Genomic DNA, 69,941 nt, shown 5'->3' with positions numbered 1-69,941 from the left:
ATTAAAAATTAAGTCAAACTCAAATTCTAATCAAACAAAGAATTATTCTCTCATACAATTTGGTTATCTCATAATTGAATTAGGCTTGATCAAATCAAACTCATGTCAAGTCAAATTAAATTTAATTCAATTAGACTTGATGCAAGCCCCATTGCTCAATCAAATTAAGTCAATTAGCAATCTAATTGTTAATTAATCTTCCTATAACTTACTAACTCTTTAGTGAGTTACTTAATTATAACTTTTATATTAGATTTATTATCAATCAAATTGATAATTAAATTCTATCATGATTCATAATCATAATTCAACCATCTGATCAGTTAAAAATCTCTTTGTGTGTGATCCCATAGATTTTATTCTGTCTGGTAGTGAGATATATTGTAATCCCTATCACAATATCATTAAAACTTTTTTCAATGAGTTGGAACCATTCCAACTCTGTCCATCAAAGATCATCGATCATAACCCAGTAGAATAAAAAGTAATGAACCTCTAGGTGTCATTAACATATGATACAGTCTTTCTATCATGAGTCTCCACTAGATGGCAGATTATGGATAAATCATCAAACCTCATCATCAGTCATATGATAGATTCAATTAGCTCGAGTCCATGTGTGATTCTCATGAAAACTCTTTTTCATCAATCACACTACTATGGTCAAAGAGTTAAGGACTCAGCTTCTTAAATCTCATTAGACTACTCCTTTCTACTAAGATCGATAGATTCCATCTAGATGCATATCCTGCTCCTACAGTAGACCAACTATCGCTAGCACCACTACAAAGACTCATTGAGTAAATTTTTATATGTAGTCAAACTCCAGCAGCCTCACTGCGAGCAGCTGTAGCACCGCAGGTCAAAAGATCAGTTATACTACTGCAGCATCGAGAAAATCACTAACGAGTGAGTAAATATCTATGTAACTTTCTGTGTTGGTTATGCTCAGTACTAGTTGTTCTCTAACAACTGCCTACATTCTTGCTCCAATGTCACTATACTGTAGACTCGAGACTCATCTGTCCGAAAAAAGTGATTCATGTACTGATCTATCTGGATTAATTATCATTCCCATGGTGATCCTATGACCAGAAGTAATTTAAGAATTAACTATCAATGATATATATTTCAAATTCTCAACTCTTTGAGAATATGTGTCATCATCTTATTAATCTTTTGGATGATTCATGGACACATAAAATATGAATAGTAATATAAATATCCATTAAGTATAAAATCATGTCCTAGTAATATGATATGCGTCAGTCAAGATTGGCTTCTATGGCTTACATCCAACACTTAATTATTTATTTTAATAAACATGAAGTGGACATTTAGGCCAGAAATAAGCATATTGGAAAATGAGTAGCTTGAACTCACAGTTTAATAGGATTAGTCTCACTCTCTCAGACCCACCATTTTCTAGTGAAAGATTTGAGATTCTTTTTTCTTTTTTTTTTTTTTGCTACTTTTTGTCTCTGGTATTCTTGAGGAAAGAATGGGTCTAGAAGCCCCCTAATTTATGTCTCAAGAAAAGAAATACAATTAAAAGTGTCATACTCTGAACCTACCATCTAAGTTGGCCATATGACACAATCGTAAATTTTCTAGGGCAAGACCCTAAAGAATATGTAAAGCCTGAAAATTCATGACAACCTCAATATCCATGAATACTAATGATCATAATTCATAACAAAGTGTTCCATATTTATAAAAACTCAATCATCTAATTGTTGTTAGTAATTCTCTATTATTCTATCTTTTCACCCATGATCCCAACCATAGCCAAGTCATTTTGTAACTCTGAAAAAAGAAAGAGAAGAAGAGGTATGATCTTTGTAGCCTAGTGAAAATCTATGCACATCTACACCAATATAATAATATAATTTGATAATAGAAAAAAGTAAAATCAGGTTGAAAAATTAATAAATGAAAGGTCACATCAAATATCCTTATAAATATATATCAAAAATCTATCTTATCAAAAGAGATAAATCATGACATGCCAATAAATAAAACTTTTTATTCCACATTGATTTCACATGTCTTATCATCCATTCCTTTTTATCACGATTCTAGAATAGATAACAATTTACTTTTTATCTTTGGATTAACCAAGATCATGTCCTAGCCATGACCGGTAAACATAATTCCTGGACATAAGCCCGTGACAGCTATTCCATGCATAAGCTATAGAGTCTATCTCACATATAAGCTCGTAGAGGCTATCCTACATATAAGTCTATGGAGGCTATCGCATAAATCTGTGGAGGCTATCTAACGTATAAGAGAGGCTATCCCATAAACCTATGGAGGCTATTCACATGACGATAGTAGTCCAAACCATTTTTTGTCCATCTGATTCTTATAATTATCATTTCTTATCTATCTAATTGTTATAATTGTTCCTCTCCAATCAATTCTAATTTAGCAGTATATTCATTAATTTTAAGATAAATATTTCATAATAGTATAAATATATCATCAATCATTGATACATATATACAGTCAACATATAATGTAGTCATACCAAAAAATAGTATAAAAAAAATATCATCTCATAAAAAGCCATATCGATCAATACAGATCTCATGATACTAATCCAGTTATGCAAGCAATAAACAAGTATTTGCTAGTGGATAAGTATGGGAACTATTACCTTTATCTGCAGCCAACTCTGATGCAACACTATCCATCCATACCAAACATTTTCAATTAACAGTCAATACAACATAATTTTCCATTGATCAATCCTAAGCAACAATAATTAACTAGTCATTGTTAAGTTCCTAATTCAAAATTCTTGATGCCTAAGTTATCATTAACACCAATTTCTCGATACTACCAAATAGATAACTAATTAATTAAAGAAATTAGGGATTTACCTTAATATTTAGGAATCAGAACATAAATTGTCTAGCTCAAATCTTCTTATCTAGTTGATTCTCTTCCTCACAATATCAATGCTAATCATGAAAGAAGATTGGTGTAAGAAGAAAGATGAGGTTAGCTAGGGGGATGTACAACATTTAGAGGCCCTAATCAAGCACTACAGTGTAACCAAATTCTTTAGATAAATAAAGAGGCACCCAACCAAAATAAAGTTAACAGGTTAGAGATTATCTATAATATGTCCATGGATAGCCAATGAAGGATGGGGTGGAGGTTGACAAGATCGATGGTCATGTATAATACCAATCCATGACCCCTCCATGTGGTCAACCTAGGATTTACAAAGTAAGAGTCTCAGATCATCCACTAGGTCTGGTAAACCATAAAGAGAGAGGGTAGAGAGAGAAGGAGAAAAGAAGAGAGAGGATAGAGGTGAGAGAAAGGAAGAGGGAGAACCAAATAGGGAGGAGGCCATGGAGTCTCTCTCTCCCTCTCTCTCTCTCTCTCTCTCAAAACAAAGGGTATGGAAGGCTTGGTCTAGAGGTGGCAGCATCCCATGGTAGCAATTGGCCACTCATCACTAGCAAATGCAATGGCTAGAAGAAGAAAAAAACACAGGGCTAGCTACTCCTTAGATCCAATAATTGTGGGGTATAGAAGAGCTGAAAGAAGCAACAACATGGCATAAAGAAAATAGCTATGATCACTGCTCAACTCACTCACATGCAATGAGGCTCCATTATGCAGGTCTAGGAGAATACAAAGAAGGTTTGGTTGGAAGTTCGGCTGGCCATTAAAGAAAATTAGATGAAGAGGGGGCATATCACAAAAAAAAGGGATTCATTTGCCATTTTGAAATCTGATCTCTCATTGAGATCTAGGTCTGCAATGATGGCCCGATGAACAATGATGTCAAAAGAGGTGGTGTTATTACACAACTACTCTAGCAGGGAATCAAGAGAGTAGATCTTAAGTGAGAAGCTATAGCATGAGATAATGATTTTTTTTCCTTCTTCCTACCTTTTCGGTGATGTGATCTATTGATTGTTCAATAGGTGAAAGCGCAGCCTTTATAGATGATGGAGATTAGGGTATCCTTGCCTCTAATAAAGGAAGGGAAGGTATTTCTGACTCAAGTAAAGGAAGGGAAGGTATTTCCTTCCTTTTCATTGTTTCTTCGGCGTGTTTTTATGATGGCTAGGCCAACTAGGCCGAGTCTCACATTCTTTTCTCTTAAAATAATTTTATCCCCAAAATTAACTTTTTTGAAACTTCGAACTTCGAAAATGACTAATCCCTCATGTTATCCTTGAGCTCTCAAATAATCTTTCTCTTCGAGTGCTTGCTTCATAAGATCTTGATATATAGAATTAGGTAGCATCTCAAAACTTAATCATTTCCAGCCATAGTACACATTGAGTTCTTCATTTGATCTCTTTCAAAAGAACACCAACTTCCCACCATTGATTGAAATACTTTGCCCATGAAATTAAGTGATCAATTTTCCAGAAATCATAATCAGCCCCAATCTACTCTTAACAAAAATAGAAGAAGGCTTGAGCATTAGATGCTTCTCATGATTTATAGCCTTCTTTCTTCTCTTAACTCTCCCTATGATTTAATGATTAATCCCATGAAAACCTCAAGCCCCTAATCAAAGGTTACATGGCAAAATATCCCATGTTTGAGCCTAAACAAAGAACCATCAATCCATTAACACTAAATCTGGTGAAAATTATGTAGGTACATTTAGATTAGCCAAAGAACCAACAACATTCTACTTTCCTCATCCATAAAATCCTCTTTTATTAGAAAACTAACTCAAGTCTTCCATAATAATATTCGAGTCAAAGAATTCATTGAATTGTATATGTTCACTAAACAATTTCAAGACAAAATGTCACTTTGCACTTGGATGAAGAAGACCCAAAATTTTCAAATTTTTAGGTAGAAGTAGGGCAGAACTACTTAGACTTCTTGTTCTCAATTTGCATCGAGCACATAGATCATGACTAACCCTCATGCCAACAGCCAAGTTTAAGATTTTTGCATACACTCTACAACTCTTGTAGATCCCAATAAATCTAGAATAAATTTGAAGTGAGTTAACCCTAGATTCCCTTGACAAACAATTGACAATTCCAAACTAACTTTTCTTTTAAAAGTATTAACTTCAAACTCTAATAAATTAGAAGTCCTCAAGTTAACATCCCTTTGAATAGAATCAACTAGGTTATTTCTTACAAAGCTTCCTCCATCATGATCCCAAGCATCTATCGACAAACCTACCCAAAATCTTGTCTCTTCTATGTTAGACTCATATAGGTCTCCCAAAATCAATTTCCTTAGTTTATTCAACAATTATAGCAAGATATTTAGACCAACTTATAAATCTAAACTTTGACTTGAAGCATAATATACCCAACAATCTCCAAGCAATATAAGGAAGATCAAATAATCTGATCCAAAGATGAAAATTTAAATTACCATATGTTCCACCAAAATGTGTATCCCATGTCCCTCTAGTAAAATCTAATCCATCAATAGAACCAAATATATTTTTCATCTATATACTAGTTTCATATATGATCCCCATATAGGTTTGACCCTTGAAGAATATATATTCCTGTTTAACACAATGCAATTCCTTCTTAAGCGACACCCTAAGTAGCTTCTTTCTGATAAAGGCCCAATTTTTTTGCCATCAAGCAATTAACAACAAAACTAGAAAAGCCATCATGGTCTACACCCGTATCAAGTTTAGGATTCTAAAATCATCTAAATGACAATTGAATAAGTATACATGGTATAATATAACCTACAAGTAGAATGTTATATTCCATGGTCAGAATCTCTTACACTCATCTTAGGTGAACCCCACTTATTGAAACCAAAGATAAAAATCATCCAACGCTTCTTTACTCATGGTAGGCCAAACCCCTATACATAAATTTCATCACAATACCTAGTGATCTTGAACTTAAGCTTTGAATACATTTCTACTACTTTTGTCATGCCCCAAGTGATTGCAATTTTAAGCTCTGATACCATTGTGTCACACCCCAAACCCACCATGCACCTCGATCGACCACATGACACGAATTGGCTTGTCATCCTTTTTCAAAAGGCTTGAGTGACTGGTCCTTCCTCTTCAAGTTGTAACCACCACTTCTTCTCTAGATCTATTTCCATCTTTATGCTGGAAAGAACCTGACATTCTTGTCCTAATATTCAAAAGCATCATCACACTATTTGATGGCGTTCTAGGGTAGATGGCCAGAGAATATATTCTTGCTCTAAAAAGTGAAAGTATCACTGACTCGATTAGGATACCTTGCAATATCACAATCTCTCATGAAAAAAATATAAAAGATTATGATAAATGGGCTCCTAACACAAGTTCATATCTACTTATCATATCAAGCTTTATGCTATACAAGTTGATCATTTGATTGGGTAGAAAGAGGCTTGACCTCTCCTCAATTATCCTAGGTGGCTTCGTGGCTCCTTTCAAATGGGTCACAAATATTACCATCTTGAAAAAAAAATGAAGGCGTCCACTCACTAGGGCAAAGCTCTAAAGAATATGAAAGGCCTGAAAAACTATTACAATCTCAATATCCATGAACACTAGTGATCTTAATTGTTAAAAAAATATTTTATATTAATAAATAACAAAACTTATATAATTTACAAAATCCAGTCATCTGATAAATACCAATAATGCTCTATTTATTTGATCATTTCATCTGTGATCCCAATAATAGCTAGGAACATACATCTTATAGCTATAAAAAAGATAAAGGAAGAACATATGTAAGCTTTACAATCCAGTACTAATAAGAACCTCCATACATCCACATCAATGTAATAATATTTAAAAATAAAAATAAATAAAATTTGATTGAAAATATAATGTATAAAAACTCACATCTAATACCCATAATGATTCAAATCTCTGTATAAACATATATCAAACATCTATCTTACCGAAAGAGATACATCACAACATACCAATAGGTAACTACTTTTATTCAGCATTGATTTAACATGTATTATTATCTATTACTCTTTATCACAATTCCAAATTTGATAACAATTTATTTTTTGGCTTTAGACTAACCAAGATTATGCCTCAGTTCATGACTGGTAAATATAATTCCTATGCATAAGGTAGCTATCCCATGCATAAGCCCTTAAAGGCAATCCCACGTGTAAGCCCAGGGAGGCTATCCCATTCGTAAGTCTGTGGAGGCTATCCTATGTATTAGCTCATAGGGGCTATCCGATGTGTGAGCTTTGAAGGCTATCCCATATATAAGTCTATAGAGATTATCTACATGATGAAATTAATCCAAACTATTTCTTATCAAATCAATTTTAATTTAATAATATATTTTTTAATTTTAAGATCAGCATATTATAGCTGTATAATCATATCATCAATCACTGATACATATATACAATCAACACGTAATATACCCATATCAAAAAATTGTATAAAAATGATATCGTCTCATGTAAAGCCAAATGCATTGATACAAATCTCACAAGACAAATCCAACGATGAAAATTATCAAACAAGTATCTACTGGTGATTAAGTATGGGGACTCTTACCAACTCAGATGCAATGCTATCCATCCATACCTAACAATATCCAATTAACAATCAATATAAAATGTTTTGCCATTGATTGATCTTAAGCGATAATAACTAACTAATGAATATTGTTAAGTTCCTAATTCAAAATTTTGATGCTTGAGTTATCCTTACCCCCAATTTCTTAATCATACCAAATACAAAACTAATTAATTAAAAAAATTTAGGTATTTCCCTTAATTTAGGCACCAGAATATAATTTTTTTTTGCTCAACATCTTCCTTCTATTTAATTTTTTCTTTATACAAAATCAATGTCGATCATGAAAGAAGATTGGCGTAACAAGAAGGACAAGGTTAGCTAGGTAGCGACATTTGGCATCCTAATCAATTAGAATAGTGTGATCAAATTCTTTAGATCAATAAACGAGTGTCCCACCAAGGCAAGTCTAACAAGTTAGAGATTGTTAACGATGGGTCCATGGATAGCCAACGAAGGCTGAGGTAGAGGTCAACAAGACAGATGGTCACCTATAATATCAGTCTAGTAATCCTCCATGGGCCCAACATAGGATTCACAAAGTCAGAGTCTTCGACCCTCCATCAGGAGAAATCGTTGGTTAGAAACATTCTACCATGTGTATGTTAGACTATCCAATAAAAAGTCAACACATCATCCATTATTGATGAAAAGGTTCACTTTTTTTTTTTGATGATGTGTTGATTTTTTATTGGATGTCCAAGGAACACATGGTAGAATGATTCTAACCAATAATTTCTCCTCCACTAGGTCTAGTAGACCGTGGAGTGAGAGGGTAGAGATAAAAAAAGAGAAAAGAAGAGAGAGGAGTATAGGAAAGAAAGAAAGAGAGAGAGGACCAAGTAGATAGGAGATCGTGGAGTCTTTCTCTCTCTTTCTCAAACAAAGGATGAGCATGGAAAGGCTTGGTCTAGAGGTGGCGGTAGCCCAAGGCAGAAACTACCTATGCATCATTAGCAAAGGCGATTGCCAAAGGAAGAAAAGAAACATAGGTCAGCTGCTCCTTTGATCTGATAATTGTAAGTAAAGAAGAATTGAAAGAAGGAACAACAAGGCATGGAAGAAACAACTATGATCACTGCTCAAGTCGCTCACTGGTAATGAGGCTCCATCATGTGGGTCTAAGAGAACATGAAGAAGGTTTGGCTAGAGGTCAGGCTGGTCATCAAAGAAATTCATAGGAAGAGGGGGCAAATGATATCAAAAATAAGGGATTAATTTGCCTTTTGAAATTCGGTGAATGGTGAAGTTAGAGGAGGTGGTGATGTTGTACAACTGCTCCAGCAAGGCATTAAGGGAGTAGATCTTTATTGAGAGGCTATGGCATGAAACAATGAATTTTTAGTCTTTTTCCTATCTTTTCATCAATGTAATCAATTGACCACTCAATAGGGTAAAAGCTTAGGCTTTATAGATGATGGAAGCTAGGGTATTCTTGCCTCCACATAGTTGAGGAGGAACTGGAGTTGGACTCCTCTAACTCGAACAAAGGAAAGGGTGGAACTGAATACATACATACATACATACATACATATATACATATATACATACATACATACATACATACATATATACATATATACATACATACATACATACATACATACATACATACATACATACATATATACATACATACAGATATATATATATATATATATATATATATATATATATATATATATATGTATGTATGTATGTATGTATGTATGCATGTATGTATATATATATATGTATGTATGTATGTATGTATGTATGTATGTATGTATGTATGTATGTATGTATGTATGGATGGATGCATATGTATATATGTATATATATATATGTTATTTGTATGTGCTTGTCCAAATACCTACATACACAAGTATGTGGATATATACATGGATGTATATGTATGTATGTTTGTATATGTGTATGTATAGTGTGTGTGTGCGTGCATGCATGTGTATTATGTTATATTATATTATGAGGTAGGTTAGGATTAGGTCGATCGAATTTGAATTCAGATTTGATCATGTCAAAACCTATAATAGGGTTCCTACATCAAGAATCCAAGCTATTGAATGTAATATACTATCTCAAAACTATCTACGCACAAAAATTATATGATTTAGAGATACTAGCCTATGCATCAAATAGTCAAAAATTGAACAATCTAAATGAAATTGAATTAGATATATTTTTTAACTACTTGATGTATAGGCTAGAAAATTTCAAATTATAGGATTTTTGGTATCCGGGTAGTTTTGAGTAGTAAATCACATCTAATAGTTTGGATCATCGATATAGGACTCCAATTGTTTAATTTTGATCTATTTGAATTTGAACCTAAATCCGATCGATCTTATCCAATTCTGCCCCTTATATTATATATATAATTTGTGTTCAAGGAATATTGAAAAATATAAGGGAGGAAAGAAAAATTTGCTGCAGACAAAGCCCAAGCACTTGGAAAATTAATTATCTTTTTAGTATTGCTCTCATATTAAAAACAAATACATTTTCCCTTTTTTTCCTTTTGAATATTTTTTTTATTTTGTTTTGCTTGCTGTGTACAAGAGAAACAAACATCTATGGACATGCATCCTAGAAATTTCTATGACATATAGTAGAGATGACAGCTGCAAGGAAGAACGAAAGAAGAGAAAATTCAAAGCATGCCTTGGTTGCCTACTTGTCCCTTCACCACAAAGGAAGAGATAATATCTTAAATTCAAGTCATTTTCTACTAAAGAAGAAAAATTCAAGTCAAGGCAAGGGCCTTTCACCTTTTTTGTTCCCTCCGAACTTTCCAAGCACCAAGTATACTGCAAGCAAAGTCTTCTAGGTCGTTGCATGGGCCCTTCACTTCTTTCTATTCTCTCCCAACTTTTCAAGCGCCAACTATATTACAAGCGAGGACTTCTAGGCATTGGATGTGGCCTTCTAGTCGTTTAAAGAAAATCTCCAAAAAATAATTATATTGCAAGCAAGGACTTCCAGTCATCACGTGTGCTTCATTAAGGATGACTAAATCATAAGCTTGTTTGATCATGGATGTGGTCAACTGTAGCTCAATAAAAGAACGTTTTGCAAGAAAAGACTATATTCCAAGCAAAGACTTCCGGTCATCGCATGGGCCTTCACTACTTTCTGTCCTCAACTAATTTTCCAGGAATCAACTATCTTGCAAGCAAAGACTTCTAGTCATTGTGTGGGCCCATAACTAGAACATGCCTTTTGTTGATACACACTACATACTTAGATGATATACACTGAGTAAATTAACCATTTAGTAAATCAATATATATTTCTAAGTAAATCAATACACTATTTTTAGGACATGATGGGCATGAAGAAGCTACGGGGGAGTGGTGGGAGACAAGGGCGGAGGAGCCGTGGGCCGGAGGTGCACACAAAGGGGGGTGGGGAGGAAGTTTGGGCAATGGGTTGTATGATTTTTTTGAAGGATAATTTTGTTCAAAATTTTTATTACAACGTTACCAAAGAAGTAGTAATCTGGATAGCCACCCTTCTCCAAAACAAACTAGATTGCCTTCCATGAGGCAATCTGAATTACCACCCAAAAGGCATACCAAATGCAATAATCCAGATTACCATATTAAATTACCAGCAATTTGGATAGATTGTGACGCAGATGTCATAGCGACCAAATATATGGATTTGAGGGATCGGATCCAAAAGGGTGCGAAATTGACTTGACAGCACCGATTCCTACAGAGTTCTGACACTATCGAGCTAGAACGGCCATAACTTTATCATCCGATGTCAGAATCTTTAAGTTCACACAATTCCAAAAAGCTCTTTTTGAGCTCTATAAGGTTGGTAGCTTTGTTGCCACTAAGAATTTTGGAGCCCAATTCAATTATTCGATAGGCCAACGGGAGCACACAAAAATCCTAGTCTGACATGGAGTCTTCTTTTGATTTATTCTTTATTTTATTTTATTTTGAATTCTTTCTTTTAGTTGAATTAAGGCTTTTAGTTATAAATAAGGCCTCTTGACCAAAGTTATAGTCAGTTTATTCGAGTTATTGAATTAAAATTCCACAGAAGAGATTTTTCTCTACCTTTGCCATTTTTCTTTATTTTGTGCGTCTTCTTCCTCCTTTCCATTGAAACGTGGCTGTAAGCTATGTCAGTTGGTATCAGAGCCCAATAGACTCATGAGTGGAGTTCTTTCCTGTAGTCCAAATGGTGAGTGATGGTTGCAAAAAGAACCAACCTGTAAATCAGGCAGCAACCCATAATGAAATCATGCAATGGGAATAGGACTTGATGTTGGAGTGCAAAGATTTGAGGAGACAAGTAGCAGATCTAACTATGCATCTTATGCTGTTAAAAATATGGGATGCAAGATCCGAGGCAGAATCTAATGATCGCAGATCTGAAGGAGAGTTTTCAGATTTCAAAAACTCCTTTCACAGGAGTCTTCTCACATGCCAGCAAGAAGGTCATGATGACTTGTTCGAATGATCAACCCATTGGTTTGATTCTATAAGAGTAGATCTATCTGAATATTCAGGTGGTCTGCAGATAGAGGTGTTTCTCAGATCGAGTGCATCTTCAAGTACAAGGAGGTATCTGATGATAAAAAGGTAAAATTTGTTACCTTAAAATTGACAGATTGAGCTTCTGCATGGTGGCAACAATTGAAGAAAATCAGGGAGCACAGAGGCAAACCAAAAATCCAAAACTAGAAGAAGATGAAGAAAGTATTGAGGGAGTAGTTTTTACCTTTCAACTATATGCAATCCTTATACCAATGCCTACAGAACCTGCAACAAGGTTCTAGATCTGTGGATGATTACACGGAAGAGTTTTACCAACTTGTGGTTAGGAATAACCTTGCGGAGAATGAGAAACAGATGGTGGCGAGGTACCTGGGAGGATTATGACTATAAATTCAAGATGCTTTGTGGCTCCACACCCTATGGACTATTAAAGAGATGTACCACCATGCTGTTGTTACTGCAGCGTAGACCTATACCTAGATCTGATATGCTCCAATGAAGTAATCAAGTGACAAAAAATCAGGAGGACATACGGCATAATACTACTAACACTCCTATTCATATTGCAGATACAAGATCCTCAAATCCAACTCCGGCTGGATCATCGAATTTACAGTGTTACAATTATGGTGAAATTGGACACATGCAGAACAATTGTAAAAAGCCCGTTGGATGGCTCGGAAGGTAGCTGCTAATTGAAGAAGGAGAACCATTTGAGGAAGAATAAGAGCCTATTTATGATGAAATGGATAATGAAGAGAATGACTCCTTGCCGTTTGACGATAGCGGGGAGGCTCTAGTTATTCGAAAGAGCCTACTTGCTCCCAAAAGAGAAGAAAAGAGGATTGAAGATAGATCAATATTTTTCATACCTGCTGCACCATTAAGAAGAAGGTCTGCAAAGTCATCATAGATGGTGGAAGCTATGAAAACATCATCTCCCAAGAGCCTGTTACAAAATTGAATCTAGCCACCGAGAAGTACCTGCGACCATACAAGCTGTCTTGATTTCAAAAGGGGAGTGAGGTGATTGTTGACAGTCACTACCTTATTTTGTTCTCTATTGGGCAGAAGTACTATGATAAGGTATGGTGTGATATTGCAATGGATGCTTGTCATCTACTCCTGAAAAGACTGTGGCAGTATAATCGTGGTGTTATTCATGATGGCCGTTGAAACACTTATACCTTCTAGAAAGATAATCAGAAGATCACCCTGGCACTAATGAAGGAAAAGGACTTATCCAAACATAAAGTAGAGACCAGCATCAACATTCTGATGAAGCACACCTGTCTGAAGGAAACAATGGAAGCCGACTACTTGCTAGCAGTGGTGAAAAGGGTGAGTTGGTTGAGCGAGACACCCTATCCCTGGTACGTCCTATACTTAAAAAATTTACTGATGTATTCCCTGAAGACTTGCCTGTAGGATTACCATCAGAAAGTAACATACAACACCATATCAATCTTGTTCCCAAGTTGCGTCTACCGAACAAATCGGGATACCGCATGAGTCTAGCTGAACATCAGGAGTTGCAGTGGTAGATCCAAGAGCTATTGGATAAGAGATTCATCCATCCAAGCATGAGTCCGTGTGCGGTTCCTGTTCTGCTGGTTTCAAAAAAAGATGTTTCATGGTGCATGTGCGTAGACAGCCGAGTTATCAACTGGATCACTATCAAATATCAGTTTTTGATTTTCAAGCTGGATGACATGCTTGATCAACTTGCTGGGGCCAAGGTATTCACCAAGATCAATCTGAAGGGTGGCTACTATCAGTTTCACATCAAACCTGAAGATGAGTGGAAGATAGCCTTCAAAATAAGGGAAGGCCTGTATGAGTGGCTGATGATGCCGTTCAAACTCTCTAATGCACCAAGCACCTTCATGAGGCTCATAAACCATGTGCTGCAACCATTCATTGGTAAATTCATCGTGGTTTACTTTGATGATATACTTATCCACAGTCCTTCTTTAGAAGATCATTTGCAGTACCTTGCAAAGGTTCTTAGCATACTGAGGAGAAAGAAGTTATTTGCCAATCCCAAGAAGTACAGTTTTGTGGGAGATAGCCTAACTTTTCTAGGCTAGCTATATCGTCTCCTTGGAGAGGCTGTGGGCTAATCCAATGAAAGTCCAAACTATTCAGAACTGGCCAACGTTGTGCAGCATCTCTGAAGTCTGAAGCTTCCACGGCTTGGCATCCTTCTACCACAATTCATCTATTGTTTCTCTTCTATGATGTCCCTAATGATTGACTGCATGAAAGGGAGGAGATTCTAGTAGACACCTGAGGTGCAGACCGCCTTTGAAGAAATCAAAGAAAAGATCACCTCTGCTGATGTCCTTGTCCTTTTAGATTTCTCCAAAGTGTTCGAGGCAGAGTGTGATGCATCTTCTACAGGGGTTGGTGGAGTTCTCAGTCAAGAGAGGTGGCCTGTTTGCTTCCATAGTGAAAAGTTGTCCGGATCCAAGTTGAATTATTCAACTTATGATGTGGAGTTTTAAGCAGTGATCAGTGCACATAAGCAATGGCATCATTACTTGGTCCAAAAGGAGTTTTTCTGATACACAGATCACAAAGCCCTGAAGTACATCAATGGACAAGAAAAATTGAGCCGCAGGCATATCAAGTGAGTGAATTACTTGCAGGAGTTTTACTTTGTTCTGAAGTACAAATCTGATGCTCAAAATTGGATGGCAGATGCACTAAGCCGAACAGCCAGGCTGCTACAAGTTCTTTGTGTGGAGGTGATTGAATTTGATACCTAGAAGGACCTCTATGCCAGCAATCCAGATTTTGGCTGAATTCTATAAGAGGTACATTCTCATGAACAAATCGATTTCCAATTACTTGATGGCTTCTTGTTTCAAGGTATACTGCTTTGTATCTCTGATTGCTCTTTATGGGAGAAGATAGTATAGGAGCTTCATGTAGAAGGTCATTTCCACAGAGATAAGACTCTCACATTAATCCATAGCAAATATTCTTGGCCCAAGATAAAGCGTGATGTGACTTGCTCTGTGCAACGTGCCAGATATGTCAAGTTTCTAAGGGGATGGCAATCAATATTGGGCTATACACTCCTTTACCTATCTCTGATCATCTTTGGGAAAAAGTTAGCATGGATTTTATGTTGGGATTGCCTGTGACTCAAAGGAGGAGTGATTCAGTCCTTGTGGTCATGGATCGGTTCTCCAAGATGGCCCACTTCATTGCTTGTCACAAGACCATAAATGCTTCAAACATTGCTCAGTTATTTTTCAAAAAGATTATATGACTCCATGGAGTGCCCAAATCCATGATATCTGATCGAGACACAAAGTTCATGAGTCACTTCTGGAAGAGTTTATAGAAAGATTGGGAACCACTTTGTAATTCAGTTCAGCTTACCATCCTCAAACAGATGGTCAGACCGAGTCCATCAACAAGAGCTGGAAAAATGTATCGAGTCTTGCTGGTGAGCACCTAAAGCAGCGGGACTTGTCTTGGCACAGGCTGAGTTCACGTTCAATCATTCGGCGAACGAGACCACAGGCTACAGCATGTTTCACATTGTCTATGGACCGAATCCGAGTAGTGTTCTAGGTTATTTAACTCCCATCACTTCCAAAAGATGACCTAGTGCAAAGGATGAAAATTGGATTGAAGAACTTCAACCTATCCATCAGTCAGTCAAACAACAGGTTGAATCCAGCAACGCCAAATACAAGGAGGCCACGGACAAGCATCGAAAGAAAATAACTTTTGAGGTTGGCGACTATGTGTGGGCTGCTCTGATTAAGGACCGATATCTAGTGGGAGAATACAACAAGTTGAGTCAACGTAAGATCAGTCCCCTCCAGATAATCAGCAAGATCAATGACAATGCCTATAAGTTGAAGCTGCCCAGCCATTTTCGAATCTCTAATGTATTCAACGTGAAGCATCTAATTTCTTATACAGATGATTCATCATATAAGGAGGCTTCTAACTCGAGGATGAATTTTTTTCAGCCTGGAGAGGATGACACAGACATCATAGCGATCAGATATATGGATTTGAAGGATCGAACCAGAAAGAATGCGTGATCGACTTGATAGCATTGATTTTTATAGGGTTCTGATACTGTCGAGCTAGAATGGTCATAACTTTATCATCCGATGTCAAAATTTTTAAGTTGACCTCATTTCAGATAGCTCTTTTCGAGCTCTACAAGGCTGACTACTTTGCCATCATTGCAAATTTTGAAATTTAATTCAATTGTTTGACAGGCCAATGAGAGCGCGCAATAAGGCATCCTGGCCAATGTTGTAGTCAGTTTATTCATGTTATTGAATTAAAATTCCACATAAGAGATTTTTCTCTTCCTTTGCCATTTTTTTTTTGTTTTATGCGTCTTCTTCCTCCTTTTCATCAAAGCGTTAGATTGCCAGCTACCAAATGCAACCATAGGGATTAAATGAAGGTCATATTACCCTCATTTCCCTGAATTATGGCATAAATTTATGATCGCCCATTCTGTTAGAGTACTTTAAATTGACGTTACTGTAGTGGTCCAAAAGAGATTGATTGTCAAAACTTGCATTTTCATTATTACAGGACGTATGATATCTTGGGTAGCAATCCTTATATTCCATGCGCACAAAAATGAACAGGAATTTCTGAAAGATATTCTGATTAAATCCTGATACAAATTAAAACTTCTTATAGGTTGGAGGTGCCAATTGGTGCATTGATACAAGAGACCTAGATTTGATTCCAACCTAGGTCAGGTATTTGACCCAAGCTTCCATCCATCCTAATTCAAACTTCTTATACCTTGATGGCGTAGCAGAGATCACACCCAATGGCCTTCTGCGATTAACCAACAGTACAAAGAACCGGCAAGGTTATACATTCCACAAAGTGCCACTGCGTTTTAAGAACACCTCGGACGGCAATGTTTATTCTCACTACTTGCTTTGTTTTCGCAATACACCCCGAACATCCAGATGTGAGCGGCCATGGACTTGCATTTGTGCTCTTTCCAAACGAGGGGTTCCTTGGGGCTATGACCAACCAATACCTTGGTCTCTTCAACTCCTCCAATAATGGCAATTTATCAAACCATGTCCTTACCATTGAGCTGGACACCATCTCCAACATGGAGTTTGGAGACATTGACGACAACCATGTCGGAATTGATGTCAATGGATTAAGGTCCATAATCGCCGCACCAGCATCATATTTCATTGAGAGAATTGGCAACTTTAAGAACCTCAGCCTCATAAGCGGGAAACCTATGCAGGTCTGGGTAGATTATGGCAATCTAGACAGAAAGATAAATGTAACAATATCCCCCATCAGTGTGCCCAAACCAAGCCGCGCGTCCATTGTTGTCTTCTTTAGTTAATCTGTCCTCTGTAATATTAGACACCATGTATGTTGGCTTTTCTTCTTCTACAGGCTCCATTCTAACATCCCATTATGTTCTGGGTTGGAGCTTTAAGATGAATGGGCCAGCGGCTGCCTTCAACCTGTCCAGCCTTCCTTCACTTCCTTCCGGAAGGCATAGAAGAAAACTAGCATCTTTGATAATTTGGGTGGCCATAGGAGTAGTGGTGTTCAAAGCTATAACTGCCAGCTGCATTGCTTACATAATAAGAAGAAAGGCAAGATATGCCGAAGTTCTCGAAGAGTGGGAGCCAGAACATAGAACTCACAGATTCTCATATAAAGAACTATTCAAGGCTACCAAAGGCTTTCGAGAAGAAAATCTTTTGGGAGTTGGTGGTTTTTGTCTACAAAGGCAAGCTACCCACCTCAAAAACCGAAATTGCTGTGAAGAGGATATCTCATGATTCTAAGCAAGGAACGAGGGAGTTTGTGGGCGAGATTGCGAGTAACAGTCAACTCCGCCACCGCAATTTGATCCAACTTCTTGGCTATTGCCGTAGGAAAGGGGAACTCATTTTGGTCTACGAGTTCATGTCCAATGGAAGTCTTGACAAGTTCCTTTATGATGCAAACAAGCCAACAACACTTAGCTGGAGTCAGAGACTAAAAAATATCAGAGGTGTGGCTTCAAGTTTGCTCTACTTGCATGAAGAGCGGGAGCAGATTGTTATACACACAGATATAAAAGTGAGCAATGTCTTACCGGACAGTGAAATGAATGGAAAGTTGGGAGGCTTTGGACTATCAAGATTGTATGATCGTGGTAGCAATCCTCAAATCACTCATGCGGTGGAACTTTTGGTTACATAGCTCCAGAGCTCACTAAAACAGGGAGGGCAACTACGAGCACTGATGTCTACGCCTTGGGGGTTTTCATACTTGAGGTTGTCTGTGGAAGGAGGCCAATAATGCAGCAAGAATCATCGGATCTTCATTTGGTGGACTGGGTGTGGATGAGTTGGAGGAATGGAGTAATTCTAGAGGTTACAGATGCAACACTGGGAGGTGATTATGATCTTGGGGAAGTGGAACTTGTTGCGGCCAATCCCCTCGTCGCCTGGTCGCCGGGAACGAGCGCCTGCAAAAAAAAGGAAGTCCACACTGACCGGAGGTGGCTCCGGCGGGGACCCTCCGACGGTCAAGTCAGAGAGGTGACTGGGCAACAGTGAAATGCAGACAGAGAGCTCTGAGAAAGAGAGAGTGAGGGGGAGGAGCGAGCCTGCGTATGTGGGAGAGACGGGCGGATCGATCCTTTGCACTGTTGCCTTCTCCGGTATATATAGTGGAGCTAGGTATGGCGCCGTCATTAATGGCGCGGACAAGTGAGGAACTGTCAACTCACTGTAGACTGTCAGAACCGTCGTGAAAACGTCATGTCGCCGTGTAGCCGTCTAATCGCCAGGGTTGACCCGGCCCCGGGCGGGACAATGCCCCTAGGTAATTGTGCCGCATGTCCGTGTCAGGGCTGACAACGTCTGGCGACCGTACGGTGGTAGGTGGAGTCGGCCGACCCCAGGTCGGTGGCCAGCAGAGTGGCATCGGACTCCTCCGTCGGTCGGCGAGCTTCATGTGGGTCGGCTACCAGACCTCTGGGTTTAGTCGGTCGGGAATGGACCGTGGAATGGCCGTAGTTAGCCGCTGATGGCGTCTGTCGGCCTGTCGCCCGACCGACGATCGGCCAGTCGGTCGGCCGGTCGGTCGGTCGGCTAGTCGGTCGGTCGGTCGGCCGGTCGGTCGGCCGGTCGGTCGGTCGGTGGGTATCCCCCAACAGTTGCCCCCCTCCACTCCTAAGTCGGGTGGAGAGCTGGCCGATGCCTTCATTCGGGTAGCAAGACCGGACGACTGGGAGTGGATTTGTCGCATGTGCAGATCCGACCGTACCGCCGGCTGATCCGTTGTCAGACACCTCACGAATCCCAAGTGATCCGAACGTCTAGTCGATGCCAGAAGTCGCGCCGGCGTCAGGTGTCAGACGCCACGTCTTGTCGTCGTCAGTCGTCACGTCGGTGTCAGAAGATCGGGCGCCGGACGATACGGCGTTAGTCGATCGGATATTCGGCGCCGATCGCGGGCGAGGCGTCCCATCGGGAACGCGGACCGGCGCGGGCGGCCGACTGCGGAGCCAACCCCCGCGCGCCGCGTGTCATGGTGGTTGGCCGGCGTCCGCTCCGGCATTTAATGAGGGCGGTGCGGGCGTCCCGGGACGAAGCGCGTCGAATCCTCAGCCAACCGGCGGGCGCCACGCGTCGCGCATCTGGAGGTCTTTGGTTGGCGCGGGAGCATCTCGGCCGTCGGTCGGCCCTATATATATAGGACCTCCCGGACCCAGGACCCACACTCGCCATTTGCTGGGGGAAACTCTGTCCGGGCGATTTCTCGGTCGTCGCGGGCAGAGCTCTTCTCCACTTCCGGAGGGTCCATCGGGTTCGTGGTCCCCTCTTCTCCTTCTTCTTCCCTTTCTGCTCTTTTGGTTCCTGCATAATGACCAGGAAACCGACCCAGGGAGCTCGGTCGGGGAACCCGACCGACGACTCTCGATCGGCTCCGGAAGATGAGGCTTCCTCGCTTTCGGGGCCGAATGTCGATCAGCTTCGGGAGCACTATCGCATCCCGGAGCAGTTTCGGCTCTCCGCTCCAGGGGCCGACGGTCGGGTCAACAACCCTCCGCCTGGCGACCTGGCGCTGTATGTCGAAGACCTTCGCGCGGGTCTTCGGCTCCCGATTCCGGAGTTCGTCCGGAATCTGCTTGATTACTACGGACTCTGTCCGGCGCAGCTGGCGCCGAACTCTGTTCGTCTGATAATCTCCTTCGCGTTGTTGTGTCAGCTTTTGCCGACCAACCCTCGCGTTTCCCTCTTCCGGGCATTTTTTGTGCTCCGACCCCACCCTAAGGCCCGAGGGTGGTGGCTCTTCAACCCCCGGAAGGGTCTTGCTTTCATAACCGGTCTTCCATCATCCATTCATGGATGGAAGAACCAGTTCTTTTTTGTTTCTTCTTCTTCTTCTTGGGGCTTTCCTTCCCGCTGGGGTGTACCCCGAACTGCGGCCAACGACAACAGTCGGGTCGATGCGGACGACCGGGAGGACTTCCACCGACTCAAAGACATGTCGGTCCCGAAGCAGAGGGAGCTTGTTACCGAGCAAGCTCTCTATGATGCCGGCCTGAGTCTGGTCCCCCGAATAGGTATCGCCCGATCCCCCAGCTTTTCTTTTTGTTCGGCTTTAGGGTAGTTCTGGTCCGGCCTTTGACACTGGTCGGTTTTGCAGGGACACCGCCGAGGATGAGGCCGACCGATGCCGAGATTCGTCAGTTTGCCGCCGCGAGGAAGAGGCCAGCGTCGGGGGCTGGCCCTTCGCGCCCTTCCAAGAGACCAACCCCAGTCCCGCCAACCGTGGAAGCGTCGGCGACCGAGGGGTCGGAGCCGATCATAGCCCTCGCGGCTCCGACTGTCCAAGTCGAAGAGAGGCCGACCGAGGAAGTGGCCGAAGGAGTGTCGGCGGCTTCGCCGCGGGTGGAGCCGGATGACGTTCGGGAAGCCGAACATCGTCCGGAGGCGTCCGCCGGCGCAACGGGGGGCGCCGGGTCGAACTCCAGCGTCCCATCGCTGCCAGCCCCATCGGTCGGGGCAGCTGATCGGGGGAAAGCCCCGATGGAGCCCTCGGAGGAGGAGAGATCAATGCCCCCCAGCGCATACTACCCTGAGGGTGCATCGGCCTTGGCCGACCACAACCTTGCGAGGAGGTTGTGCCAGGGGATCCTCCTCCCTACCGACGTGCAGTCGTTGCGGTCTCGGCAGGTGACCGAGATGCTGTCGCGGTTCTACCCGACAATGGTTGAGGTAAGCTTCGCGTCACCTTTTTCCTTAGAAGAATTTTTGCTTGCCACATAATTCTGACGAAGCTTTTTTCCGTCGGCAGCTGATCTTCACCATGTCTGAGTTGGAGGCCGGATACCGAAGGTTCGGCGACGTTCGGGCAGCCTTTAAAGAAAGGTCGGCGGCGGCCGAGGCCGAAAGAGCGAGGCTGGTCGACCAACTGCAGGAGTCGGTCGACCGGGAGGCCAAGTTGACGGACGAGGTCTCCCGGCTTATGGCCGAACTGAAGTCGGCCAAGAAGGAGGCCAAGCACAAAGGTCGGGCCGTGCGTCGTCTTCGACGCGAACGGGACGGTGCCACCTCCGAACTCCAAGGGGAACGCGAGCAACTTCGGGTCAGCCTGGGGAAGCTCGCGGAAGCCGAAGAGGAGTTGTCCATCGCCCAGATTGACGCCGAAATTGCTAGGGCCGAGGCGGAGTTGGCGAGGGAGGAGCTGGCCCACACTGAGGATGAGGCACGGTCAGCGAGGGAGTCGGCCGATCGTGCGGTTGAGGACTTCCGGGCCTCCGACCGGTACAAGGAGGAGATGCTCGAGTCGGGCTTCGCCTCCTACCGGGTCGGGTTCGAGGACGGTCGGGATGCCGTCCATGCCTTGTACCCAGAGGTGGACGTCAGCCGAGTCATCCCGCTACTCGCCGAAGAGGAGGGAGCCGAAGAGGAGGCCGACCAGCTGTCGGGAGGCGTCATCCCAGCGGAGGAAGCCGTCCCGGAGCAGGAGCCGACCGAAGGTCCCTTGCTGACTGAAGGACATCCTTCTGCCGTTGACCCAGCGCCGCTCACGGTCGAGACGCCGATCCTTCCCGATCCTCCGTCGGTCGAAGAGATCAACCAGGACGAATGATCGGTCCAGCCGACCGTCTTCTTTTTGTTTCTTTTTGAAAATACGTGTAATCGGGCTTCGGCCCGACTTTGTAATTTCCTTTGATCAATGAATGAAATTGTCTTTTCTTGTGTCTTTTGTTTGAAATGTCTCTTATTGCTGTAATGTCGAACCCTAGTTACCAACTTAGAGAAGTCGCCAACTCGGGTAAGTCGGTAGGACTTAACCGACTTGCACAGCTCTGAAGTAGCTTGTGTCCCGACTTTAGGTCGGCTTCCAATAGTTGAAGTCGCCGGTCGGGCGCATCTGTTAAGTCGGGAGCCGACCGAACCTGGTAAAGGTTCGGTAGTCGGACTTCCGTAGATGCGTTCAGTCGAACATCGACTGGCGCAGTGTCGGGGGAGCGATAGTAAGTCGGATCCCCAAGCTCTTGCGTCGGGTTCTGTGTCGTCCGACATATGGTAGCAAGCCGGATGTCGTTCGTTCGACCGTCAATCGGTCGGGAAGCTGTGGGTGCGACTAAGGTCGCGTTGTGTGGAAATGGTGGTAAGCCGAATATCCCTCGACTGGCCGCAGCCTGGTCGGAAGTCGCGACAACAATCGCGTGGGCTGTCGACTCCCGTAGGTGCATCGGTCCTGGTAAGGGGCCGATGGATCGTTGGACGTCGAAGGAGTATCGACTCCCGTAGGTGCATCGGTCCTGGTAAGGGGCCGATGGATCGTTGAACGTCGAAGGAGTATCGACTCCCGTAGGTGCATCGGTCCTGGTAAGGGGCCGATGGATCGTTGAACGTCGAAGGAGTATCGACTCCCGTAGGTGCATCGGTCCTGGTAAGGGGCCGATGGATCGTTGAACGTCGAAGGAGTATCGACTCCCGTAGGTGCATCGGTCCTGGTAAGGGGCCGATGGATCGTTGAACGTCGAAGGATCAGGACTCCGAAATTTAAAACTGAACTTGTATTCCAACCACAAAATTCACTGGTAATACAGCTTCAAGTTGTCGGCGTTCCAAGTCCGGGGAATGGGCTTCCCCTCAAGGGTCTCCAGCCGGTAGGCCCTCGGCCCGAAGGTGTCAGCAACCTTGTAGGGTCCTTCCCAGTTGGGAGCCAACTTCCCTTGGTCCAAGGGCTTCGACACTTCCGCCTTCCTCAAGACTAGGTCGCCAGGCCTGAAGAGCTTTGGTCTGACCTTAGCGTTGTAGTACCGGGCGACCCTCTGTCGATATGAGGCCATTCGGATTTGAGCCTTATTTCGCAGTTCGGGGAGAAGGTCTAGGTCGGCCCTCCGGCTTTCGGAGTTGTCCGGCTCGTGGTACTGCTCGACCCTTGAAGACGGCAGGCCAATCTCGAGCGAGATCATAGCCTCTGTCCCGTAGGCCAAACTGAACGGTGACTCCCCGGTCGGGACACGGGGGGTCGTTCGGTAAGCCCATAGGACGGAGCCCAGCTCGTCGACCCAGAGACCTTTGGCTTCGTTCAGTCGGGTCTTGAGTCCATGGAGCAGGGTTCGGTTCGTCACCTCAACCTCACCGTTGGACTGTGGGTGCCCGACTGAAGTTAGTCGATGACGGATGTGGAACCTGGCGCAGAAGTCCTTGAAGTCTTGGTTGTCGAATTGCCGTCCGTTGTCGGTGATGATGGTGTGCGGCAATCCGAACCTGAAGATGATGGACTTTTGGATGAAGTCCTCCATCTTCTGCTCGGTGATCTGCGCCAAGGGCTCGGCCTCGACCCACTTCGTGAAGTAGTCGATGGCGACAACGATGAACTTCCTCTGGCCTGACACCGGTGGGAAGGGGCCGAGAATATTGACTCCCCACTGAGCGAAGGGCCATGGAGCGACAATGGGAGTGATTTGGCTGGCCGGTTGGTGCTGAATATTGGCATACTTCTGGCATGGCTCGCACCTTCGGACCAACTCTGCCGCATCCTTCCTCATGGTCGGCCAGTAGTAGCCCTGTCGCAAGACCTTGAAGGCTAAGGACTTGCCCCCCAAGTGATTCCCACAAATTCCTTCGTGAACCTCTCGGAGAGCGTAGTCAGCGTCGGTCGGTCCCAAGCACCTGAGCAGAGGGAGGGAGAACGACCTCTTGTAGAGTCGGCCGTCCATGATCACATATTGCGACGCCGACCATCGGAGTCGCTTGGCCTCCGCGGGATCTTCGGGACTGGTCCCGTCGGACAGGTACCGGACGATCGGGTCCATCCAACTTGGTTCAGACGTTAGCTGCTGTACTTCTTCGACCCGATCGATGCTCGGCTGTTGGAGGTTTTCGACAAACGTCCGACCCAAAGAATCATAGGCCGACGTTGCCAATCTGGAGAGGGCATCGGCACGGGCGTTCTCCGTCCTGGGGATGTGGGAGATCTCGAAATGCTCGAGGCGGGCCACGAGATCCTTTACCTTCTGAAGATACTTGATCATGGTCGGATCTCACGCCTCGAAGTCGCCCTTGACCTGCCCCACGATCAGCTGAGAGTCGGAGAATGCCCGGAGGCTGTCGACGCCCAGTTCCTTCGCCATCCTCAAGCCCGCGAGGAGTGCCTCGTATTCGGCTTGATTGTTGGAGGCCTTGAAGTCGAACCGGAGGGCGTATTCGGTGACTACCCCATCCGAATTCGTGAGCAGGAGCCCGGCCCCGCTTCCCTGAGCGTTGGAGGCTCCGTCGATGTGGAGTACCCAGGTGGAGATCGGGTCTGGCTCAGAGACCGAATCTCGTCCCGGGCCTTCAGCTCCCGACCTTCGGTCGGTCGTCGGGCATTCGGCGATGAAGTCGGCCAAGACCTGAGCCTTCAAGGCAGGCCTCGGTCGGTACTGAATGTCGAACTCGCTAAGCTTCATCGCCTACTTAGCGAGTCGTCCAGATGTGTCGGGTCGGCACAGTACGGCCCTCAGGGGCTGGTTGGTGAGTACCACGATGGCGTGGGCCTGGAAGTATGGTCGGAGCCGTTGCGCGGAGACGGTCAGGGCGAAAACCATCTTTTCCGTCTCCGAGTATCTAGCTTCGGTGCCGTGGAGCACTTTGCTGGTGTAGTAGATGGGCTGATGGGTTCGGCACTCGTTTTCTCGAACGAGCACCGAACTAATCGCTTCGAGAGACGTGGCCAAATAGAGATACAAGGTCTCCCCGACCTGTGGCTTCACGAGCAGCGACGGGGAAGCCAAGTACCTTTTCAGGTCTTCAAAGGCCTGTTCGCACTCATCCGACCAAGAGAAACCGTTCGCCTGGCGCAGGGTCTTGAAGAACGGGAGGCACCTTTCAGCTGATCGGGAAATGAATCAGCTAAGAGCGACGATTCTTCCGTTCAGCTGTTGGACCTCCTTCTTGGCATTCGGATGACGCATGTCGAGGATTGCCTTTATCTTCTCAGGGTTGGCCTCGATCCCTCTCTGAGAAACGAGGAATCCGAGGAACTTCCCTGAGGTCACCCCGAAAGCGCATTTGGTCGGGTTGAGCTTCATTCGGTGTCGTCGAAGGGTGCGGAAGGTCTCCTCGAGATCTTGAACATGGTCCGGGATCTGCGTGCTCTTTACCAGCATGTCATCCACGTATACCTCTATGTTACGCCCGATCTGGTCTTTGAAGATCTTATTGACGAGTCGCTGGTAGGTGGCGCCGGCATTCTTCAATCCAAAGGGCATCACCCGATAACAGTAGAGGCCCTTGGGGGTCACGAATGCGGTGTGCTCCTCGTCTTCAGGCGCCATTCGGATCTGATTGTACCTGGCGAAGGCGTCCATGAAGCTGAGCAGTCGAAATCCGGACGTCGCATCCACCAGCTGGTCGATCTTCGGGAGTGGAAAGCTATCCTTCGGGCATGCTCGGTTGAGGTCGGTATAGTCGATGCAGATCCTCCATTTCCCGTTGGCTTTCTTGACCATGACGACATTGGCGAGCCAATCGGGATACGTGGATTCCCGAATGAAGCCTGCTTCGAGCAGCTTGTCCACTTCTTCGTCAATGGCCTTTTGCCTTTCTGGGGCGAAGGACCTTTTCTTCTGCCTCACCGGCTTCATTGTCGGGTCGATGTTGAGTCGGTGAGTAATTGTTTCTGGAGGGATGCCCGACATATCTGCTGCCGATCATGCGAATATGTCGGCGTTGGCCGTCAGCAGCTCCGCCAGTCGGTGGCGTTCGGTGTCGGACAATTGAGACCCGACCCAAACTTTTCTGTCGGGATTTTCTCCTATCGGGATCGCCTCGAGCTGCTCGGCCGGCGAACCCCGCTCTTCCTCCTCCCGTTGATCCAGTTTGTCGATTGTCAGGGGATCCTTTGTCTCGTCGCTTTGGACGGAGATTTGGAAGCATCGTCGGGCGAGCTGTTGATCTCCGCGCATCTCCCCGACTCCGTTTTTGGTCGGGAATCGAACAAGGAGATGGGACGTCGAGACGATCGCCCTGAGGGCGTTCAATCCGGGTCGCCCGAGTATGGCGTTGTAGGTCGAAGGAACTTGGACGACCGCGAAAATGAGGGAGACTGTGCTTTGCCGTGGTTCGGTACCGACCGTCACGGGCAGGGTGATTTCTCCTTCTGTTGTGACGGTGTCTCCGGCAAAGCCGATCAAGGGCGTGGAGACCCTACTAAGTCGATCAGTCGGTAGTCGCATTCGGGAGAAGGTCGAGTAAAACAAAACATTTATCGAACTTTCATTATCAACAAAAATTCGTTTTACATCATAATTGGCTATTGTCGCCGACACAACAACAGCGTCGTCGTGGGGAGTCTGGATGCCCCGAACGTCGTCTTCTGAGAAGGTAATCACGTCGTCCGGGCGCGGCTTTTTCGTCGGCTCCCCCCTGTAGACGTCCCCGATCCCAGCCGCTTGGAGATCATGTTGATGACTCCAGCCGTCGGCTGGTTAGTCGGCGCCTCTTCAGTCGGCTGGGGGCGTCGATAGGCAGTCGGTCGGGTCGGCGGACCCTTTCGAAATTTGCCGAGATACCCCCGGTGGATGAGATTTTCGATCTCATCCTTCAACTGGATGCATCGCTCGGTGTCGTGGCCGTGGCTCCGATGGAACCGGCAGTACTTCCGATGGTCGAGGCCCTTTGCCTTCAGAGGCGGAGGCCGTCGCAGGTATTCTTTCCCTTCGATCTCCATCAAGATCTGCGCACGGGGAGCGGAGAGAGGAGTGTAGGAGTCATACTTGGGACGCACCGGCCTCGGAGTCTGTCGGCGCGGTGATTTTTGGATCTGTCGGGGTGGAGAAAGCCGACTATTGGCCGGGGGCCTGCTTGGTTCGGCGGGCTCCCGACCTTTTCTTCGCTTCTCCTTCGGACCTCTGGGCTCGACCAAGCATCGGTCGGACACTCCTTCGTCCGCGCGTATATACTTGTATGCGCGCTCCAGTAGCTCGACGTATGTTCGGGGGAGGGTCTTGTCCAGAGAATAAGTAAATCGGGACGACCTCAGGCCCCGCTTCATGGCTGAAACCGCCATGTCTTCGTTGAGGTCCCGGACCTCGAGCGTGGCCGCGTTGAATCGCGCCACGAAGTGTCGGAGCGTCTCGTTTTCCCCCTGCTTGAGGGAGAAAAGGCTATCCGACGTTCGCGGTGGCTTTCGACTGGTGCTGAAATGGGCCACGAACGAGTGCTCGAGCTGCGCGAAGGAATGGATACTGCCCGATCGAAGACCGGAGTACCAAGCCCTGGCAGCCTTGCGAAGTGTGGCGGGGAAGCCGATGCAAAAAAGAGCGTCGATTGCCCCTTGAATCGTCATGAGAGCTTTATAGCTCTCGAGGTGGTCGACTGGGTCGGTGGAGCCGTCGTATGGCTCCACGTTCGGCATTTTGAACCGACTGGGAATCGGCTCGTCGAGGACCAGTCGAGAGAGAGGCTGGGCGGTCTGGAAGTCGACGTCGTTCGAAGACTTCTGGCCGTCCATCTGCAGTTGGGCGAGTCGGCGGTCGATCTCCTCGAACCGTCGCTCGTAGTCGTCCGCTCGTCGATGCTGGGAGACCCCAGGGGTGGAGCCTCCGGAAGATTCTGAAAAGGAGGCCGACGGTATGCGCGGCCGTTTCTCCTTCCTTGCCCGTTCCAACGGGGAAGGGGAGGGCCGCTGGGACCGTCGGTCGTCGCGCCATGGTCGTACCTCCTCCTCTCCGTGGGAGCGCCGTTGGGGGCGCTCGCATGGAGGCGACAGGGATCGGCGCGGTCGTCGGCGGCTGCTCCTGGAAGGCATAGGTCGGGCCGCCGGTTGTTGCTGGAGGCTTTTGACTGCGTCGGTCAGTACGGTCATCTGCCGTACGATGGCCGCGATCTGGGCCTCCGTGGTCACTGCAGGGTGCGGAGAGCTAGGCTCCGCCGCCGGTGGGGGCGGGGAGGCTTCTTCCCGGCGGGAAGAGCGCCTGGCCGACCCAGTGACTCTCGATCGTTGAGCTCTTGTCTTTGTCATGCTGCTCCCCTACCTGGCGCGCCAATCTGTTGCGGCCAATCCCCTCGTCGCCTGGTCGCCGGGAACGAGCGCCTGCAAAAAAAAGGAAGTCCACACTGACCGGAGGTGGCTCCGGCGGGGACCCTCCGACGGTCAAGTCAGAGAGGTGACTGGGCAACAGTGAAATGCAGACAGAGAGCTCTGAGAAAGAGAGAGTGAGGGGGAGGAGCGAGCCTGCGTATGTGGGAGAGACGGGCGGATCGATCCTTTGCACTGTTGCCTTCTCCGGTATATATAGTGGAGCTAGGTATGGCGCCGTCATTAATGGCGCGGACAAGTGAGGAACTGTCAACTCACTGTAGACTGTCAGAGCCGCCGTGAAAACGTCATGTCGCCGTGTAGCCGTCTAATCGCCAGGGTTGACCCGGCCCCGGGCGGGACAATGCCCCTAGGTAATTGTGCCGCATGTCCGTGTCAGGGCTGACAACGTCTGGCGACCGTAGGTGGTAGGTGGAGTCGGCCGACCCCAGGTCGGTGGCCAGCAGAGTGGCGTCGGACTCCTCCGTCGGTCGGCGAGCTTCATGTGGGTCGGCTACCAGACCTCTGGGTTTAGTCGGTCGGGAATGGACCGTGGAATGGCCGTAGTTAGCCGCTGATGGCGTCCGTCGGCCTGTCGCCCGACCGACGATCGGCCAGTCGGTCGGCCGGTCGGTCGGTCGGCCAGTCGGTCGGTCGGTCGGTCGGTCGGTCGGCCGGTCGGTCGGTCGGTGGGTATCCCCCAACAGAACTGATCTTAAAGATTGGATTGCTTTGTTCACATCCTATACTTGCAGCTAGACCAACCATGCACCAAGTGATGCAGTTGTTGGACGGTGATCTTTCACTGCCTGAAATACCCAAGGATGGGAGGGGCATCATTAGGAAGAACTAGAAGAATCATAGTTTCATTAAAGTGTCATTGTTTACTTGTAAACTGTTCCATCCACTGGCAAGGATCCAATCCTCTTCGAAGATTGTTGATTTTCTTGAATTTAGGTCACTAGTGGACTTTGAATGTAATCGTTATATTTTGTTGTTTCCTCTCTTCTCACTTCACTCAGAGACCTAAAATAATATCCAATTAAATGGTCATATTCATCTTTTATTCTTTGTTAAATATGAACACCAAATAATTCTGAGCAAGTCATTCAGCTTCTTTAGCTTAGGTGAAACTTTGTGACATTATATTCATAAGATAATGCTTGCACTAGTACATATTTCGATGAAAAGGTACTGCTATATTCCATCATGTAAGAATGAGCTCTTAGATTCCCGATGAAGCCAACATCTGTTATTCCCTGCAAACAAAAGGCTATGAAATCCAGGTCATGATACTCAATGCTAGACTCAAACCTATATGTAAATAACAAATGTTTTGCAGGCTGCTAAGGTGCATGCTATTATTCACAAATATGAATTCTTCCTTGTTTTATCTTGTTATTGAAGAATCTGGTTTTGGCTCTTCTCATGAATCTAGTCTCTGATAATATTTTCATTCTGAATACATCTAATAAAATCAAAAAAAAAAATGTCACAGAAGAAGAGAGGCATGATCATATAGCCAGCCCACAATACATCGCTAGAATGCGATGCCACAAAAGAGACAACTAGTCTGTAGCTTTGTCTGCTACACTATAGACATGATTAAACAGAAAGGTGTGTCTTTGCCAAATGTCCTAGATCAGGGGGTGTCTGTTTGCTACCCTAGACTACCTTTGGATCCAATTAATCACAATAGCAGTGCCCCCCTCCAAGTGGATAGAATTAGATCATAGATAGAGTGTAGCATACTAACACCTGCCCAAAGTGCCCTCCACAGACCGGCTTCAAGGATGGTGGTATCATTATCTGACTACCTCCAACAGCAATGAATGGGGAGTCAAGACCTCCGATCAAAGCCAATGTCTCCTCTGCTACCACCATCAATTATACTACCATTGAAGTTCACCTTAAGGAAGCTCGAGTATGGGGGATACAAAGTGAAGAACATCATCCAGGTCACTACATGAGCTTATAAGGGGTCCCAATTTTTTCAAGCCATCATAGGCTCTCCAATGGAATGTGAATAAATAACTTTTATTGCCTAAATAAAAGCCCTCTCCAATGTAAATCTCAATGGTTGATTGCTGTTCTCGAATATTATGACATTTCTGGTAAGCCTGAGATGGTAAGCAAAATATACAATCTTGATATCCTAACATCTAATAGATGCTCTGCTCATGCAGCCCCTTAGATAAGCAAGAAAGGTCTTAGTCAGCGTCATAGATTCAAAAATCCAAAGTATCCAATAGCTCCCACACCAAAACCACCGTCGGACACTAAAATAGTGCATGTGCCACTAACTCCTCCATGGTTGAGCAAACATCGCAACTTAGAGGAAGGCTCATCCCCCATCTACTCAAGACCCTTTAAATGGGATGTGACCCCAAGCCCCCTTCCAAAGGAATAGAGCAACTCTCGTGTGAATGCCCAATCTCCAAATCCATGCATCATCCAACCTCTAATCAGACTCAACTCTATAGAGATCATAAAGATCCTTGGCCTTTGCCATCGAGCAGTAGGTAAAACACCACACCCTCCTGTCAAAAGTATTATATCTAGGAATCGGCAAAGATTGAATCTTTTTAGCAAGACGGTCTCCAAAAAGATGAGTAGTGGAGGCAATGTTCCACCTCCTCTCCCCAAGAATGAATAAGTCATAGATCTGCATATTTGAACCCACCTCGGTATTGACCATGATAGGCCCCCGTGCCTTAGGGGTAAATCTAACATCCATGCATCCCCCATCACATTCATAGACTATCCATTTCTAATGGACCATCTGATGTTGGCCATCACTATTAGAGATAAAGCAGCTATTTTGGCCAGCTTGAATATCTGTGAGTGACATCTATAGGCTGTATATAGCCCTCATAACCAAGCTCCATAAGCTGTTTGGCTCCAACAGTACCATGCAGCATGCCTAGCCATCAAAGCCTTTTCTCTAATTAATAAAGGCTAAACACCAAGGCTACCATCCGGTAAGGACTACTCAAGTTGAATTGCACCATATGCCCCACCATAGAAAGTTTCTCAACATCTACTCAAGCTTTACCATGGAGGATTTTGGAAGCATAGTATTAATCATAAGAAATATAGGGATAGAGCTAAGGATCGATCTAACCAATGTTACCCTGTCCATCATGGATAGTGATCTCGACTGCCAACTCTCCAACCACTCCTAGGTCCTCTATTAAACAATATTACACACTATCTTACATACCCTCCTACTAGAGATTAGAGCACCAAGGTAGTGCCAAATCCCATCCTACTCAATGACTCCAAGACTATCCCTCGTTGCATTCCTCAATTGTGACTTTTTTCTTTGGGCTAGAATAGACTATTGACTTCAAGAGGTTCACTTTTGGCCAGAAGTAGAACAGTAGTATTGCAAAATAATCTTGAGAACCACTACATTCTTCCCAGTAGCATGGGCAAGTAGCATGCAATCATCAACAAAGAAGAGTTGTGAGATTGGTTGGGCCCCTGAAGCTGGTGTACAATCCTCGAGCACCTAGTTCAAGGTAGCAACTTAGAAGGCACAAGATAGGGCACTAATACAAATGATGAAGAGGTACGGGGATAGAAAGCAACCCTAACACAAGCCAACTGATCGAAGAATAAGAGGACTCCATTGGCATTCCATTGATCAGGATAGCAAAAGATGGAGTCCACACATAGCCGAATATCTAGCTAATCCACATCCCATGGAATCCAAACTCTCCAAGGCATATGCTAAAAAATCCCATCTCATACAATCATCAGCGCTTTCCATATTTAACTTGATGGCCATAAGGCTACAGTGACAAGAAGCCTTCTAGAGATCATGCATAAAATCTTGAGCCATGAGGATATTATTTATGATACTTCAATTGCCCACAAATGCCTCTTGCTCCAAGCTAGTGAGGTGAGGGAGGACAAGCATCATTCAGATCATCATGATTTTTTCAATAGCTTTGTACAGGATAGTACAAAGTTTAATTGGTCAGTACTAGCTAGGTTCACAAGCATTCTACTTTTACAAGATTAGGGTGACGAAAGTCTTCTTCTAGGCATTTGGCATCCCCGCTAAAGAGACAAACTACTGAAAATAGCTATAATTACATCATGGTAGATAATAGCCCAACAACTCCAAAAAATTAAGGGGGCTTCCATCTAGCCTCGGAGCTTGGTCTTCTACTATAGACCAAAAGGTCTCCTAAACCTCATTTGCCAATACTTGTTTGACAAGAAAGGCATTCTCTAAGTCAGTGACATCCTGTTAGATGGTGGGAAGGATATCAACAAATCACTTCCCAGATTGGCTGTCCACTTCGATCTAAAAAACTGAAGGATCTTATGCTTGATAGTCTTAGCACAATCAATTGCCTACCAATTGCTCTTCATCAATCTTTTGCTATCCCTCAGTCTTAGCACTATCAATTGTCTTAAGTCAACTCACTAAGGAATTCCAACTATAATCCCACAAGATTATAGTTTGATTATTTTCATAAGTTCACAATCTAACTTAGTTGATTTTTGCTGGCTCACCAACCAAAATCTTATAGCAAATTATTTTCACAAGCCCACAATCAATCCAGTTAGTTTTTACTGGCTCACCAACGAATACCTTACTATATCTAATTTTTGACTTAGACTAACCCTCAAAATCCAAGTTTCTTCTTCAAGAAACTTATCACAGCAAGTAAGAAAGATATACAAGAGTTTAAAACTCAAAAGAATAAAATCTTTACTCTTGAGGAAGTCAAAATGGTTGAGCTCTTGAATGCATTGACTTCTTTCTTGAGTTCTTGAATGCTTTTATTCAATGGTTGCTGGCTTAATTAAGTGCACACTTCCTCTCTTTTGAGTTGAGTAAATATGAAAAGATAAAAATTGAAAGCTCTTAGGATGTCCTTCCTCTCTCTTTTTCTTGTTTCACTTGAAAGCTTGAATATTTCCTTCAATAAATTTAATAACTATGTTTCCAATTTGAATTCTCCAAATTTGTGTCTTCAAAAATGGCTGCAATTAATGTAGTAGTAGTTGGAAGCTCAAAGATAGCCATTTGACACAAAATATAACCATTAAAAATAGTTTGAAAAACTAGCTATTATGCTATCAGAATTCTATAGGTCAGCTCATCTAAGATCTTAGTCAGCTAATCTAAAGTGCTAAGTCGGCTAAGTGAGACTCTAAGTTGGTTCATAAACAGATGTAAATTTTTTTATTTTCTGTCCGTTCCATCTGCCCGAGATTTGATCGGCTCAAATATTTTCTTAGTCGGCTCACTTCATGATTGGATTGACTAACTTATTTTTTGGATCGACTCAAAGAACTTGTAAACTTTTACTACTTTTTGTCTTCTTCTGTCTCTAAGACTGAATCAACTATTCTATTCTTTGAGTTGACTAAGTTCTTATCTTGATCGACTATCTTATTTCATAGATAGCTTAGAAAAATATCTAAAATCTTTATTCTTCCATCTTCAATCTGAGTCTGAGGCTAAGTCGGCTATCTATTTATATGATCGTTGGCTATGATCCTATTTTGATCAGCTCAGAAAAATACTTGGTTAGCTAAAAAAAGCTTGAATTTTACATCTTTCTATTTTTTTTCTTAAATTGAGATTGGATCGGCTAAGCTTCTATCTTGGTTGACTCAAAAGCATGCCAAGCATTATAAAAGTAATTATTTTTATTTTTGAGTAGTTTTTTATATTCAAAGATATTCTAGACTAAATTTATCGTCTCAAAATTAATTTTCGAATGATAATCTTGTTAAGAAATCTTTCTAGGCTAGAATTTTTTTTTTTAAAATTTCTTTCATGCCGAATCAGCTTCTTTGCTTTCATATATTAAAAATTTTGATTTTGAAGATATGAATTTACTCAAATTTTGAGAGGACATCTTTTTAAATGGGATCAACCATTGAGCATTACAAGCAATTCTATAATTATTGTCACAAGCATCATTAGTAACTATAATTTATACTCAAATTTTTTTAACATCAACAAAATCAATATCTATACTAATAAGTTTATTATAGAATATGCATATGCTGAATGAAATTATGATATATATATATATATTATCTTACAAAAATATTTTGACACAGATTAGATTTAGACTCTCAACCTATATGCTCTTCGAACTCTACTAATAGGGATTATGTATTGGTTCTCTAGATCCTATCAATAGGGGCTGTGCATTGATTTTTTGGACCCAACCAATGTGGATTGTATATTAATTTTTTAGACCTTGCCATTGGAGGTTATGCATTGGTACTCTAACTGAGCTTACTATTTCTATTCTACCCCCATAATAAAGTACAAGTGTGGTTATAGTTAAGACTATTGAGTTATATGTTGTTCGATTCAAATAAAATTTATGATTATATATGCATATGAATATTTGAAAGTATTTGATTTAAATACTTTAGTATGGAATATGTTCTTACATATATTCACAATAATTATTTTTAAATATTATATTTTATGATAATATTTAAAATATCTAGTTGAGATATTTATTACCTATTAGGCTATCGAGCTCATTATCTCCCTTAATTTTCAGATTCTAATATTTAGTTGCGGATGAAGGTGTTGCTTGGGAGTGAGAATAGAAGTGAGATTTGATAATATCAATATCATTAAACTTAGATATATTATTATTATTTTAAATTTTTAATGGAGATTTATTTGATATAAAATTTTTAAATTTGGATATCCTTTAGATTGATTAATAAATTAAACTTTGATTTTTAGTGATTTAAATTAATTTCACTATAATTCATTGATATCTATTTGAAATGCCATGTATGCTTATGAAGAAAGTTTTCTAGCTATTAGCATGCCACGGTTTGGCTTGCGTCCTTGAGTTGGGGATGTGACATGGGGTGAGAGCAGGATGGGCAGCCATACCACCATTGACTCTCTTAGCTCGCAAGAAGGGCCAGGGGTGGGAGGGGTGTCAAGGGTGTGGCAAGATGAGAGTGCCAAAGAGAGGCACCTCTCTTCACCTTACTAATGATTGATTGACGACACACAGCGACATTGATTACTGGCTTGTTCCATGAGCTCTATCTGACATTTGTCGTTCAGGGTAGGGCACTAGACTCTCCCTTAATGTATTGTATAAATAGATAGATATAGATGCAGATGGCCAACTATATATATTGCAAGCATAGACTTCAAGTCATCTTTTACCCAAGGAAAAGAAAAAAAAAAACATCAGTCAACACACGATTCCTTCGCTACTTTCTGTCCTCTCCCAACTTTCCAAATGCCAATTAAATTGCAAGCAAAGACTTATAGTCATCGATGTATCTTGAAAGACTTCTAGTCATCGCGTGGGCCCTTCACTACTTTATGTTCCCCTCCCAAGTTTCCAAGCATTTATGACACATGAAGTGGATAGGCATCGGAAACCAATGGCACTCCTATGTTATTAACATCATAACCAGAGAAGGAATCTCTCATCTTGCAAAAGGCGAATATTGTTAGACCCAATCCATGTTTCAAAAGAACATGCTCTTCTTTCTCATCCTCACACTCACTACAGCATTAGCAGAAGATGCCGATTTTACTTACCATGGATTCTGTACCTGTGCCGAACAGCTGCAACTAGATGGCATTGCAGAGATCGCATCCAATGGCCTTCTAATTCTCACTGACACTAGACAGCCAGCCAAGGGCCACGCCTTTCTCCCAACCCCACTCCGCTTTAAGAACTCAACAACTGGTAAAGCTCTCTCCTTCTCAACTTCCTTCATCTTTGCAATGGTCCCCAAGTACCAAGACTTGTTTGGCCAAGGAATTGCCTTCGTCCTTGCGCAATCGGCAAATCTGTCTTATGCCTTACCAAGTCAATTCCTGGGACTCTTCAATTCAAGCAATTCATACTCTGGAAACCAAATTGTGGCCATTGAGCTCGATACAAACATGAACCCTGAATTCAATGATATTGACGATAATCATGTTGGAATTGATGTTAACAGTCCAAAGTCTATTAGATCCAAGCATGCAACTTATTTCACTAATGACAATGGAGGTGTGTTCCAGAACCTGAGCCTTGTGAGTGGCAAACCAATACAGGCTTGGATAGAATATAATCACTTGGATGGACAGCTTAATGTAACGTTAGCACCTACTGATGTAGCCAAACCGGCTGTTCCATGCTTGTCTTCAAATGTGAATCTCTCCTCTTGGATCTCAGACTATATGTATGTCGGATTTTCTTCTGCAGTAGGACCATTTATAACATCTCATTACGTTCTGGGCTGGAGCTTTAAGTTGAATGGAAAGGCTCAAGCACTTGATCTCTCACGTCTTCCATCCCTCCCTCGCGTAGGGTCTAAATCAACCTTAGAGTCTTGGAAGATTGGGTTGCTGATAATCCTGGCAATAGTTTTGTTGTTGATAATCATAACTGGCACAATCTTTTTTGTGAAGAGGAGGATTAAATTCAGAGAGGTGTTTGAAGAGTGGGAGACCCCAGAGGTTCTGCTACAAGGACCTGTTCTTGGCCACCAAGGGATTCAGAGACCAACATCTCTTGGGAGCTGGAGGTTTTGGCAGGGTCTACAAAGGTGTGATGCCAGACACTAACATCCCAGTTGCAGTTAAGCAGGTCTCGCATGAATCAAGACAAGGAATGAGAGAGTTCATTGCAGAGATTGTTAGCATCGGCCGCTTGCGTCACCGGAACTTGGTACAGCTCCTTGGTTATTGCAGGAGAAAAAGGGAGCTCTTATTGGTCTATGAATTCATGCCCAATGCTAGTTTGGACAAGTATCTATTTAACCAACCTAAGTTGATGCTTACTTGGGAACAAAGATTCCAAATAATCAAAGGTGTAGCTTCCGCGCTTTATTATTTGCATGAAGGATGGGAGAAGGTGGTTGTTCACAGAGACATCAAGGCTAGCAACATCTTGCTAGATGATCAGATGAATGGAAGACTGGGTGATTTTGGCCTGGCAAGACTATATGATCACGGAACCGATCCCCAGACTACACATGTAGTTGGGACTGTGGGTTACCTTGCACCAGAGCTCACCAAGACCGGCAAGGCAACTACAAGCACAGATGTGTTTGCCTTTGGTGGATTTTTGCTTGAGGTGGCTTCTGGAAGAAGGCCAATAGAGATAAGAGCATCAGAAGAAGACGTAGTGTTGGTAGACAAAGTTCTGGAGTGCTGGAAGGCAGGGACTATTCTGGAGGCAACGGATCTTAACTTGGGGAATGAATATATTGTCGAAGAGATGGAGATGGTGCTAAAGCTTGGCCTTCTTTGCTCACACCCCAACTCCAGTTCTAGGCCTCCTATGCGGCTGGTGATGCGAATACTGGAACGCGATGCTCCCCTTCTAGAGATATCTGAAGATGGCTGGAATGCCGAAATTTCAGCCATGGGAGAGGGAGGGTTTGATAATTTTGGTATGTCAGATAGTTCACTGTTAACAATGTCCGCCTGCTCACCATCAACAATGGAATCTCTTCCCTTGACGTGCCGTTGATGGTGGTAAATGTTTGTAAAAGCAATGTTTAAAGTATACCTTTGCTTCGTGTTATGAATGGTATAAATAGTTTTTGTTGCAGTATTGTTGCTGCTGCAATTCAAAATTAAAACGGCAGCAACTAAATGTGATCGATGTAGTTTGCTGAAAAAAAGAAATCTAGTAGATAAACAAAAAAAATGGAATATCAACTCAGAATAATTTGGTAAAGTGTAGTATCAATAAGCTTGCCTCGAGGAAAGGCCAAGGTTCTTTGAAACCATAGCTAGGTGCATGAGATTATTTAAAATAGATGTACTTATTTAGATTCCACTTACATGCACCGATGCATGTCCACAATCTTTTATTTAAATGAATATGAAGTGGACATTTAGGCCAGAAATGAGCATATTGGAAAATGAGCAGCTCGAATTCATTTTTAATAGCATTGGTCTCACTGTGTCGGACCCTTTATTTTCTGGTGAAAGATATGAGTCTTCCGCTTTCTTTTTGCTGCATTTTGCTTCTGGTATTGTGGAGGGAGGAGGAGGGCTACAATCCCACCAAATTTATTTCTCAAGGAAAGAAATACAGTTAGAGATGTCATGCTCTGAACCTACTATCTAGGTCGACCACACAGCACAGTTGTAAATTTCTTAGGGCAAGATCCTAAAGAATATGCAACGCCTAAAAATCTGTTACAATCTCAACATCCATAAATAATAATGATCATATTTCATAACGAAATATTCTATATTAATATAAACCCAATCATCTAATCGCTATTAATAATGCTCTACTATTCTATTGTTTTGCCCATGATCCCAACTATAGCCAAGTACAAGCATTCTGTAACTCTGAAAAAAAAAAGACAATAAAAGATGTGATCTTTGTAGCCTAGTAAGAACCTATGCATATCCACACCAATATAAGAATATAATTTAAAAATAGAAAAAAGCAAAATTAGAGTGAAAAAATAATATATGAAAGCTCACATTAAATATCCTTATAAACATGTATCAAAAATCTGTCTTATTAAAAGAGATAAATCATGACATGCCAATAAGTAAAACTTTTTATTTCATATTGATTTCACATGTCTTATCATCCATTCCTTTTTATCACAATTCTAGAATTGATAACAATTTACTTTTTATCTTTGGATTAACAAAGATCATGTCCTAGCCATGTATGATTGGTAAACATAATTCCTGGACATAAGCTTGTGACAGCTATTCCACACATAAGCTATGGAGTCTATCCCATATATAAGCTTGTGGAGGCTATCCCACATATAAGTCCGTAGAGGCTATCGAATAAATTTATGGAGGCTATCTGACATATAATCTTATAGAGGCCATCCCATAAGCCTATGAAGGCTATTCACATGACGATGTTAGTCCAAATTATTTCTTGTCCATCTGATTCTTATAATTACCATTTCTTTTCTTTTTTTTGAGAACATGGGAGGCTATAATCACCCAATCTTTATTAATAAAGAGCTATACAAGGGTAGGATATAGATAAGCTTCAGCTGGAACACAAAACATCGGGATGGTTACAAAATGTTATAAAGAGAACAAGAGAAGATAGATGTATTAAGCAAAACAAAAGATTTGATATCAAAATATAATTACCATTTCTTATCCATCTAATTGTTATAATTGTTCTTCTCCAATCAATTCTAATTTAGCAGTATGTTCCTTAATTTTAAGATAAACATATCATCAATCATTGACACATATATACAATCAACACATAATGTAGTCATACCAAAAAGTAGTATAAAAATAATATCATCTCATGAAAAGCCAAATCCATTAATACAAATTTCATGATACAAATCTAGCGATGCAAATCAATAAACAAGTATTTACTGGTGGGTAACTATGAGAATTGTTACCTTTATCCATAGCCAACTCTGATGCAACACTATCCATCCATACCAAACATTTCCAATTAACAATCAATACAAAATAACTTTCCATTGATTGATCCTAAGCAACAATAATTAACTAGTCATTGTTAAGTTCCTAATTCAAAATTCTTGATGCCTAAGTTATCATTAACCCCAATTTCTTGATATTACCAAATAGATAACTAATTAATTAAAGAAATTAGGGATTTACCTTAATATTTATAGGAATCAAAACATAAATTGTCTTGCTCAAATCTGCTTATCTAGTTGATTTCTGTTCCTCATAATATCAATACTGATCGTGAAAGAAGATTGGTGTAAAAAGAAAGATGAGGTTAGCAGGGGGTAGCAACATCTAGAGATCCTAATCAATCACTACAGTGTAACCAAATTCTTCAGATCAATAAATAGGCGCCCAACCAAGACAAGATTAACAAGTTAGAGATTATCTATAATAGGTCCATGGATAGCCAATGAAGGATGGTCGCCTGTAATACCAGTCCATGACCCCTCCATGGGGTCAACCTAAGATTCACAAAGTAAGAGCCTTAGATCCTTCACTAGGTCCAGTAAACCATGAAGAGAGAGGGTAGAGTGAGAAAGAGAAAAAAAGAGAGAGGATAGAGGTGAGAGAGAGGAAGAGGAAGAACTAAATAGGGAGGAGGCCATGGAGTCTCTCTCTCCCTCTCTCTCTCTCTCTCTCTCAAAACAAAGGGCATAGAAGGCTTGGTCTAGAGGTGGCACCATCCCATGGTGGCAATTGGCCACATATCCTAGCAAACGCAATTGCTAGAAGAAGAAAAGAAACACAAGGCTAGCTACTCCTTAGATCCAACAATTGCAAGGTATCGAAGAGCTGAAAGAAGCAACAACAAGGCATAGAGGAAATGACTGTGATAGCTGCTCGACTCACTTACCGATGATGAGGCTCCATTGTGTAAGTCTAGGACAATATAAAGAAGGTTTGGTTGGAGGTTCGGTTGGCCATTAAAGAAAAATAGATAAAGAGGGGGCATATCACAAAAAAAGGGATTCATTTGCCATTTTGAAATCCGATCTCTCATTGAGATCCAGGTCTGCAATGATGGCATGATGAACGATGATGTAAAAAGAGATGGTGGTACTATACAACTACTCTGGCAAGGAATCAAGGGAGTAGATCTTAAGTGAGAGGCTATGGCATGAGACAATGATTTTTTTTCTTTCTCCTACCTTTCATGTGATGTGATCTATTGATTGATCAATAGGTAAAAGCTTAGGCTTTATAGATGATGGAAATTAGGGTATCCTTGCCTTTGATGAAGTCAAGGGGGAGCCAAAGTGGGACTCCTTCTATGACTCGAGTAAAGGAAGGGAAGGTATTTCCTTCGTTTTCGTTGTTTCTTGGGCTCGTTTTTGTGATGGCTGGGCCAAAGAAGCTGAGTCTCATGTTCTTTCCCCTGTTTTATCCTCAAAATTAATTTTTCTGAAACCTCAAACTTTGAAAATAACTAATTCCTCATGTTATCCTTAAGTTCTCAAATAATCTTTTTCTCAGAGTATTTGCTTCACAAGATCTTAATATAAAGAATTATGTAGCATATTAGAACTTGATCATTTCTAGCCATAGCACATATTGAGTTCTTCTTTCGATCTCTTTCAAAAGAATACCAACTTCCCAACCATTGATTGAAATACCATAATTCCTTGCCCATAAAATTAAGTGATCAGTTTTCTAGAGAACATTATCAGCCCAAATCTACTCTTAACAAAAATAAAAGAAGGCTTGAGCATTAGACGCTCCTCATGATTTATAGCCTTCTTTCTTCTCTTAACTCCCCCTATGATTTAATGATTAATCCCATGAAAACCTCAAGCCTCTAACCAATTGTTCCATGGCAAAATATCCCATGTTTGAGCCGAAACAAAGAACCATCAATCTATTAACATTAAATTTGGTGAAAATTATATGGCTATATTTAGATTAGCCAAAGAATCAACAACATTCTACTTCCCTCATCCATAAAATCCTCCTTCATTAGAAAACTAACTCAAGTCTTCCATAATAATATTCGAGTCAAAGAATTAATGTTTGTAAGCAATTTCAAAATAATTAAAACTACCACACTTTTGCTATATACTCTGATCTAAATTTATTGAATTATATATGTTCATTAAACAATTTTAGGACAAAATATCACTTTGCACTTGGACTAACAAGACCCAAAATTTTCAAATTTTTAGGTAGAAGTAGGGCAGAATTACTTAGACTTCTTGTCCTCAATTTGCATCGAGCACATAGATCATAACTAACCCTCATGCCAATAGCCAAGTTTAAGATTTTTGCATAAGCTCTACAACTCTTATAGAACCCAACAAATCTAGAACAAATTTGTAGTGAGTTAACCCCCGATTCCCTTGACAACAATTGACAATTCCAAACTAACTTTTCTTTTAAAAGTATTAACTTCAAATTTTAATAAATTAGAAGTCCTCAGGTTAACATCCCTATGAATAGAATCAAACTAGGTTATTTCTTACGGTGCTTTCTCCACCATGATCCCAAGCATCTATTGACAAACCTATCCAAAATCTTGTCTCTTCTATGTTAGACTCATATAGGTCTATGAAAACCAATTTCTTTAGTTTATTCAACAATTACAACAAGATATTTAGATGAACTTATAAATCTAAACTTTGACTTGAAGCATAATATACCCAGTAATCTCCAAGCAATATAAGGAAGATCAAATAATCTGATCCAAAGATGAAACTTTAAATTACCATATGTTCCACCAAAATGTATATCCCATGTCCCTTTATTAAAATCTAATTCATCAATAGAACCAAATATATTTTTCATCTACATGTTAGTTTCATATATGATCCCCTTATAGGTTTGACACTTGAAGAATATTCCTCTTTAACATGATGCAATTCCTTCTTAAGCCACACCCTAAATAGCTTCTTTCTGATAAAGCCCCAATTTTTTTGCCATCGAGCAATTAACAACAAAATTAGAAAAGCCATTATGGTCTACACCCATGTCAAGTTTAGGACTCTAAAATCATCTAAATGACAATTGAATAAGTATACATGATATAACCTACAAGTAGAATACTATATTCCTTGGTCAGAACCTCTTGCACTCATCTTAGGTGAACCCCACTTATTGAAACCAAAGATAAAAATCATCCAACCCCCCTTTACTCATTGTATGCCAAACCCCTATGCATAAATTTCATCACAATACCTAGTAATCTTGAACTTAAGCTTTGAATCCATTTCTACTACTTTTGTCATGTTCTGAGTGATCATTAATCTTAAGCTCCGATACCATTTTATCATACCCCAAAACCACCACCTCAGTCAGCCACATGACATAAATTGGCTTGTCCTCCTTTTTCAGAAGGCTTGAGTGAGTGGTCCTTCCTCTTCAAGTTGTAATCACCACGTCTCCTCTAGATCTATTTCTATCTTCATGCTAGAAACAATCTGGCATTCTTGCCCTAATATCCAAAAGCATTGTCGCACTATTGGATGGCATTCTAGGGTGGATGGCCAAAGAATGTATTCTTGCCCTAAAAAGTGAAAGTATCACTAACTTGATTAGGCATACCTTGCAATATCACAACCTCTCATGGAAGGAATATAAAAAATTATGGTAAATAGGCTCCCAACACTATTTCGGTTCTACTTATCTGATCATGTCAAGCTTTATGCTATACAAGTTGATCATTTGATTGTGTAGAAAGAGGCTTGACCTCTCCTTAATTATCCTAGGTGGCTTCGCAGCTCCTTTCAAATGGGTCATAGACATTGCCATCCTGAAAACAAATGAAGGCTGTATGCTAACTTGGGCAAAGCTCTAAAGAATATGAAAGGCTTGAAAATCCATTACAATCTCAACATCTATGAACACTAGTGATCTTAATTCATAACAAAATATTTCATATTAACAAATAATAAAACTTATATAATATACAAAATCCAGTCATCTAATCTGTCACATCCCAAATCCGGGACATAACACGGCCATGCTACCGAGGGATGGAGCCCACGATAACACGAAGCCAATCCATCATAATCATCTAAAATCCATCAAATAAAAAGATTCAATTCTATTATTCATCAAATAATCGAACCAATATTGGTTCAGAGCATCTAAATCCAAAAGCAAGTACTAACCCGAATCTCAACATTCATAAATAACTATAAATCCATGATTATAAAATAAATTAAACTTCTACTGTCAAATTTTCAAGCTTGCTATGCCGATCTTCAAGCTTGGATTCTTTTTACCGATCCTAACCTTATTTCTCTGTTCAAACAAAAAGAAAACAAAAAGAATATGAGCTACACTAGCTCAGTAAGTAGAACTTGCACTTCCTTATTGGATCAAACATAAGTTTTTCATGATAATGCAATATTTAAAAAATAACAGATAATACAAAATAAAGCATTTCATAGAGCATATAACAAAACAAGTTATAAACTCATCATGCATGCATAAATCATGTATATTTCACAATCATGAATCATAAATCATTTTCATCATGTATTCATGTCATGTTTCAAAATATTGCTCACAGATATTCGTGCTAAGGTCACTATTATACCCGTGACAGGGCCATGTTTCTTAATCGACAGAGTTCTTAATTCATGTGCCAACTTTATACCCGCTGGCAGGGCCATGTTTCGTGTGGATGCTAGCTCCGGATGTCGACCTTCCTGAAGGGATTCATTCATAGCCATCTGAGAGCCTTTGAAATCATTATATCTTTTTCTTAAAGCATACATATACATAGATGGAAAAATAATGAAATTCATACTTCATAATCATGCTATTTTCATAAGACATATTCATGAAATCAATACTTACAATAAAACATGCTTTTTCATCTCACATATGCCGATCCTTATTTTATGAAAAATTATGATTTCATCAATAGCAATTCTTTGCATAAAAATATGATCATTTAAAAATAAATAAGGAGCATAAGTTCTACTTACCTCGTTCATCTTAGATCTTCAGACTTTATTAAAAGAATCAGCTAATCCTATTTAAAATATCAAATCATCATCAATTTCTATTCCATAAATATAATAAGATTAAATCATAAGGAAAGAGGATTGTTGTCCGGATGTGTCGGTCCATCCAGATACCAGGACAATTCAGGGTCTCTGATCTGAGGGTCAGATTTAAGTGACTTGATCAAGAAATCGTGAAGCACAGATCGAATTAAGGTCAAGATCAATCAATAGGATTCTTTAATAATAAATTTGAAAGATTCTTGATATGATCAAATGAGGTTGACATACAGCACGAATATCAAAACAACTTCGGATCATCTTGTTAGAGTCAATATGAGCTTCTAAAAGATAAAGGCATGACTCAATACAGGATTCATAGACCTTTTTTTAGAGAGAGAAAGTTAGTCATGAGAGAGAAAGTAGAGAGAGAAAGTGGAGAGAGAATCTTCGTATCCTTTAAAAGTGACAATCATGATTGAGATCATCAGAGGTTATATCAGGATGACTTAATATGGATTAACCATGATCGATGTTATCAATTTCGAAGAAGGATCGGATCAGGATCTAATCTACTGCATGAATTTCGAAGCAGTCTCAGATCATCATATTTTCATCTCAAGTTTATCCTAGGGTCTGTGATGCAATCAGAGAGAGAGAATGATCTTAGAGAGATAAAATCCATAATGAGAGAGAAAGGTCTAGAGAGAGAAAATAGAGAGAATCTAGAGAGAGAAAATGTAGAGAGAAGGTAGAGAGAGAAAGTCCAATTCTAGAGAGAGAAAGACTTCAGAGAGAGATGAGAAAAATTTTCTCTCACATGTATTTTTTTTTTTTATTATTATTATTATATATATATATATTTTTTTCTTTTTCTTTTTCTTTTTAGAGAGAGACAATAGAGAGAGAGAAAGAGAGAAAAGAGAGAGAAAGAGGGAGAAAGAGGGGAGAGAGAGAATTTTTCTCTTTTCTTATTTTTTTTATTTTATTTTTCTATTTTGCATTTTCTTTTCTTTTCTTTTTCTTTTTCTTTTTTCTTTTCTTTTTCTTTTTCCTTTTTTCTTTTCTTTTCTTTTCTTCTTCTTCTTCTTCCCAGGCTTTCATTGGGCCGAAACAAGGGACCTAGAGGTCCCCGTACCTTGACAGGTCGATCACGGCCATATCATGCCCGGCGGTGGCCGGCGGCAACGAGCGACTCTCCCGGGTTCGGAGAGGCCAGAGCCGGCGGTCGGCGTGACCGTCGGTGTCAGAAAATCAGAGAAAGGAAGAGGCAAAAACAGAGTTTTTCCTTTCCAGCAAAATCCGGCGACACCCGTCGCCGGCAATCGTGCCCGCAGGCACGAAAAAGAAGGGAGAGAAGAGAGGGAGAGGAGGGAGACCTTACCACAACCTCCGGTGACCCCCACCGGCGTGAAATTGCGGCGAGCACAGGTCGAGGGGCCGCGGCTTCAAACGGAAAAATCGGAGAAAAACTCCGGCGATCGCCTATGACTGTTGGATCTACACTTAGAAGAGAAGAGGGGGGTTCTTATAGAGCTCATCCTAGGGTCTTTTAATGGCCCTAGGACTCCGATTTTTGATCGAAAATGGGGAAGAGGAAGACTCCGTTCGGGAGTCTTCCTCTCTGTTTTTTTTTTTTTTTTTTTTTGGGGGGGGGGGCTTAGTGGGCTTTTGGTTTAATGGGCCGGGTTATCACATTCTACCCCCTTAAAAAAAAAATTTCATCCTCAAAATTTAACATACCTTCATTTTCACATAAGTGTGGATATCTCGTCTTTATATCATCTTCAAGCTCCCATGTGGCCTCTCTCTCTTCATGATTACTCCAGTGAATCTTCATATATGGAATGATGCACCGTCTTAGAACTTGCTCTTTTCGATCAATAATTTGGAGAAAAAAAAATTTTTTTTTTATAGGTTAAGTCTTCATGAACTTGCAATGGCTCATACTTTATCACGTTATTTGGATCAGGTACAAATTTTTTTAGTGGTGAAATATGAAAGATATTGTGCACTTTAGATAATTCTGGTGGTAAAGCTAGTTCGTAAGCAACATCTCCTACTCAGCTCAAAATTTTAAAAGATCTAATAAATCGCGGACTCAGCTTGCCATGTCTTCCAAATCTCATGACACCCTTAGTAGGTGATGCTTTTAGAAAAACATGATCACCGATCTGAAATTTTAATTCTCTTCTTTTTCTATCTGCCCAACTCTTCTGTCTATCCTATGCTGCTTTGAGTCTCTCCTTGATCAGATAGATTTTCTCTCTAGCATCCATTTATTATCAGTAAAATCCTTCCTTATTTACAATTAACGTATTTCACAATATCTTTTGATTTAACAAAATTAATATTTCTAATCAATTCAGACCATCACGCTTTTACTGCGCACTCTGATCTCAACTTACCAAATTATCTAAGTCTATCAAAAATAAAAATATCTTTGTATATTAAATCAATCAGAGATAGATCCAACTTTCAGATTTCATATACAATTTAGGATAAAATTTAAGATTTTCTTGTCATTACTATCTCTTAGGCATAGCACATCAAAATTAAATCTTCATCCACCTTCTATGTTTGAACTTATTACATAAGCTTCACCACTCCTCAAGAATCCAATATGTCTAGAATTAATTTGAGTTAACCTTCGATTTATCTTACAATCATTTAGACAACTTCCAAACCAACTTTTCTTTGCAAAGAAATCAAAATCAGTAAAGTTATCATGTCCTTTATCCGTATAGGTTTAGCATTCCAATATCATCAAATATACCTAACATAATATATCAATACCTCCCACTTCATTCTAGGGTTAACACTTCTCGTGCTCAGGTCAATCTTGCTAATTGAAATCTAGGATATCACTCGTCAATTCTATTATAGACATCATATGCCACTTATGCATAAATTTCATCATAATACCTATTGATTCGAAATCAAATTATTGAATCCTTTCTTTTATATCTATCATGTTTCTCATGATCTTAGCCTCAAGTTCAAATATCACTAAAGTCACAATCCCGAATAATGATAATCTTAAGCTCAAATACCACTTAAGTCATATTTTCTAGTGATCATAACCTAAACTTTATATCATTCTATCACATCCTTAATAATCATAATCTTAAGCTCTGATATTATCCATTATACTCCACTCGGTCACATCCTATTGATCATACATAAAGTTTTGATATCACTTTATAATCTCAATGATCTTAAACCTAAGCTCTGATATTATTCTATCATTTCCTAATCATTTATATCATTTATATCAAAATCCCCAATGATTATAACCTAAGCTCTGATACCATAAAATGTCACGCCCCAAATCTGGGACATAATACAGCCATGCTACCGAGGGATGGAGCCCACGATAACACGAAGCCAATCCATCATAATCATCTAAAATCCATCAAATAAAAAGATTCAATTCTATTATTCATCAAATAATCGAACCAATATTGGTTCAGAGCATCTAAATCCAAAAGTAAGTACTAACCCGAATCTCAACATTCATAAATAACTATAAATCCATGATTATAAAATAAATTAAACTTCTGTTGTCAAATTTTCAAGCTTGCTATGCCGATCTTCAAGCTTGGATTCTTTTTACCGATCCTAACCTTATTTCTCTGTTCAAACAAAAAGAAAACAAAAAGAATATGAGCTACACTAGCTCAGTAAGTAGAACTTGCACTTCCTTATCAGATCAAACATAAGTTTTTCATGATAATGCAATATTTAGAAAATAACAAATAATACAAAATAAAGTATTTCATAGAGCATATAACAAAACAAGTTATAAACTCATCATGCATGCATAAATCATGTATATTTCACAATCATGAATCATAAATCATTTTCATCATGTATTCATGTCATGTTTCAAAATATTGCTCACAGATATTCATGCTAAGGTCACTATTATACCCGTGATAGGGCCATGTTTCTTAATCGATAGAGTTCTTAATTCATGTGCCAACTTTATACCCGCTAGTAGGGCCATGTTTCGTGTGGATGCTAGCTCCGGATGTCGATCTTCCCGAAGGGATTCATTCATAGCCATTTGAGAGCCTTTGAAATCATTATATCTTTTTCTTAAAGCATACATATACATAGATGGAAAAACAATGAAATTCATGCTTCATAATCATGCTATTTTCATAAGACATATTCATGAAATCAATGCTTACAATAAAATATACTTTTTCATATCACATATGCCGATCCTTATTTTATGAAAAATTATGATTTCATCAATAGCAATTCTTTGCATAAAAATATGATCATTTAAAAATAAATAAAGAGCATAAGATCTACTTACCTTGTTCATCTTAGATCTTCAGACTTTATTAAAAGAATCAGCTAATCCTATTTAAAATATCAAATCATCATCAATTTCTATTCCATAAATATAATAAGATTAAATCATAAGGAAAGAGGATTGTTGTCCGGATGTGTCGGTCCATCCGGATACCAGGGCAATTCAGGGTCTCTGATCTGAGGGTCAGATTTAAGTGACTTGATCAAGAAATCGTGAAGCATAGATCGAATTAAGATCAAGATCAATCAATAGGATTCTTTAATAATGAATTTGAAAGATCCTTGATATGATCAAATGAGGTTGACATACAGCACGGATATCAAAGCAACTTCGGATCATCTTGTTAGAGTCAATATGAGCTTCTAAAAGATAAAGGCATGACTCGATACAGGATTTATAGACCTTTTTTTAGAGAGAGAAAGTTGATTATGAGAGAGAAAGTAGAGAGAGAAAATGGAGAGAGAATCTTCGTATCCTTCAAAAGTGACAATCATGATTGAGATCATCAGAGGTTATATCAGGATGACTTAATATGGATTAACCATGATCGATGTTATCAATTTCGAAGAAGGACCGGATCAGGATCTAATCTACTGCACAAATTTTGGAGCAGTCTCAGATCATCATATTTTTATCTCAAGTTTATCCTAGGGTCTGTGATGCAATCAGAGAGAGAGAATGATCTTAGAGAGACAAAATCCATAATGAGAGAGAAAAGTCTAGAGAGAAAAAATAGAGAGAGAATCTAGAGAGAGAAAATGTAGAGAGAGAAAGTAAAGAAAGAAAGTCCAATTTTAGAGAGAGAAAGACTTAAGAGAGAGATGAGAAAAACTTTCTCTCACATGTATTTTTATTATTATTATTATTATATATATATATTTCTTTTTCTTTTTCTTTTTCTTTTTCTTTTTCTTTTTAGAGAGAGATAATAGAGAGAGAAAAGAGAGAGAAAGAGGGAGAAAGAGGGGAGAGAGGGAATTTTTCTCTTTTCTTATTTTTTTTTATTTTATTTTTCTATTTTGCATTTTCTTTTCTTTTCTTTTCTTTTTCTTTTTCCTTTTTCTTTTTCCTTTTTCTTTTTCCTTTTTCTTTTCTTTTTCTTTTTCCTTTTTTCTTTTCTTTTCTTTTCTTCTTCTTCTTCTTCCCGAGCTTTCATTGGGCCAAAAACAGGGGACCTAGAGGTCCCCGTGCCTTGACCGGCCGATCACGGCCATATCATGCCCGACGGTGGCCGGCAGCAACGAGGGACTCTCCCGGATTCGGAGAGGCCAGAGCCGGCGGTCGGCGTGACCGTCGGTGCCGGAAAATCAGAGAAAGAAAGAGGCAAAAATAGAGGTTTTCTTTTCCAGCAAAATCCGGCGACACCCGTCACCGGCAATCGTGCCCACAGGCATGAGAAAGAAGGGAGAGAAGAGAGGGAGAGGAGGGAGACCTTACCACAACCTCCGGTGACCCCCACCGGCATGAAATCGTGGCAAGCACAGGTCGAGGGGCCGCGGCTTCAAACGGAAAAATCAGAGAAAAACTCTGGCGATCGCTGGGGGTTATTGGATCTACACTTAGAGGAGAAGAGGAGGGGTTCTTATAGAGCTCGTCCTAGGGTCTTTTAATGGCCCTAGGACTCCGATTTTTGATCGAAAACGGAGAAGTGGAAGACTCCATTCGGGAGTCTTCCTCGTTTTTTTTATTTTTTTTTGGGCTTAATGGGCTTTTGGTTTAATGGGCCGGGTTATCACATAATCAGTACCAATAATGATCTATTTATTCAATCATTTCATCCGTGATCCCAATAATAGCCAAGTACATACATCTTATAGCAATGAAAAAGGAAAAAGAAGAATATATGTAAGCTTTATAGTCCAGTAAGAACCTCCGTATATCCACACCAATGTAACAATATTTAAAAATAGAAATAAGTAAAATTTGAGTGAAAATATAATGCATGAAAGCTCACATCTAATATCCATAATAATTCAAATCTCTGTATAAACATATATCAAACATCTATCCTCCCGAAAGAAATATATCAAGACATGCCAATAGATAGCTACTTTTATTCAACATTGGTTTGACATGTATTATCGTCTGTTCCTCTTTATCATAATTCCAAATTGATAATAATTTACTTTTTGGCTTTGGATTAACTAAGATTATGCCTCAATCCATGACTGATAAATAAAATTCTCATGCATAAAGTAGCTATCTCACATATAAGTCCTTAGAGATAATCCCACGTGTAAGCCCGTAGAGGCTATCCCATCCGTAAGTCCGTGAAGGCTATTCTATGTATAAACTCATAGGGGCTATCCGATGTATGAGTATTTGGAGGCTATCCCATACATAAGTTTGTAGGGATTATTCAAATGATAAAATTAGTCCAAACCATTTCTTATCAAATCAATTTCAATTTAACAATATATTTCTTAATTTCAAGATCAATCAAATTTGGACTCAATTTCGGTTAGAATAAAATGAATGGACAATGGGGATCTACATCGATAATTCAAGCTGTTGGATGAGATTTACTATCTCAAAATTATTAGCATATTAAAAATCATATAATTTGAAGACTCCTAGCAAATGCATCAAGCAATTAGAAAATACATCTAATTCAATTTTATTTAAACTATCCAATTTTTGACTATTTGATACACAGGTACGATCTTCAAATTAAATATTTTTTTATGTGTAAGCATTTTTGACATAGCAGATCACATTCAACAGTTTTAGCCATTGATATAGGACCCTATTATAGAGTTTTGATCTGACAAAATCTAAATCTAAATTCGATCGATCTGAGAATAGCTATCTCTCGATCGATCTCGATATATATATATATATATATATATATATATATATATATATATATATATATATATATATATATATATATACATACATACATATACATATATACAAATATATATATACATATACATATATATACATATATACATATATACATATATATATACATATATATATACATATATATATGCATATATATATATATATATATATATATATATATATATATACACACACACACACACACACACACACACACACACATACACACATAAATATACATATATACACACACATATATACATATACATATATATGCATATACATAGATATACATATGTATATATATGAATATATATATATATATATATGGATATGTATATACATATAAATTAATAAATAAATAAAAATATACATATATATATATGCACATAAATATACACATACATATATATATATATATATATGTATGTATGTACGTATGTACATATATATGCATACATACATACATACATACATATACATATATACATATATATATATATATACACATACAAACATACATACATACATAGACACACACACACACACATATGCATACATACATACATACATAGACACACACACACACACATATACATATATATATATAGACATACACACACACACACACAAACACACACATAAATATATACATATATTCATACATATATATACATATGTGGATACACTACAGTGAAAATGGTAAAAGATGACGCTATAAAAGATATTTTACGACGCTAATAAGCATCGTCAATAAAGTTTACGACGCTTCAAAAAGCATCGCGAAAGCGTCGCCTATGTAAGAGTGGAGACGAAAAGCGCCGACGCTTTTTAAAAGCATCGTAATTTTCTAATGATGCTTTAAAGCATCATAAAATTAAATTATAATGGCACTTTTTAGCATCATTAATGACAATGCGTCCTCCACTCTACCAAGATGCTTTTCGAAGCGTCAGCTGTTAAGTCCTTAGTGACGCTTTTAAGCGTCGTTAAACATTGTTTTAACGACGCTTATAAGCGTCGTTAAATTTTTTAACAGAAAAAAAAAATTATAGATTTTATATATAAAAAAAAAGAATACATACATTCCTGTATAAAATTATATCAATTATTCAAACATAAACCTGTACAATCACCACCATTCTGTAGGAACCAGATCTAGGATTTCAGGGTTAGATCTTGAAATTTTTTCAAGATCATACAGCGGAAGACTAAAATAAATTAAAATTTATTTTCTAAAATCAAAGAATCTCTAGATCTAAGATTCTATTACATAATTATTACACAGTATTAAATCAAAAATTAAAATATATAAATATAGCATGAACTACATGTTGATCATATCAACATGTTTCTATACTACATCTAATATATGTATTAAACAATAGATCAGATCTATTACCTTGCAAGTTAGATGTTCTAACCTCGCTGATCTGGGTTTGAGGATGATGTTGCAAGCCACACACGTGTCCGGCCTCTAGGAGTCACCACACGAGCCCACGAATCTCGATCAGAAGTCCTCCTTCAGAAAATCAGCACAGTATGCTAGTACTGCGCTGATCCTTCTTTGATGGTTGATCAGGTGCCTCCTTCTTTTTGATTTGGACTCTCTCAAAGATGGAAAGAAAAAGAAGAAGTTTCAGATCTGAGACACTCTCAGGAAACTCAAGATGGATGGAGGAAAGATATGAAAACAAACAACCCTAGAAGAAGACCCTCTTCTTCTTCTCGTTTCTCTCTCTAGACACCCTAACTTGTGTCTTTTATATCTCCACGACCCAAAAGTTTTTCTCTCTAATTTTTAGATGGCTCAAAGGTCTCTCAAATCTCTATCTTTTTCAAAAATTTTATGAAGAAAATCATCTTATATAGAGAGATATGATAGAGTCTTTGTCTAGGTCAAATACCTAGTCAAGGCTTATCCAACATAGCAAGTTAAGGGGCGCCCAACTCTTGAGCACCTCCTCCATATTTTTGTGCATAGATCATCAGAAAAGGGTGCACAATGTGTACCCTAAAATTCATGAAAATTCCAAAAAAAATTTGAATAAATTCGGTGCAAAATTGAAAGAGTTTTGGATTTCTAAAACTCTATCTCATAGAATTCGAAATCCAAACTTATTCCTTTTTGATTTGATCCAAACCACCTTCCATGTAAGAAAGAAGAGAGGAGACCTTTTGTGAATGTGGGAGAGACCTGGGAGAGGGCTTTTGTCACACAAAATAAGAGGAGATTGGTGTTGAATGAGAGAGAGGGCGTGGGGAAGGCTTATGTGGTGCAAGGTGGAATCCTAATCTTACTAGGATTCTATCTTATGACTTGTTTTAATTTAGTTTCCCAAACCAAATCAAACCAAAATTAGATCAACCCAATTAAAATAGGTCTTAAACCAATTAAGAACTTAATTTAATCAGATTAAATTATATTTAAATCTGATTTAATTTTTTAATCAAATTAAAAATTAGATTGACCCAAGTCCTAGTTGAACTAGGACTAGTTTTTCCTTGCACTTGGCTTATCCAATAAACCAATTGGACTTGATCCAATCAAGCCCAAACCAAATCTAATTAAATTATATTTAATTATACTTAATCTCATCCCATTTTCTTAATCAAATTAAGCCAATTAGCAATCGAATTGCTAATCGATCCTCCTGCAACACTTGCACTGGGTTAAATGTCAATCGTATTGATCATTTAACCCTAGAACGATTCTTAATCGTTGATCAACCATCCGATCGGATTATGAACTCTAATGTGTGTGACCTCATAGGTCTGAACCTAAGCTGATAGCACAGAAATAAATTTTTGTACCAATCGAAGTGACCATCTAGCAATAGTACCCGACGACCAGATAGGTCGAATGTGTAGAACAACATCCTTAGAACCCATGCGGATATAGTTTTCATATAATTCATCCCCTTGACCAAAATGATCATAGGACACCCCAGAGTTCAACTGTCAACTCTGATCAGGTTTTCCATATTATATTTCAAAATATCAAATCCATCTAATGGATTACCCTGGCCAAGATTTTGCTAAATTGAAATACAGCGACTCATTCTTCTCCAACTCTTGGAGTGGTCAATCCCATCTCGATCACACTCTGACTTCGCAAGTACTTGACTGTGCCCAGAAGTCTTCCACCCCTGAATTAGAAATTCAGTTAGTCCAGTACCAAAGCACAGTGAGTTGCTTGCAAGTCACTGAGACGATCTCAAGTCTAAGGGACACTTATACCTATATCCCATCAAAGACATTCTCGACAGCAGAATGCTATGGAGTTGGTCACGTTCAATGATGATGTACCAGTATATCTCACCTGTATGCCATACCAGTGCCTTCACACTCTTTGGTTAAAAGAACAACCAACCCATATGGCCTACAGTGACCTATGCTCGATAGAAGCTGTTGTCCTTGTTAACAGCCTATCACTTGGTCGTGAACTATTTTAAGGACTAATCGATAAATCCTCTCTTTATCGAATCTAAATAGTCCTAAGGACTTCATCATAACAACGGAGTTCATTAGAAGATAAAAGCTTATGATAAAAATGCCAAATATATTTTATTTATTAACAAATCAATTACAATACTTGGTTGCTCAACCGTCAATAGCTTGACGATTGACTTTTTGGGATACATTTTTCAACAACTCCCACTTGTCCTAAAGCCACTCGGCACAGTATCTAATACCCATCTTCGACTTGTGGTTGTCGAACTCCTTTATCGCCAGGGCTTTAGTGAAGGGGTTGGCCAGGTTCTCCTTTCCGTCGATCTTCTGAAGGTCGACGTCACCTCGATCCACGATCTCTCAGACCAGATGGAAGCGGCACAAGATGTGCTTCATCCGCTGATGTGCTTTGGGTTCCTTCGCCTGAGCTATGGCACCAGTGCTGTCGCAGTAGAGCAGGACTGAACCATCGAGGGAGGGTGCTACTCCGAGCTCGTTGATGAATTTTCTCAGCCACACAGCTTCCTTTGCAGCATCCGATGCTGCGATGTACTCCGCTTCACAAACAAAGTCCGCCACAGTATGTTGCTTGGAACTCTTCCAGTAGATGGCTCCTCCATTCAGAGTAAAGATATAACCCGACACGCTCCTGCTGTCATCATGGTCAGATTGGAAGCTAGAGTCCGTAAACCCCACAAGTTTCAGATCTGACTCGTCATAAACCAACCATTGGTCCTTAGTATTTCTCAAATACTTAAGGATGATTTTAACCACTTTCCAGTGATTTTCTCCAGGATCAGATTGGTATCTACTCACTACTCCTAGTGAGTATGCCACATCTGGTCTTGTACATGTCATGGCGTACATGATAGATCCCACGGCTGAAGCATATGTGACTCTACTCATACGCTCTTTCTCTTTAGGAGTTGTCGGACAATCCTTCTTAGAGAGAAAAATTTTTTGGCCTATCGGTAGATAGCCCTTCTTGGAATTCTCCATGTTGAACCTCTTCAGCACAGTGTCTATGTACATGAACTGGGATAACCCAAGCATCCTTTTAGATCTATCCATATAGATCTTCATCCCTAGGATGTAGGATGCTTCACCCAAGTCCTTCATGGAGAACTGTGATGACAACCAAACTTTTATTCCCTGTAGTACGGGGATGTCATTCCCGATTAAGAGAATGTCATCCACGTACAAGATAAGGAATACCACAACTGGACCATTTGCCCATTTATAGATGCAGGACTCTTCTCCATTCTTAATGAAGCCATACGTTTTGATCACCTTATCAAAATGCATGTTCCAACTCCGAGAAGCTTGCTTCAATCCATAAATGGATCTCTGAAGCTTGCACACCTTGGACTCATCTGTGGATGTAAACCCCTCAGGTTGTATCATATACACCTCTTCGGTCAGCTCTCCATTCAGGAAAGCTGTCTTTACATCCATCTGCCAGATCTCATAATCCAGATGGGCAGCTATTGCAAGTATTATCCGAATAGATTTGAGCATTGCCACAGGGAAAAATATCTCGTCATAGTCAATTCCATAACGTTGACGATACCTCTTGGTGACCAGACGGGCTTTATAGGTCTCCACCTTTTCGTCTGTGCCCCTCTTCCTTTTGAAGACCCATTTACACTCAATGGGTTTAACCCCTTCAGGTGGGTCAACCAATGTCCATACATCGTTGTCCTTCATGGACTCCATTTCAGATTTCATGGCTTCAAGCCATTTCTCAAAATCAGGTCTCTGCATTGCATCCATATAGGTGATTGGATCCTCATTATTCTCATCAAGTTCGATGGGATCACCATCTCGGACTAAAAAATCGTAGTATCTGTCCGACTGACGCGGTACTCTACCGGATCGCCTTAATGGTGTAGGTACATTGGGCTCCGGATTTGATCTAATCATATCCGACTCAGGTTCAGCTACTGGTGTCGGTCCTTCTACCTGTTGAACTTCATCAAGTTCAACCTTAGAGGCAACGGTTCCTTCACCAAAGAACTCCTTTTCTAAAAAGATTGCCTTAAGGCTGACGAACACCTTTTGTTCATCAGCATGGTAGAAAAAATATCTTTTTGTCTCTTTGGGGTACCCTATGAATGAGCATTTGTCAGACCTAGGTCCAAGTTTGTCTGTGACTAATCATTTGACATAGGCCGGGCACCCCCAGACCCTAAGATGTGAAAGTGCTGGCTTATGTCCCGTCCATATCTCATATGGAGTCTTAATTACAGACTTACTTGGAACCCTATTTAACAGATAACAGGCCGATTCGAGTGTATATCCCCAGAAGGATATCGGCAAGCTAGCAAAATCCATCATGGATCGGACCATGTCTAACAGAGTCCGATTCCTCCTTTCAGACACACCATTATACTGTGGTGTTCCTGGAGGAGTCCATTGGGAGAGAATCCCATTCTCTCCTAGATATGTGGGAAACTCACTAAAAAGGTATTCTCCTCCTCGATCAAATCAAAGAGTTTTAATACTCTTCTCAGTTTATTTTTCTACTTCACTTCGGAATCGTTTGAATATTTCAAATGAATCCGACTTATCTTTCATCAGATAGACATATCCATATCGAGATAGATCATCCGTGAAGTTATGAAGTAGAAATATCCACCTCTAGCACTGGTGCTCATGGGCCCGCATACATCAGTATGTACTAGACCCAAGAGCTCAGTAGCTCTCTCACTTTTTTCAGTAAAAGGTGACTTGGTCATTTTACTAAGAAGACAGGACTCACAGGTTGGAAGTGATTCACAATCACTGACTTCGAGGATTTTCTCTTGAGTCAACCTGTTTATTCTGTTCTTGTTTATATGACCTAGCCTACAGTGTCATAAGTAGATATCTGACATACTATCAAATCTAGGGTGCTTGCCAGTAGAATAGACTCTTATCGGGCTTGATCTTTCTAGTCTGGCTCTGCACTGATGTCCCAGCCTGAACTTGCACCTTCTTCACTTTCTTCTTCTTATTCTTCTTCCCTTTCTTAAAAGGTTGAGAACCAGAAGATGAACCTTCCACTAAGTTCACCGACTCCTTGTGAAGTTGGTGATCCTTCTCAAAGTTCTGAAGCAACCCCAGTAACCCGTGGTAGTTCTCTTCAGGCTTTGTCATTCTATAATGAGTGAGGAATGGGAGATAAGACTTGGGCAGCGAGTTCAGTATTGCATCTTTCCCAAGCTACTCATGCAAGGGAAAGCCGAGCTTGCTCAATCGTTCCATCAGCTCGATCATATACAATACATGATCAGTGATAGAGGCATCATCCCGCATTTTGGCATTGAAAATGGCACAACTAGTCTTGTGCCTCTCTACATCATCGGGTGTGCCAAAGGCATCCTCCAATACTTGAAGCATGTTCTTTGGCTGAGCCATCTCAAATCTGTGACTGAACTCGTCGCTCATGGCAGCCAGCATGATACAGCGCACTGTGGTCCGGTCACTGAGCCACTTCTGGTAAGTGTCTCTGACTGTTCCACGTGCATTGGCAGCTGGCTCCTCAGGTGTAGGATCCATTATCACATATAGGATCCGTTCATGCTCCAGGACTATCTTCAACTTTCGGTACCAGCTATCGAAGTTGGATCTCACCAACTTATCATTGTCCAACAATGATCGGAGCGATAGGGAAGTGGCCATATTTGCACAAAGGAGAACCATAACCTAATTAGTAATTGATTCATTAAACCTAAAGATTTGGACTTTAATCAAAAGGTTTCTTTCACTATTTTATTCGAATTGGTAGCCTCTACCTCCAATTCGAGGAATTATCCTAATTCCTTAGTGGGTACTAGAATCCACTTAGACTGCATACAAGCCCAACTTTGGTTGGCCAACCCATGTACACCTAAGGGTAGGTTCATAACCAATTGTTTCTCTAAATAATTTTTAGTAATTTTAATTTTTCCCTAGAAACATAATCAGTAGGCTTTGGCCTCCACTGTGAGGATCCGGTTAGGTCCAACCATTAACATGATCATACTTGGTGTATCTAACCAACGAATGATTAAGCCCAACTTTGGTTGGCTCACCTAACCACCATTAGAGAGACACTTCCAAGTCGTCATATGATGAGGGATAATTCCATTAGTCAACAAGCACCAGGCCTTTGGGTCTGCAATGATTATTGAGTTAATGGACTCATTATCAAACACCTTAATGGGAGGCTATGACTCAGTTATCTTCATAACTTTATCATTTTAAGGACCTAATAATTTTAGAGGATTTAAATAATATAGAGGATGAGGTCAGATGAACCAGCTTATCATGATCCTCCCACTGGCTTCACCAAGTCAGCTTAAGGGAGACCATTAAAAGGGCTGGTCTAGGAGCACCTAAATCAGTCACACTGATTTACCTAGCTGACATGGGTCAGCTCGAATAGTCAAGTGATCCGATCAAAACATAATTTCACCAAGAGGCCAGGTAAGTTCGATCAGTGGGAGGGTCTGCCAAAGCTTGCCTTAGACACCATCAGAAATGGTCAGGTAAGCGGGCTCTCAATTAAAAACCACCGGTCTGGTTTACCTTAGACACCAACTAATTTAATTAGTTTCGATTAGATCAACCTAACAGTTCGTGCTAGACCGCTTAGCCAAGAATCAAGTCCATTTGGTTTTCGTTAAAGACATGGACTTGACCAACTACAACTATTGTAATTGATCTAGAGAATCCTTAACCTAATCTAAGACAACAATTGATTAGATTTAGTCAATTCTTTAATTAAGTCCATCTTTAATCTAACCATAGGTCTAACCCAATTAATGGACCTAATTCCCACTAACCCATTAACCCAATGTGTTATGGTTTGTGTCTTAGGTTCTTCAATTCACAATCCTAGAACCTAATCAAACAACTTCTTAATTCTTAATTAAGTTTTGGGCTGAGGGTTGGGTTCGGCTTTTTAAAAAATAATTTTCATATTTGTAAAATAATTTTACAATATGATTCTACCAACCATATTGCATGTTTGATTTATAATCAAGATACAAGTGAATTAAACATGAAACTACTTTAGATCTAATCTAAACAGGTTCATGTAATTGAAACAGTTTCAACTTTAAACAATTTCTTTGTACAAAAATTATTAATAAAGAGATTTTATTTTAGATTTAAATACTTTTTAAATCTAATAAATCATAAATTTAATCTAGATCATATCTAATAAATTTATGATTAAAGATAGATCTACACAAACTAGGACAACCTTTGCACTGTAAGGGGTAAACCTTACAGCAGGACAACCTTGCAGTTCGTGATTGATCTAAAATTTTAATTTCAGATTTAATAATCAGATTATAAATTAGATCTAATCTAAGAACTAATCTAAACATGTATAAATAATCATGTAATAAAGAACCTAGGCTCTGATACCAATTGTAGGAACCAGATCTAGGGTTTTAGGGTTAGATCTTGAAACTTTTTCAAGATCATACAGTGGAAGACTAAAATAAATTAAAATTTATTTTTTAAAAATAAAAAATCTCTAGATCTAAGATCCTATTACATGATTATTACATAGTATTAAATCAAAAATTAAAATATATAAATATAGCATGAACTACATGTTGATCATATCAACATATTTCTATACTACATCTAATGTCTGTATTAAACAATAGATCAGATCTATTACCTTGCAAGTTAGACATTCTAACCTCGCTGATCTGGGCTTGAGGATGATGTTGCAAGCCATACATGTGTCCGACCTCTAGAAGTCATCCACACGAGCCCACGAATCTCGATCAGAAGTCCTGCTTTAGGAAATCAGCACAGTATGCTAGTACTGCGCTGATCCTTCTTTGATGGTTGATCAGGTGCCTCCTTCTTTTTGATTTGGACTCTTCCAAAGATGAAAAGAAAAAAAAGGAGTTTCAAATCTGAGACACTCTCAGAAAACTCAAGATGGAGGGAGGAAAGATATGAAAACAAACAACCCTAGAAGAAGACCCTCTTCTTCTTCTCGTTTCTCTCTCTAGACATCCTAACTGGTGTCTTTTATATCTCCACTACCCAAAGGTCTTTCTCTCTAATTTTTGGATGGCTCAAAGGTCTCTCAAATATCTATCTTTTTAAAAAATTTTATAAAGAAACTCATCTTATATAGAGAGATATGATAGAGTCCTTGTCTAGGTCAAATACCTAGTCAAGGCTTATCCAAACATGGCAAGTTAAGGGGCGCCCAACTCTTGAGCACCTCCTCCATATTTTCATGCATGGATCATTACCAAAGGGTGCACAATATGTACCCTAAAAGCCACAAAAATGTTAAAAAAAAATTGAATAAATTCAATGCAAAATTGAAAGAGTTTTGGATTTCTAAAACTCTATCTCATAGAATTCAAAATCCAAACTTATTCCTTTTTTATTTGATCCAAACCACCTTCCATGTAAGAAAGAAGAGAGGAGACCTTTTGTGAACGTGGGAGAGACCTGGGAGAGGGCTTTTGTCACACAAAATAAGAGCAGATTGGCATTGAATGAGAGAGAGGATGTGGGGAAGGCTTATGTGGTGCAAGGTGGAATCTTAGTCTTACTAGGATTCTATCTTATGACTTGTTTTAATTTGGTTTTTCAAACCAAATCAAACCAAAATTAGATCAACCCAATTAAAATAGATCTTAATCCAATTAAGAACCTAATTTAATCAGATTAAATTAGATTTAAATCTGATTTAATTTTTTAATCAAATTAAAAATTAGATTGACCCAAGTCCTAGTTGAACTAGGACTAGTTTTTCCTTGCACTTGGCTTATCCAATAAACTAATTGGACTTGATCCAATCAAGCCCAAACTAAATCTAATTAAATCATATTTAATTAGACTTAATCTCAGCCCATTGGCTTAATCAAATTAAGCCAATTAGCAATCGAATTGCTAATCGATCCTCCTGCAGCACTTGCATTGGGTTAAATGTCAATCGTATTGATCATTTAACCCTGGAACGATTCTTAATCATTGATTAACCATCCGATCGGATCATGAACTCTAATGTGTGTGACCTCATAGGTCCGAACCTAAGTCAGTAGCATCGGAATAAATTTTTATACCAATCGAAGTGACCATCTAGTAATGGTACCCGACGATCGGATAGGTCGAATGTGTAGAACAACATCCTTAGAACCCATGCGGATATAGTTTTCATATAATTCATCCCCTTGACCAAAATGATCATAGGACACCCCAGAGTTCAACTGTCAACTCTGATCAGGTTGTCCACATTGTATTTCAAAATATCAAATCCATCTAATGGATTACCCTGGCCAAGGTTTTGCTAAATTGAAATACAACGACTCATTCTTCTCCAACTCTTGGAGTGGTCAATCCCATCTCGATCACACTCTGACTTTGCAAGTACTTGACTGTGCCCAGAAGCCTTCCATCTCTGAATTAGAAATTCAGTTAGTCCAGTACCAAAGCACAGTGAGTTGTTTGCAAGTCACTGAGGTGATCTCAAGTCTAAGGGACACTTATACCTATATCCCATCAAAGATATTCTCGACAGTAGAATGCTCTGGAGTGCGTTCAATGATAATGTATCAGTACATCTCACCTGTATGCCATACTAGTATCTCCACACTCTTTGGTTAAGAGGACAACCAACCCATATGGCCTACAGCGACCTATGCTCGATAAAAGCTGTTGTCCTTATTAACAGCCTATCATTTGGTCGTGAACTGTTTTAAGGACTAATCGATAAATCCTCTCTTTATCGAATCTAAATAGTCCTAAGGACTTCATCATAACAACGGAGTTCATTAGAAGATCAAAGCTTATGATGAAAATGCCAAATATATTTTATTTATTAACAAATCAATTACAATACTTGGTTGCTCAACCGTCAACAGCTTGACGATTGGCTTTTTGGGACACATTTTCCAACATATTCACACCTGTACAATCACCACCATTCACACCAAAAGCAAACTTCAATAGCAAATTTAACCAAATCAAAAGATATTATTTTATATAAATAAAAATAAAGTACTAATCATCCATTACAATCAAGAGTAATATAAATAAATATAAGAATACAATAAAAATAAAATAATATCAATCCGTAGGCGGATGGTCGTCACTGTCTCCACGTGACGTGCCGCTGTCTCGACGGGTGCCTGATGTGCCAGAAGCCTACAAGAAACATATCAAAAGCATGATTTGCATATCTATAAATAAAAATATATAGATCATTAAATTAATACAAAAATATATATTTAATAATATATATTTTCCTGAGATGGGCCATACATCTCTAATAAAGATGTAAGCCGATCAATCTGTCCCCTCATGGCCTGCATCTCGGCATGGCTCTGTCGCATCTCCTCCATCTCAGTGGCACGACTCTGTCTAATCTCCTGTATCTCCGCCTCGAGTCTGCAGATGTGTGAATCCTGAGCATCTGCTGCAGCATGCTGCGTATATCTACTAACCTCAGATAACTGAGTGGGGGTGACTCCTACTCCATAACCCCACACTCGGCCGTAGCACTCTGGTCCCATCAACTCTGTGAACACCTCGGCCTCGATACGGCTCTGCTGCGTAGATGCTGCGGACTTGTCGTCACGCTCCACAATGAGAGATATAGCCCTCTCCTGTATTTATTTTGAAAACAAGAGTTATACATTAATAGCTAACAAAATTAAATTAAAATCATTGTAAAAAATAGAATATTAATAATGCCGTACATATAAATCTCTCGACTCATCTCGAACAAAAGTACCATCCTGATGAGTATGAGTCATCCGGTAAAACTCCACTTTATCGGGTTCCCTCCCATGCTCATCCACCTACACAAATAATTTTAATTTTAAGCAAATAGTTATAATAATTTAAAAAAATATATGAGTATCATGATATAGACATGGTCCACGATACATAATGATATTAGTTATATAAATATTTTAATATAAAAATTAAAAGTTAATTATGAAAGTTTAAGGAACATACAAACTCCTGTCGGAGTCGTGCATAACTCTTCGACCCCGATGTATGAGGAACAGACTGAGCTGCTCATGCAGCTCTACCAATAGCAGAATAAGTCTGTAAAATAAAGTAAAGAACTTGTTATATGTATAATATATAATATATAATAAAAATCAATATTTTTATAAAATATTTTAAAAAAAAGATAATGAGTAGATAATATACCTGTGCCCTCTCGGAGAACCAATAATGAACCAACTCCATCCACTGATGAGGGGGTACATCAGGAGGACAATTCCTAGCAACCTCCTCTGTCATACCCTATCTCATATAGTCCCTCTTCAATTGTGCTCTATATTCTTTCCATTTGCGGTTGAGAGACTTCATTACAAAATCATGAGTGGAAGGAGGGAGAACAAACTTGCTCTATAAAAAAAAATTAAATAAAATAAATTATATTAGTGATTAACAATTAATATACAGTATGAACATCAATTCATTACCTCTATAACTCGGAGGAGCTCAACTTTGTACGTTGGAAGCATGTCATTCCATTTTGCATAGCCCAACGGACATAGCTGAGGCCTCCGAGCAACAGTCCCCAAAAATGAAGTCAATAAGCAGTCAGCTTTCTTAATTGGCTGACCTAGCTGATTGCACTCCACAATAATTCTCTCGCCCTCACGCATCTGCCACACATCTCGTACTACTGTGGATCCTTGTCTGGGACGTACTCTCTCGGATCCGTCTGCAAAAAATACATAAAAGTAACTATATCATAAATATACATAAAATAAAATAAAAATAAAATTATATGAAAGATAATATATACCCTGCACGTGTATCTCATCATCTGGCTGATGAACAGGAGGATCGTGCTGTGCTGATGATGAAGGACAGAGCTCAGAATGTTGTGCAGCTGAACTGGCCTCAGACTACTGTGCTGAAGAAGATGTACCGGCCTCTGTCTGTGAAAACTGGAACTGCACACCAGCGTATCATCCCCTGCGACACATGATGTCACCTAGCATTTATATAAATAAAAGGTAGAATCAGTTAATATATGGAGTAAATAACACAATAATTAATGCAAAATATATACATCATAAATAATTATTACCAGTAACAATCAAGCAGTAGTGTTTCCTTCAAATTCTGTCCTAACCAATGTCGTCGTAGCATTTAAATCATCAGCTGGCACAAAATTGCAAGGCATACATTGTGTATAAGTGTCATTGTCATCATCCTCCAATTGGTTTCCCATATCATATAAGTCTCTAAGTTTTATTTTGATGACAGTAAATCAATCTTTATCTTTTGCATCTTGTATATAAAATACTTGACGAGCTTGAGATGAAAAAATGAATGGGTCATCCTTCAATAACACACCAGTGTGTATCAACCTTAAAAAATTTACAAGTGTAAATCCATTTGCATCTTGTTTCAAACCCCTTGGTGATTTTATGTCTATCCAATCACATCTAAACAATACTACTTTAAATTTTCCATAATAATCCAACTCATAGATATCTTTAAGTGCACCATAATAAGATTTTCCATCTGCTTCCACCATAACACCGCTATTCTGTATTTTTCTAAATTTTTCCCATTCTCTAGTATGAAATTTAAAGCCATTAATTATGAAACTGTTATATCTATTCACAATCTTGTTAGATCCTCGAGCAAGAGCTATTAGTTCATCTGAATTATTTGTCTCCATCATCTTTGATACCTAAAAAAATGATATGATGAAGTGCTGTTGAGTTATCTGATATTAAATATGTATCAAAAATTAATGTATCCCATAATTAAATATAAATCACACCTGATTCGAAAGCCACATAGGGAATAACTCGACCAACCATCGCTGTTCAATCCTTGCATTAGGACGAATGTTATGATTGGCTCGTCTCTGATAAATTAAAAATTTACTGCATAAAATATAAATATATCATTTAGAATATTATATCTAATATAAAATTTAAATTTTGATGTCATGCCTTAAATATACTAACCTGCGATGGTCAGATATTATGTCACTATGAGGTAATACATAACGATGTACTTGTGCTAAGAATTTTTGATCAAGTACAATACTTTCAGCTCTTCCCAAGAATTTTTCAGCAGTTAAGAACTTATACAGTTCTGCATTCTCCACAAAGTCATTATGCCATTGAGGTCAACTAAAAATAGTCTCTACACCTTAAAGATATCTTGAATAAAATGTCAAACATTCATCCGCAATATATGCTTCAGCAATCGAGCCTTCGGGATAGGCTCTATTTCGCACATAATCTTTAAGACGTACAAGATACCTTCAAGAATTAAATATTTATTAAAATATCAGTATGCTGTTGTTTCTAATAAAATTATCAAAAGATTTAATGTTTACAATAATACCTCTCAATAGGATACATCCATCTATAATGTACCGGTCCACCAACTTTAACTTCTGAAGCTAGGTGAATGAGCAGATGTACCATAATAGTGAAAAATCCAAGAGGAAAAATTTTTTTCATCTGGCAAAGTGTAATTGCAATATCAGATTCTAACTGATCAAGTTTTTGAGGATCAATAACTTTTGAATATAATGCCTTAAAGAATGACGATAATTGAAGTACAATTGTAACAACTTGTTTCGGCAATAACGATCTTAAAGTTATTGGAAAAATATCTTGCATCAATATGTGACCATCATGACTTTTAAGATTTGAAAGTTTTCGATCCTTTAGATGCACACATCATGAAATATTTGATGCATATCCATCAGGTACCTTGATACTTTTCAAAACTTCCAAAAATTATCTTTTTCTCGAGCAGACATTGTGTAACATGCAGGAGGTATATAAATTCTATCATTAGCAAGTATTTTAGGATGAAGTTCCTGTCGGATATCCATTTCTTTTAAATCGAGACGTGCCTTCATATTATCTTTGCTCTTTCCATCAAGGTTTAAAAATGTTTCAAGTAAATTATCGCAAACATTCTTCTCTATATGCATGACATCAAGATTGTGCCGAATAAGATTATGTTTCCAATAAGGTAAGTCGAAAAAGATACTTTATTTTTTCCATAAATATTTATTGGGCTATTGTGTAGATGCTATCTGTGTGTCTTCCTCATTTTCATCCTTGAAATAATTGTCTGGATCTTGAAACACCTCTACATCTATAGTACTGATACTGACTTTATTTGGTAACCCTTCGTGCATTGAGCTTTCAACATCATCCCTTCCTCTTTTTTTAGAGGACTTTGAGTGCTTACCATAGCTGTAATTGATACCATCTATTTGTCTATGAACTTCAGTTCCAAAAGGTGGAATAAGGGCACATCCCAATTCTATAGTACCATCAAACAAATCTTTCTGAAATCGAAATGGATGATTTGCTTCCAACCATCGACGATGTCCCATGTAATAAAATTTACCTCCATGTTTTAACCAAATTGAATGTGTTAAATCTCCACAACAAGAACATGCGACCCATCCCTTTGTACTCCAGCCAGATAAATTGGTATATGTTGGAAAATCATTAATAGTCCATAACAAAGCTGTCCGTAGTTTAAATGTTTGGCCATTGGAAGCATCAAATGCATCAACACCCTCCCACAACTGTTTCAATTCCTCTATTAAAGGCTGTAGGAAAATATCAATATCATTGCCTGGACCCTTATCTCCTGGAATAACCATTGACAAGATAAGTGATGATTGTTTCATGCACATCCATGGTGGCAAATTGTAAGGTATCAAAATGACTGGCCAAGTGCTGTAGATAGAACTCAGGGTCCGAAATGGATTGAAGCCATCAGAAGCTAAGCCAAACCTAACACTGCAAATATCAGAGGCAAAATCAGGATGCCTATCATCAAATGCTTTCCATTGAAGACTATCTGCTGGATGTCTCAACATTCCATCCTTTGTACGTCCTTCATCATGCCATCTCATTGATGAATCTATTTTTGATGATACATAAATCCTTTTCAATTTAGGTATAAGAGGAAAGTAACGCAATACCTTGGCTGGTTTCTTTTTACTCCGTGTTGCATCCAATTCATTCAGTACATCATCTCGATCTTTTTTTTGTGTTATCCATCTTGAAGATCCACATACATTGCATGACTCTTGATTAGCATTTTCACCCCAATATAACATACAATCTTTCGGACAACTATAAATCTTTTCATATCCAAGATCCAATTTCTTTACTACTTTCTTGGCTTCATAATACGATGGTGGTAAATGAGTACTTTCTGGAAATGCATCCTTTAATAACTTGAGCAGCATGGTAAAACTCTTCCCAGACCATCCATTCAAATATTTTAAATGAAATAAATGTACAAGAAAAGAAATCTTAAAAAATTTCGTACAATCCGGATATAATTTTTCATCTGCATCTTTCATTAAGGTGTGATAATGAGCTGTCTCATCATTAGATGTATGTATAGGCTCCTCAACATGCATACGTTCCGTATGCGTACATCCATCAAACATCCCAACTGTTTCTTGTATACTACTGAATTCTCCTAAATTTTGAACACCAAGTCCAAAAGCATCTGTGATCAAACCCCTTATATTATCATCTCTTGCAGAATTGTCTTGTAGGCTAGTGGATCCAAAATGAGTCAGGGGTTGGTTACATGATGATGGCAATATAGATTCCCCATGAAAAATCCAGTTGGTATAACCTCTTAAAAAACCATTCCATACCAAATGTTCTTCAACAATTTGTGGATCTAAAGAAGAACTATTTACACATTTTTGACATGGACATAAAATCTTTCCATTCAAACTACTTTTCTCCATACCAAATTTAATGAAGTCATGAACTCCATCTAAATATTCTTTACTATTCCTTGGTTTATTTATCCAACTTTTGTCCATTGTAGGATAAAAATGACCGAACTTGCAACTTATCTAAAAATAAGAAAAATTATGCAATCTATATTAATGCAATGAGTAAAAAATATCAGTCATTTCATAAAATCTAAAAAAATAACAGCTATCATCAATTAATAGGTAAAGAAGGTCCTATCCCATTCAGAAAATACATTAATTCTATAGGTCAATTACAGTAATCAAATGATATGCAACAAGAGCCGCAAAAAATTTCGGCAGTATTTTTTTTAGTTCTCCTGTATAGGGAGAACAAAAAAAAATACCATCCGAAATTTTTTTCGAACCCTCAGCATACCATTTAATTATTGTAATGACCTATAGAATTACTCACATTTTTCAAACTGTCCATACTGGACAATCAATTGACCAATGTACATAATTCTTTTATCCGTACAAAAATAAATAAATATACGGATACAATAGAATATGTACATTAATCAAAAGATGGGTCTA

The 69,941-nt window shown here is 39.9% G+C and overlaps 1 protein-coding gene, 1 long non-coding RNA gene and 1 pseudogene across 2 annotated transcripts; 2 read left to right on the top strand and 1 right to left on the bottom strand.

Annotated features, from left to right (window-relative positions):
* Positions 1-15,106: 15,106 nt before the first annotated feature.
* Positions 15,107-30,059, top strand: LOC140857399 (L-type lectin-domain containing receptor kinase IV.2-like; annotated as a pseudogene).
* Positions 30,060-36,017: 5,958 nt separating this feature from the next.
* Positions 36,018-38,223, top strand: LOC140857582 (L-type lectin-domain containing receptor kinase SIT2-like). Its single transcript, XM_073256792.1, is given in 2 exon segments — positions 36,018-37,083; positions 37,085-38,223. Coding segments are annotated over 2 exon segments (2,004 nt in total). The 5' UTR covers positions 36,018-36,106; the 3' UTR covers positions 38,112-38,223.
* Positions 38,224-64,030: 25,807 nt separating this feature from the next.
* LOC140857019 (uncharacterized) lies at positions 64,031-64,832 on the bottom strand. The gene is made up of 3 exons (XR_012140498.1): positions 64,619-64,832; positions 64,357-64,458; positions 64,031-64,263 (listed from the first exon to the last, which is right to left on the bottom strand). It is a non-coding gene; the product is annotated as an uncharacterized lncRNA (long non-coding RNA).
* Between the last annotated feature and the right edge of the window lie 5,109 nt (positions 64,833-69,941).

This window comes from Elaeis guineensis, chromosome 4 (genome assembly GCF_000442705.2).
Source record: "Elaeis guineensis isolate ETL-2024a chromosome 4, EG11, whole genome shotgun sequence".
In the NCBI taxonomy this organism is placed as follows: Eukaryota; Viridiplantae; Streptophyta; class Magnoliopsida; order Arecales; family Arecaceae; genus Elaeis; species Elaeis guineensis.
The sequence above is the reverse complement of the archived record's forward strand: the minus strand, read 5'-3'. Positions and strand labels throughout refer to the sequence as shown.